A 72,089-nucleotide genomic window follows, 5' to 3' on the forward strand; every position below is an offset into this window, starting at 1 on the left:
TTGTAGGAACCAAGTGGGTATTACGCAACAAGCAAGATGAGCATGGTGTGGTGACAAGGAACAAAGCCCGACTTATAGCCAAAGGATATTCACAAGTTGAAGGTTTGGATTTCGGTGAAACCTATGCACCCGTAGTTAGGCTTGAATCAATTCACATATTACTTGCCTATGCTACTTACCATGGATTTAAGCTCTATCAAATGGACGTGAAAAGTGTCTTCCGCAATGGACCAATCAAGGAAGAGGTCTATGTTGAGCAACCTCCCGGCTTTGAAGATAGTGAGTACCCTAATCATGTTTACAAACTCTCTAAGGCGCTCTATGGGCTCAAGCAAGCCCCAAGAGCATGGTATGAATGCCTAAGAGATTTCCTTATCACTAATGGCCTCAAAGTCAGAAAAGCTGATCCTACCCTCTTTACTAAAACTATTGCAAATGATTTGTTTGTATGCTAAATTTATGTTGATGATATCATATTTGGGTCTACTAACAAATCTACATGTGAAGAGTTTAGTAGGATTATGATTCAAAAATTCGAGATGTCTATGATGGGGGAGTTGAAGTACTTCCTAGGATTTCAAGTGAAGCAACTTCAAGAGGGCACCTTCATCAGCCAAACCAAGTACATTCAAGATATACTTACCAAGTTTGGAATGAAGGATGTCAAGCCCATCAAGACACCCATGGAACTAATGGGTATCTCGACCTCGACATGGGAGGTAAATTCGTAGATCAAAAGGTATACCGGTCGATGATAGGATCATTACTCTATTTATGTGCATCTCGACCGGATATTATGCTTTCCGTATGCATGTGTGCAAGATTCCAAGCCGATCCTAAGGAAGTTCACCTTAGGGCCGTGAAAAGAATCATGAGATATTTAGTTCATACACCTAAGTTTGGTCTCTGGTACCCCAAGGGATCCACCTTTGATTTAATAGGCTATTCAGATGCTGATTGGGCAGGGTGTAAAATTGATAGGAAGAGCACATCAGGGACATGTCAGTTTTTGGAGAGATCCCTGGTGTCTTGGGCTTCAAAGAAACAAAATTCAGTAGCTCTTTCTACCGCCGAAGTTGAGTATATTGCTGCAGGCCATTGTTGCGCGCAATTGCTTTGGATGAGGCAAACCCTTAGGGACTATGGCTACAAATTGAGCAAAGTCCCTCTCCTATGGATAATGAGAGTGCAATCCGCATGGCAGATAATTCCGTTGAACACAGCCGCACTAAGCATATAGCCATTCGGTATCACTTTTTGAGAGATCACCAACAAATGGGGGATATCGAGATTGCTTATGTTAGCACCAAAGAACAATTAGCCGATATCTTTACCAAACCATTAGATGAAAAAACCTTTACCAAACTTAGGAATGAGCTAAACATTCTTGATTCTCGGAACTTTGATTGACACTTTGCACACATAGCTCATTTATATACCTTTGATTATATCTCTTTTATGTCTATGACTAATGTGTTTTCAAGTTTATTCCTATGCTAAGTCATAGATTGAAAGGGAAATGGAGTCTTCGGCGAAGACAGGGCTTCCACTCCACTGTATCGGTATTATTTACTCTTCGCCGTCACTCCACACCACTCTCCACTTTGGTATAATCTTCACTCATATTCATTTGTACCATTGAGGAGAAAGTAAAAAGGGCTCTAAAGACTCCGTTTTTGGCGATTAATGCTAAAGGGGGAGAAATATTAAGCCCAAAGCAAAAGGACCGCACCACCACACCAATTTCAAAATTTTCGAAATCTAGTTTTCAATTGGTATCTTTCAAATTAGTATTCCTCTAGAAATTATATCGCAATTTGTATCTATATTCAAAGGAGGATTTTTCAATTGAAATCTAAAAATACTTGATCTTCTTTCAATTGGTAAAACCCTCTTGAACACTAAGAAGAGAATTTCATTCAAGGGGAGTTTTGTTTTAGTCAAAGGAAAAGCATTTCAAACAGGGGGTCAAATTTTGAAAATGCTTCTTGCAATCTTATTCATATATCTTTGACTATTTGCAAAAAGACTTTGAAAAGATTTTCCAAAAGAATTTGCAAAAACAAAACAAGTGGTGCAATTGTGGTCCCAAATGTTAAAAGAAAGAAAGCAATCCACGCATATATAGTGAAAGTATAAATTATTTAATTCTAAGCAACCTTTGCACTTGCCTTATGCAAACTAGTTCAATTCTGCACTTATATATTTGCTTTGGTTTGTGTTGGCATCAATCACCAAAAAGGGGGAGATTGAAAGGGAAATAGGGTCAAACCTTTTCCTAAATGATTTTGGTGGTTGAAATGCCCAACACAAACAATTGGACTCACTAGTTTGTTCTAGATTATATATTGTACAGGTGCCAAAGGTTCAACACAAACCAATAAAAAGATCAAAGTTAGGGTTCAAAAGAAAGGAGCAAAAGAAACCAAAGAGAACCCTGGTCTGGCGCAGCGGACTGTCCGGTGCACCAGGGACCCTACAGGCTAAACTCCTCACCTTCGGGTTTCTAGGAGCCGCTCCGCTATAATTCACCGGACTGTCCGGTGGGCCACCGGACTGTTCGGTGTGCCAACGGAGCAACGGCTCCAGTGCAATGGTCGACTCCAACGGACACCTGCAAAAGCACTACAGTGCGCGGACAGTTCTCGCAGAGTCAGAGCAGCGCCAGAAGGCGCACCGGACAGTGAACAGTGCCTGTCCGGTGCGGCACCGGACTATCCGGTGCCCCAAGCTGTCAGAGCTCCAACGGTCAAAACCGTCAGAACCCTAACGGTTGGGTGACGTGGCTGGCGCACCGGTCTGTCCGGTGCGCCCATCGATAGCAGCCCTCCCTAATGGCTGTTTTGCCCCAACCACCACTATTCAAGGCATCCAAGTTTCCAGCATATTGCATTCAATACAAGAGCTCTAGACTTTACTCCAAGACACAAACAAGAGATCAAATCCTCTCCAAAGTCCAAAATCACTCCAAACATTTAGTGACTTGTGTCAGAGAGATTTTCGTGTTCATTTGAGTTCTTGTCGCTTGGATCGCTTTCTTCTTCCCCATTCTTGTTCTTCAAGCACTTGTAATCAAAGCAAGAGACACCAAGTTGTGGAGGTCCTTGTAGGGGTCTAAGTGACCCGTTTGATTAAAGGAGAAAGCTCACTCGGTCTAGGTGACCGTTTGAGAGAGGGAAAGGGTTGAAAGAGACCCGGTCTTTGTGACCACCTCAACGGGGACTAGGTTTGCAAGAACCAAACCTCGGTAAAACAAATCACCGTGTCACTCGCTTTATTTCTTGGTTGATTTGTTTTCGCCCTCTCTTTTGGACCCGGTTTTATTTCTAACGCTAACCCCGGCTTGTAGTTGTGTTTAAAGTTATAAATTTCAGTTTCCGCCTATTCACCCTCCCTCTAGGCAACTTTCACATATGAATTATCCAACCCACAGTCCTTCGGTTCACTAGAATAGTAGCACGAGGCTCACCGGCGATAGTAGAGCTCCAGTGAAGGGTCGGGTGAGATCGGGGATGTCACGGCGAATACGTCGTTGGTCGACTTGTCGTCGGTGGTGGAGGAGGCGTCCTGGCCACGTGCACGGGCGAAGAAACTCATCGATGGCGAGGATTCTGGCCTGACCACGACAGTAGAGTTCAATCACGTGACACTGGAAGCTTCACTAGATGTTGGAGAAGCTGTAGGCGTGAGTAATTTGACAATGGCACACCTGTTGGCTCTGGCCATGTTCACCTGCAGGACTCACAACTCCGGAGAGGGTGATCCCGCCATTCTGGTGAGGTAGAGCTTTGGCTCTTGCTTCGGGAAGCTTCACTGGGATCCAGTGAAGCTGACAGTGGGCTCAAGCTGGACTGGAGGTTACCGAGAACTGTTATCCACGGCGGTCGGCTCTCGGAGACGGTGGCGGGCAGCGGAGCTATCTGATCTCAAGCGATCGTCGGTAGGCAGAGCTTGGGTTCGGTTCATGGAAGCACGGGGAACGTCACTGGGGGTCGGGGCGGCTTTTATAGCACGGGCGGACAGGGTGGTGGCCGACCGTGGGCGTGTGGGGGGGCTCCAGAGTGCCAGCTCGTGGTGAACACGTGGTTGCGGTTCATATGCCTGTGTTCTAAATCATGTAGTCACTTGTCCGAGCCTGATCTCAGTGGGATTTCTGTACATGGCGTCTTCACCACTCCCTAAGCTAGCTCTCTTGTATGGGTGTTAAGAGATATTGTTCAGTGGTTTATAAGATATGGGAGGGAAAAGGTTGGTCTATCTCATAGTCCAAATATGAGGCAAAAAGGATGTCAAGTCGTGTCAAACTTCCTGGTCTCGAGGCCACCTTTTGGCATGTGTTAGATTATGTAATTAGGCACAACTTAGGTAATTATAGTCCACTGGTTTGGGGTTTGTAGCTTAGTGAACACTTAGGGTCTTTGTTGAAGGGCTGATTTTTAGTTAATGAGTTTTCTGATTTCTCCTCTCTTCTCACACACATTTGACATGATTAGGGATTTTGCTAAGCCTTTTCGGTGCTTAACCCTTAATAACTTTTGTTAGTTATTTAGTGAAGTATAACTTTTGTTAATGGCCCACTTTGTGATGATGGGATTTAATTAGTTTCCTTAATCACTTGTTTTTGGTGCCCCCCTTGCTCCCAAGGGGTAAACTTAGGGTTTTGGGTTAATTCCCTCCCTTTGATTACTATGAGGTGATTTAGTTAAATCATTTAGGATGGTTAGCACCTAATTAGAGCCTTGTTCTTTAAGTGTGGTGACTTTTGCTCTAAGTGATCCACATGAGATAATGGGTTAAGGACTGTGGGTTGGTTTGACCCCCTTTACTAACACCTGAGGTGTTACACAAATTGCCCACGTTCTGTGTTTGTTCCTCAATTGTGATTTGTTTCTTCCTCTCCCCTCTCTCTAGTTCTCTTGCTTGCGCTTGATTCCTTATCAACTAAGTTGGTCCCAAAGTAATTCTGCAATCATTTGAGCAACTTGGGCAAGAACTCTCTCTCCCTCACTCTGATTATTGTTACTCTCGTTGTAACGCCTACTGGGGGTTGAAGTTCGTGTTTAAAGTTATAAATTTCAGATTTCTCCCATTCACCCTCTCTAGGCGACTTTCAGTATCATGTGGTTTGTTGGTATCAAACACCGACACACACCGGTGCCACACTAGACATATCTAGTGAGTACAACCTCAAATGCATAGTTGCAGATCCTCAAATGCATAGTTGCAGATCTCACTAAGTACCATGTTATGTGATATGTTCGATGGTACACTAGACACGTTTGGTGAGTACTTAACCTTTTAGACATAGTTTACATCCTCTCTCCATACCCTATCTAGCACCACGTTCGATGGTACATCAGACATGTCCTATGGATGCTAACTGTTAGGCCACTTCTACAAACTCTCTTATAGCCCTATCTAATGCATCCTATCTAACGTTCACTATACACACTAGTGTTACACTCAAACATAATAGGGCACCCCTGTCTAGTGTCCCATATCTGTTGCACACAAAACATTTCCGATGCTATTGCAACACCAAAAACTCGTTTTTTGAGTTAGGTTTTGTTTCAAAGTTCTTTTTGTAGGACACTTAAGTCTAAGAGGTGGGTGAATTAGACAATCTATTTATCTAAGGCCTTTATTCTTTGCCTAATCAAAACATATACAATAAATGAAGTATTTATATGTAACTATGATTTTGTCTAATTATTTAAATGAAGCTTAATTCTAAATAAAGAATTGTATAAATATAAATATGTTTCGAAAGAACCTAGATCTACTGGAAGCGCGAAATATTTCGAGGTAAAAAACGATTCACAGTTATTAATCCGTTGGAAGCGCGTTTGAAAGCATCTCTTCATATTCTAACCAGAATAAGAGCCGTTCCGGTCATCCAAACAGACATTTTCACACTCAAGAACCGAGACAAACAGGCAGAAAGTTAAGTGTGTGCAGTCGGGCTCTACTGGCCCAGCAGACAACCACCGACACCGTTGTCTTCTCTGTAAACGCTAAAGGGCAGGAATTTGGCACCAGTCAACCACCACAATCACATGTAACAAGAGTTCCCTTGGAATTTCTGTAACAGGGTGACTAACTTTCTTTAAATTTGACCAATGCATCTTACATTACAACAGCACTACAACAGTTGAGTTCCTTTGGCAGCAGACGCCTCCTAGCTCCGCTACTTCCATTGAACAAAACATTGTTACAGATATGGATATACTTATATACACAAATGGGAGTGGATGCTGAGTTGAGGCTTCACATGCGCAGTCAGTCGACAAACAATCCATGATACACGAAAACCTACCCCCAGAGATCAGCTAATATTCAATTTTCATGTATGTTGTGTATCGCACGGCGCAACACCAGAAAATTCTCGACAAATGGGGTCCAAATCTCTAGCAATGACTGACACCGCTATCGATGCTGGCGATCACAAGCCTGGCAGGCTCTGGCAGATTTGGGGTTTGCATATGTGCACTGATCGCATGTCCAGATGTTACTATCATCCACACCTCGGGTTGAGCCGCCAGATTTGGAACTGCTGCTTGATGCCCTGTTCTTGCCACTCTTACTTTTACCACCGAGGCTCTTGGAAGTTGCGCTTTTGCTGCATGTGCCATGGCTAGTGGAAGGGCCTACATCATTTAATCCAGTTTCCAGAGCCCGGACGAGATTTTCAAAATAATTGCGAGTCACACTGTAAAATTAAAGATGTCAAATGGAAAAAAAAGGTCATGTTTTTGAATTTAGAGCCTTAGAGCTGGTCAAGTCCTCACGGGAAAAAAAAGGAAACACAGTAAACATCCACAGGGATACAACATAGCAGTTATTTTGTAATTTTGTTCATGTCATCAAAGCAAGCATAGATGGCATAGAAAGAAGTAACATGTACCTAGTTAATCCAGCCAACTTTGTACGGAAATCATTGAAGTCTTTCGAGGGAGATTCTGCGTCAAGGTATATTTGAAGTTCTTTCTCTGCACATTGATGTAGCCGCTCCAAACCAGATTCTGCCTCACCTAGATAAACGACACCAAGAATAAGCCAGTTTAGTACATAGGTAGGGCCGTAGGGGTGCAAGTCCTATTTCTTTTGGGTCACTGGGTTGACCCAAAACTCATTTGATTCAAAGCAAGAGTACGATAAAAATAGGCCAGCCAACCGACCCACTTTTACCCATTGGTGCCATCACTTGCATCCCTAAACAAAGTCTAATAGTCTGTACATGTTTATTTATGAGATCAAAACTGCAAACCTTGCAGATATTCAAAGAACTGTCTTTTGGCATGCTCATGCTCTGGCAGGTAAAATCCATAGGCATAAGTCCACTTCAATACCCTTCTGCATTCAACAATCTGTACATTGACATTAAACTGGTCAGGGTAAAGCAACAAGACTTGTCAAAAACTAAAGTTGGCTAACGAACAATAATGAAGTAATACCTGTAACCATGCCTCTACAATGAACTTCAGCTGTGACTCAGGTTGACTTTGTATGTCACTTAACCTTTCAAGCTGAAGAGAGAAATGGAGAAGTCAATGTTAGTACAAGTTCTGGATAGGTTACAGAGAGCTAAACTATAAGGTTGCTTGAAAAGGAAAACATTAAGCAAGCCATTCGGCTGCTTGCTTCTGCAGCAGCAGCTGCCGCCGCCGCCTGGACGCAGCTTCTGCAGCACATTTGTAGCCGCAGCTATTATCAAAACCGGCAGCCGAACAGCTTGAAGGTTCTTAATGTTCCAATTGTATATGATTTTATCAGGTTAATGTGAATGGGGGGATAAAGAAAGAAGATAAACAATGGAAAACATCATATACCTTGTCATTCTGTAGGCTTTGAAGGTCCCCCAGTGCCTTTTGCCTCGACTGCGCCATGAACAAAACAGATGTTCAAGTAACTAAAAAAGGTGCTCTAGGCTTCTAGCGCAAAGTAGTGATATGAGAACTGCAATATCGACCAACAGTCCACCATTTTTTTTCATCCTACAGGGTTTAGGCAGACAAGAACCCAAATCTCATAAAACCACCTAAGGCCTTGCTCGTTTACACCAAACCAGCTCTAGATTAGCATGGATTAGAGTTAAATCCATGTCATAATCCATGCCCCAAAATAATCCAAGCCTTCTCAAAAAAATTTATTCGGTTAAACCCATCATGGATTATAATCCAAGGGTTTGGAAAATTTTTTAACTATGGAAGGCATGGATTCTATCCATAGCTCATTAGGTATGGAACAAATCCATGAAGATAATGCGCAAGTTTATATTAGAATCCATGGATCAAAAGAATAACTAGCTTTAAAAGATACATGGATTAAATGATGAATTTAATCCCACCATGGGATTGAGTGAGGTGTGGATTCACCCAATCCAGACCTGGATTAATGGTGGGATTTCATCCCTTGTAACCGAACAAGGCCTAAATGCGGAACTCAGCTGTCATTTCTGTACTGAAACTATTCAGCATTATTTTCTTGATTCTCAACCAACAACATGAACATCCAACAAAAAAATGGACAGTAGTAATTCCAGCCAACAGAACAGCTGGCATGCATCAATTGTCACTCTGAATGAACTCCATGCTAATGTAGATTTGAAGTTTCAGGTCACTTCAACCACATTCAATACTTACCGACTGATTGGCTGCCCATCGTTCATAATAATGTGTGTATCTCTCAAGGGAGTTCTTTGCCATTTCTCTTCTCCTTTCAGATTCATCATACTGTAGTCACAACAAACCAAAACATAAATAAATTGAGAAGATCTAGTACATGACCCAAACTTTGCAGGTCAGACAAAAGATATTAGATTGGAAGCGAAGAACTCCTACCGCTCCTTCTTGCCTTGCTGACTCATAGCGGTTACAAGCATAAAATCCACCAGTCCTCTCTCCATGCTCTGACCATGGACCAAGACATAGCCTGTAGTAAGATAGCGCAGCCATCAATTTGTTTCATTTGCAAGCACTAATAAGAATAAAATGCATAAAGTAAGAATGCTTACCAGCAGAACTCAAATTTGCATGGTGGAGTGCATGTGATGTGCATGCATCCCTGATTTTTTTCAATAGGCCGTTTGCATTTGGGACAAGGCTTTGAATTAGCCAGTATCCTGAAACCATGAATAGACAGTAGCAAAGTCAACACTGGACAGTTTTTTTCTCAAAAACACAGGAGATCTGTGCATGGTTGCATTAAGAGAGAGAGAGGAAGGGCCACAATAGCCAAGTACAGTAACCTTACAGGATCTCAAACAACAACAGGGACCTCACGAACTCAATCACATTTTTTTCTCGAACGCGCAGGACAACTTATGCATCATTATATTGAAGCTTTGATTGAAAACAGATGGGTGAATGATATCATTGTAAGTCTGCCGGAACAAGTTCTATCCTAGTACTTTAAGATTTGGGATTTGATTCAGGGGGTACAACTTCATCCATAGGTCCCTGATATGCACATATGGCTACCTACATCCTCAGGGGAATACTCTGCAAAATCAGCATACAAATGGTTTCTAGCTGGGTCAACTTTGTTTGAGCTAACTGAAAGGATATGGAAAAGTTGGGCTCCTCCACGATGTAAATTCTTTGTTTGGTTGACCTCACTAAATAGATGTTGGACTGCTGATACACTAGCTCGTCGGGGCCTTGACCACCAGGAAAGTTGCCCTCTATGTGATCAGCAGGAAGAAACAGTCCAGCACATTTTGGTATCATGTGTTTTTGCTAGGGATATTTGGTTTCAAGTCCTAAGCAAGGTGGGGCTGCAGTTTCTATCTCCTGGGACTGCTGACGTTGTTTTCCAGGAATGCTGGAGGGAGGCTGAAAGAAAGGTGCCTAAAATCCAGAAAAAGGGCTTTAACTCCATTGTGATCCTAGTGGCATGGTGGCTACGGAAACACAGGAATGCTTGTGTGTCTGATGGTGCCTCCCCAAACATCAACATTGTCCTACAACATATTCATGAAGATGCTCATTTGTGGGGCCTGGCTGGGGCAGTAGACATTAGAAGGTTTTGGCCTTAAGCCTGGGAGTGCTTAGTTTGCTGCTGGTCGTAGTTTACGTGTTTACTCATGGATAAATATGTTTATGTCTGTGTCTGGCTGCCGTAAGGAGGCCGGCTGTTGTACTGTACTGGCCCTCTAGGGCCCCATATTTTTTTCTTAATATAATGATGTGCAGTTCTCATGCGCTTTCGAGAAAAAAAATATTAAGAAGAAAGGAGTCTAGATGACACGTACAACCCCTATAGGGGCAAAGAAGTTACAAAAAGGACTCGCCAACAAAACCTTAAACACAACCAGCGGCCACAAGCGAACAAAACCTTGACCACACTTGAACTGAGGTTGACAAAAAAGAAACTGTACTTCTCAGACCATGCAACCATATTTTTCACAGCACTAAGGGTCAGTTTGGATACACATGGCTAGTTACTAGCTGGGGCTAAAAAATAGCCCAAATTACCTGTGGTTGGCTAGCTAGTTGGCTAACAACTAGTTGAAGATGTGGCTAAAACATTAGCCCATCTATTAGCTCTCCTGTTTGAATGCACTAGAGCTAATTTTGAGCTAGCTAGCAATTAGCCCTTGTATCAAACAGGCCCTAAATAAATGGTGAACTAATCATTATGCCAGTTAAAGAACATCAACTAAAGGAACATTTTTTATGCATCAATGTTGCACATGAAACAGAAAAATAAATATAAGAAAGAAAAAAACAAATATAATAGAAGAATCCAAAGTCTGCAGTTTAAAGACCCGATGGCAAAAAACTATAAATTCTTCTATACCAATTCATATTCTCTGACTCTGCACTGTTCTTGAGGATCCACTTCGAAACAGTGGCACAGTCTACTGGACGATGAGCTTCCTCGGTGCACTGAAAAAAAGAATAAAATATATGGTCTGCTGATTATGTAAAAATGAACTAATCAGTTTGAGCACTCACATTCCAACAAAACCCATATGAACAGTTGCAATTAACATCATAGCTGCCACTGCCCATGACGAATTCCACTGCGTATTCACATCCAGGCGCAGGACACCATTTTGTCTGTCCCAAACAATCCAATTCGATTAACATGGATTTAAAACATGTCAAGTGTCAAACTCAATGTTGGTTAAATATGGTAGTCAAATGCAGTATCATATCTACCACTCAACATCATAAGACTTTGAATTGACCTAGTACAAAGAATCCAATTGCTGTGAGCAAAAGAGAACACAGTGGTCAATTATTCAAAATGCATGGAAAATGTTGACTTATTCTGAGAAAAAAGGAACATGGAGACAGCAATTCTCACAATTATTTACTCCAAAAAAATAAATGAACTCTATTGAATTGAAAAAATCTAATTATCAACTGCACAGCTTTTTATTGTTCATGGCACTGTCTACTGTGGTTGGTGCTAACATCTATACAATTATACCAACACACCTTTCTATTATCCTCAATGTAAGATCTGCGAAGATATCGCCCATACTTTTCCTTATCATCATCAGCAGCCAGTGAATTTATCATATCTTGTCCAACAGCAGCAGCACAAGATGGATCAGGACACCTCAACATCAAACATCCTGGACCATCACTTATAGCAGTGCTAATGTAACCTGCCAATACATTATTAAAATGTTACTTAGTGACATAGTAAAATTCGGTAGAGCCCTTTAAAGAAAGTTGCTTCCATGAAATGATGAAGTAACAAGACAAAGATGTCCAAAAGTACAATAAAAACAAAAGAGTAACACCCCACCACCATAATGAGACTTGGAACTTGGATAATAAATTGGTGCATGCAAAGTCATTAATTATTAGTACCCGATTCTTTACCCAAGTAGTGTATGCCCAAACTGGATTACATCCACATGCACTATGGGCATGTAAGGGTAAAGTGCAGGCATGCAGCACATTAATATGCAATGAAATAAATCTAACACCAAGGTCAGACAGTAATATAAGGGATTAGCCTCTCAACTAGACAGAAAACATATGACAGCAAAAATGGTCAAGTAGTGGAACCTAGTTATCTCAACAAATTTATTAAAACAACAGGTAATAACTTTGGGTGGTATAATGAAGATGTAACTGAAGACAATAGCTTGATGTCACTTTCTTGTTTGAGCAAGCTTTATAAGTAACTATGACATCAATCACAAAGGTATTTGCAAAAGCGAAGCAGAAATGACAATGCCAACAAAAACTGTAGTAGCAGAACAAAATATATGAACTAAATATGGAATCACTAACTATAAATAGTACCAGCCTAAATACAAGGTTGAAGGAGTGGTTGCTGTGGATATATGGCTTCATAGATTATGAAGTGGAACTGATTTCACAAAATATAAGAATCCAAGGTTCCTTTGCATGTAGATAAATATTTCAAGCCCCAATTGACAAACCTCTCCAACATGTACTGCAGAAAGGATGACCACATGCAGCAGCACTCATCGACCCACGAGGGCAACTTTCGAAACATATTCCACATGTTACCTATTATAATATAAACAAATGCATAAGCACCAAGGATTTAAGCATTGAGCTATTCAGGAGTATTAAGGTTCCCAATCAACGTTCAGTAGAAACCAGTGGCAATAAGCAAGTTAAAGGGCAGAAGCACACGATGCATAACATGCACAAAACTCTGCTAATACATGTGCTTCACAGACTTCCAACCACACAAGCATGGCAAACAATTTTTCCCAATAACAGGAGTTGGTAGTAATGCATACTGAAATAAATTGTTGCTAAAATTAATGTTTATCCATAAAAAATACACAGGGACCAAATAATATGAATGACTACAAGTCTACAAATGCAATAGATGTTTCTGTATTTTATGCACTACAGTACTAATGTACTATACATACACAGACACCTTTTTACATCATCCAATACCCATTCTACAAGTGGGGTGAGGATACTGAAAGAAACTTACAAGTTTGAGGATAATAATACTGTATTCATCTCCAGAAGACCACCACAGCTTTTATTTAGCACGAGGATTATAGATTCGAATAAGGAGATGGGATTCTATCTATAGGACTAAATCTCTAACTATAATTTGATCTATCAGTAACTGCAGAAATATGAGAGCAAATAATCAACCAACATTTCATGGGTAAAAGGTTAAAAAATTACAAAACTGTTGATAATGAGCACTCCCTAAGACTTCCCATGAACACAATAAAGACAAGAACGCACACACAATACGAAGACTACATAGGGAGTACATCAGTACATAGTACACCAAGATAATGTGTATTCCCTTCTACTGTCAAGCTCTATGAAGAGAGAGAGAGCGCTATGACTATGAGCAAATAACCCTGCACCACTAGCTGCAAAGATATGGGAGATCGTGTCGACGTGCGCGCGCGCACACACACACACACAGCTCAAGCAGTTATTCAATACCACAAAAGCCACCCAGAGACCAAAGTGGTCCATTAATTCACCAGATATTTCTCTACATGCAAGCTATTAAACTAAATGTGCACTTCGACATGATGCCTCAGTCCTGTAGATACACTAGTGTGCACGCTTGCAACAAGATTAAAACTAACAGTGCAGAATAACTATACTAATGAGAGAGAACAAACATGCTTAGGCAACTGGACGAACAGGCGAAACTAATGAAGCATGGGAATACTTCTCTGTCATTTGGCATTTCATTATGCTTCTCTGGTAAACCCACAACCTTCCGGACACGCTCTTCATCAGCAAACCATTCGTCATGCACCTTACTAACACTCCTGTACAGTGGACATTAGAACAAGACACTGAAATTAACACAAAAAATGACAGATCGGCACCATGTGCCTTAAATCAACGCACCAAGAAACAATGAAGTACACCTCTAGAAGCAATAATTGATTTTATACAAGTAGATTGCACTAAAGTTAATGGGCTACAACAGTGTCACTAAAGCAAATGAACATGAGCCAATAGCATAAGCTGTAGATAGAACACAAAACCTTAAGCTTTACTTGCAACAGCTCCAATTTTGATAGCCTATTGTCTAAAAATATTAGCAAGGTAGCAGAAGAAGCAAACTACAAGAGTAAGCTTACAATCTTCTTGCAGGTGAGGACTATACCAGTTATAGTTGCGGAGAAGAACACATGCTTCTGGTTTGGAAATTGAAAGAACGGTTGAAACCCTATTTATATCATCCTCTTGGCGCCGCTGTATATCAACTTCACTCAATATACTATAATTTTGCTGTGGCACAAATAAACAAACGAGTGTAAGAACAATAGTTCATGAGGGTTTATAGTTATTTCAGTTTCAACATGTTTTATTTTCTTGAACACGCAGGAGAGCTGGGCATTCTTGTATGAACAAGAAAAGTACGGCAGTTTCAGCATGTCCCCATAATTGCCAAGACAGAGTAAACCATTAACGAATAGCAGTTTCTTGAACTATAATACTTTATTCCAAAGTGTCCTCCAAGTAGATTGAGATTGATAGGAAGTGATAGTGTTGGGAAGGAGACACAGAAAAAGTATAAGCCGTAGAAGCTAATCAAGTTTAGAATTCTGCCTGTTAAAAGAATCTTGGTGCCGATGAAACCCTCATCCTAACACAAAGAAGTAATAACTAACTAACTTGTCGTTGTGTGACAACACCAGGGTACCAGAAAGAGAGAGGCTTAGGAGGGAGCACGTCGCAGGTCGGTGGTCGTGCTGAACCTGGGCACGAGTGGAAGCCAACACGTGGGCAGTTAGAGAGGTTCAGGACGCAGTATGTGTAATACCCTACGTCCTCTTGCTACTCATCGATTAATGAACACAAAGGAGGAAAAAATTACAAGCTCAAACAACAATGGGCATCAAGGCCTTCTAGCTCCCCCCTCACCCTTTGGTTGTGGTGCGAGTTCTAGCCTAATGGCCCTAATTTACCTTTATGCCTGCCTACTAAATGAAATCTATTGCAAGTGTCTAGAATGGAGTCTAGTCAGCGAATCTGAACTGACCCTGTTAAATGTTGCTCATCCCCTCCCTTTTATAGTGCAAGGGATGAAGAGGTTACCTGCACCTCGGACCACGCCGGCTAAGTCCCAACTACCACGTTCTTATCTTGTTCTTAGAGTCGTACGGGGTGACAACATACTTGTCACGGATTTAATGTGTTGTACCTGAGACTTATACAAGCAATCACTATGGATTTATCCTCGGGTCCTTAGATGTGGGGGCCATTGCCTAGGGTCGTATTTGATAGGAAAGTAATCATTGATTGGTGCTAGTTTACTTATTCGGTTTTAGGAAATAGCTAATACAGTAGTGTTGCAGTCCTATATGGACAGGTCTGGTCGTGTATCAGGGCTGATAGCAGTCTGGTTTATTTCCTTGTAATGGTCAGTTTGTTTCCTTGTAATGGTCTATATATGGCCTTAGAGTCTAAGAAAAGGCAGTCAATAGGGCGCCACCAAAATCTCCAGTGTTCTGTCTCAGTGTTCCCAGTTCTTCGTGTGCGTGTGAGACTAATAGGGTGTTTGGTTTGAGGAATGAGCTAGTTCATCATCTTCTCACTCTTATTTTTTTTGTTTGGTTTGTGGAATGGAATGAGTTGATCCATCATTACCACATTCCTCGTAATTAGTTAGTTAGTACTAATATGAGGAATTGGGTCATCCCACCAAATTTGAGGAATGAACCCATGATGCACCACCTCATTTTGGATGGAGTGATTCCTCAAACCAAACACCCCATAAGTGAGGTTTCTCATACTTGAGAAACTTACCTAGGAGGTAGGAGCTCGCCGACAACCTGTAGAAGGTTGTCTCTCCGGCGTGGTTTCTAACAAGTGGTATCAGAGCCAAGGGGTGCCAAGATGTCGTCAGGGAAGACTGTTGACAGCAGTGTAACATCCAAGAAGTCCGGCGACGACACCTCCAAAGCAGAGCAATGGTCCAGCGAGTAATCCGTGAGGTGAGTGCACGGAGTGGATATCCCACACTCACCAAGACCAATTACTTGGACTGGGCGCTCCTGATGAAGGTGAAGCTGAGGGCGAGGATGTTGTGGGACGTCATCGAGCACGGAGGAGCAGATATTCATGAAGAGATGATGGCACTCGACGCTCTTTGCAGCGTGGTGCCATCAGAGATGGTGTCTTCGATCGCCGATAAGCTTACGACAAAGGAGGCGTGGAAGACCATTGCAGATCTGCGAGTCGGCGATGATCGCATGAAGAAGACTGCTGACGTGCTGCTTCGGACGAAGTTCGACTTGGCGACGTTCAACGACGGTGAGTCCGTCGAAGATTTCGCGCTAGTCTGAATGGCACGGCAGCGGAACTCTCCAACCTCGGAGCTAGTGTTGAAGAGGAGAAGATCGTGAAGATTGCTCACGGCGTTCCGCTGCGGTTCAAGCAAATCGTCCTCTCCATCACCACTCTCTTCGACCTGTCGACCCTCTCTGTGTCTAACATGGTGGGGAGACTGAGGGCAGCGGAGGACGCCTTCGAGGAGGCCCCAGGATCACTGCAACACAGCGGTCGACTCTACCTCACGGAGGAGTAGAATGCCCGACGCACGAAGGAGGTCGAGTACCACCCTCGAAGCAATTCCAGTGGATGATCAGGGTGCCATGGTGGAGGATTTCGTGGCCATGGTCATGGTCGTGGTCGAGGAGGGCGCTCACCTAGTGGGCCACCATCTAGAAAGGCCACCGATGATGAGTGCAGGAGGTGTGGCAAAATGGGACACTAGGCACGATAGTGTCCATCAAAGCACAAGAAGGAGCAAGCACATGCTGTCTAAGAAGAGGAGGAGGCTACACTTCTTGTCGCAAGAACGTTCCCGCTAAAATCCTCCTCAGAACTTCAAACATGCTGCAAGATGTCTGGTTCTCATCTAGAGATCAGGGAGGAGAAGGTGTTTCTGCAGCGTCAAGAAGAGGAGAAACTGGAGGGAACCTGGATCCTGGACACAGGAGCCACAAACCATATGTCTGGATCTAGGGCTGTCTTCACTGATCTGGACACAAAAGTGTTGGGCACTGTCCGGTTTGGTGACAATTCGGTGGCTCGGATCAAGGGACATGGAACCATCAAGTCCGTATGCAAGAATGGCGAGATCAGGTCATTTGTTGGGGCTTATTTCATTCCCCGACTGACGACAAACATCATTAGTATTGGGCAGCTTGATGAAGCAAAATACAAGATCCATGTTGATGATGGGGTGATGCGTATTCAAGAACCTGATGGAAGATTGCTGGCAAGAATAGTGCGGGTTGAAAACAGGTTGTATCTTCTCCATCTGAAGATTGCGCAACCTATGTGTCTAGCTGTATGTGGGCATGAAGATGAAGTGGTCTGGCGGAGTGGCGGTGGCATGAGAGGTTCAGCCATGTAAATATGGCTGCACTGCGGAAGCTTGAGAAGGAAGAGTTAGTTCGAGGCTTGCCCAAGCTCGGACGGGTGGAAAGAGTGTGCGAGGCCTGCCAGACAGGCAAGCAGAAGCGCACCTCCTTTCCGGCGCAAGCGGAGTACCGGGCAAAGCAACGCTTGGAGTTGGTGCATGGTGACCTGTGTGGCCCCATTACACCAATGACCCCAAGAGGTAACAAATATTTCTTGTTGTTGGTGGATGATCTGAGCAGATACATGTGGATGGTTGCCATCTCGTCGAAGGACCAAGCTGCTGATGCTATGAAAAGAATTCGGATGCAAGCTGAAGGAGAGTCTGGACTCAAGCTGAAGACACTTCGAACTGATCGAGGTGGAGAGTTCACCACGGGCGAGTTCGCGGAGTATTGTGCGGCTGGTGGTGTTCACCGACAACACACTGCGTCGTACAGCTCTCAACAGAACGGTGTGGTGGAGCGTCAGAATGGGACTTTTGTCGCAGCAGCAAGGAGCATGCTCAAGGCTAAAAACTCCCTGACTGGTCTTGGGGAGATGCGGTAAAAACAGTTGTGTATGTTATGGTCGCTAGATCGGTGAGGGATTGGAGAGGGGTATCGATGGGCAGGAACACCGGCCGGGGGCCTCTGCCCACGACCGAGCAAGAGGAGGGTTACTCCCTTCTAATTCTTGTCTGCTTTATTTCTCATCCATTGATTACATAAATAGGCCGGTTGGTCGCCCCTATCTAGCTAGTGATCCTTATCTCCTTAAAACTCTCCTAAAACTCTCAACAAACTACTAACTGATAACCTTCCTAAATAATCTCAACTAATCTCCTAAATAATCTCAATTAATCTTCTAATCTTATCTCTAACTATCCTTATCTAATCCCCCTTGGAGGGCCCATGGCTGCTACTGCCGCAGCCCCTCCGTGGGCCTCCTTAGGCCCTGACACTACACCCCTCCTAGACAACAGCTCGTCCTCGAGCTGCCGCATAACGGGGTCTCAAAGACCGAGTCTACTTGATCCAAAACCAGACACCTAGAAGACAAGCCTTTTACATCTCGGCTTATCTTATTATTCCGAATCTATTTTTTTTACCCCATAAGATAAGGCGGACACCCTCAGCGCATTGGACTTGCACGTGTGCAGCCACCTGGATCCCATGGACGCCATCTGCACGAAAGGGGAGCATATGGACAGGCACCTGGAATAGGTCGCAACAATAACCACCGGAGGCGCCCTCGTGGCGGCCGGTAGCGGAATGTGGTGGCGCTAAATAGTGCGCCCTTGTTGATGACGAGGTGAGTAACTTCCCTACTGCCGCTGTCGTAGAGTTGAAGTTCGTCACCCGCGGGACACGTACCATGCTCGCACTTGGAGATAGTGGCCCGGTGCCACTGCTGATGGCCGTCCGACAGGGCGAGGTCGCGCCCCTGTGTGCCGAGGTCAACCGTCACCAAGGCTGCCTCGAGCATCTGCCGGCGCATCTCCCGCACTCTCCATCGTGCAAGGAAGCCACGAGCAGCAGCTTGTATGCCCACAGCCGCCGACGTCCGGAGCCATGCGGACAACGCCAGCTGGTGCTGCTCATGTTGCACTGCTGCCTTGATTTGCAGCAGCCCTTGCTCAACCTTCTGGAGCGTGGCTTGCATCTTTGCGAGATCAGCCCTTATGTTGGTCCACAAATCCCCCATCGATGGAGCTGGTGATTGCTGAGCCGTGGCTGCCCCTAGTGGCGTCGCCCATGGGGACGGAGACGCCTTCAACGAAGATGATGTGATGAAATTTGGCGTTGTCCCTGGGGATGGGCACGCCGGCGTCCAGGATGTGGTGACAAAATTGGCAGGCGATGCTGCCCATGGAGATAGGGACGCCGGTTGCCAGGATGGGGCGACGAAGGTGGCATGCGGCGCAACCCATGGAGATGGGGACGTCGGTTGCCAGGACGGCGTGACGAAGGTGACATGCGGCGCTGTCCATGGAGATGGGGACGTCGGTTGCCAGGATGACGCCGCGAAATTGGCAGCAGAAGCCATGGGATCCGATCGAAACCCAAGCTAGCCGATACCAGATGTTATGGTCGCTAGATCGGTGAGGGATTAGAGAGGTGTATCGATGGTTGGGGCTGATGGTGGAGGTGGTGCGGTACTGTTCATGCGTGACTCTGCCCACGGCCGAGCAAGAGGAGGGTTTCTCCCTTCTAATTCTTGCCTACTTTATTTCTCATTCATTGATTACATAAATAGGCCAGCTGGCTGCCCTATCTAGCTAGAGATCCTTATCTCCTTAAAACTCTCCTAAAAACTCTCAACAAACTACTAACTGATAACCTACCTAGATAATCTCAACTAATCTCCTAAATAATCTCAACTAATCTTCTAATCTTATCTCTAACTATCCTTATCTAATCCCCCTTGGAGGGCCCATGGCTACTGTTACCGCAGCCCCTCCATGGGCCTCCATAGGCCCTGACAGCAAGTCACAGTTGGTGGTTGGAGTGTATGTGGATGATTTGATAATCACTGGAACCAATTGTGAGGATATCAAGCTATTCAAGCAAGAGATGGTGGCTATTTTCAAGATGACAGACCTGGGGTTACTGCGGTACTTTCTAGGCATTGAAGTAAGGCAAAGCAAGGAGGGAATATCTCTTAGCCGAGGATCTTATGCAGCACAAATTCTAGAGAGGAATGGTATGAAAGAATGCAACCCGTGTCAGACTCCCATGGAGACACGGTTGAAGCTGAGCAAAATGAGCACTGAACCCCTGGTGGATGCCACTGTATACCGGAGCATAGTAGAAAGTTTAAGGTACTTGGTCAACACTCGACCTGACCTTGCTTTTGCAGTGGGTTATGCCAGCCGGTTTCTAGAAGAACCACACAAAGATCACATGATGGTTGTAAAGCACATCCTGAGGTATGTGAAAAGGACCAAGAATTGGGGTCTGTGGTTCGGTACAAAGAAAGGAAAGGAGGTTGGGCTGATTGGGTACAGTGATAGTGATTATGCCGAGGACATTGATGGCAGGAGGAGCACGACTGGAGTAGTTTTCTTCCAGAACAATAGTCCAGTTACTTGGACTTCGATGAAGCAAAAGGTGGTGGCTCAGTCAACCTGTGAAGCAGAGTACATAGGTGCTGCCAATGCAGCTTGTCAAGCATTATGGCTAGCACAGGTACTGGCCGAAGTGCAAGGAGTAACAAGGAAGGCTCTAATGCTCAAGGTGGACAACAAATCAGCCATTGCTCTCATCAAGAACCCAGTGTTACATGGTCAGCGCAAGCATATATAAGTGAAGTATCATTTTGTCCGGGAGTGTGCTGATAATGGGCAGATCAAGGTGGACTTCATCAGGAGCGAAGGGCAGCTGGGGGATTTCCTGACAAAGTCACTTGGAAAGACCAAGTTCCAGGAGTTGCGCTCTAAGGTCGGATTGGTGTCTGGAAGACCTGAGCCCCCTTAAGATGCAAATTCTTTGTATAGTTGGCAATCAAAAACAGGGTTTGGGCAGCTGATCGACTGGCAAAAAGAGGTCTGCCCCATCCAGTTGTTTGCCCTCTGTGTGATCAGGCCGAGGAAACCATCCAGCATATTCTTGTCTCCTGCGTGTTCGCTCGGCAGATATGGACGTCCATACTACACAATTTAGGTCTCCTAGCCATTGTTCCTCAGCATGGATGCACTCGTTTCTCAAATTGGTGGTGCCAAAGTATCAAGAAAGTGGAGAAGAGTCTAAGAAAAGGTCTTAACTCCTTGATCATTTTGGTCGCTTGGGAGATTTGGAAGCACCATAATGCTTGTGTTTTTGAGGGGGTTGTGCCCCGCACCCAGCGAGTTCAGAGTGTTGTGATTGAGGAGGGCAGTGTTTGGTGTTTGGCTGGTGCATCAGCTATGCAGGACCTCCTGCTGCGCCAGCTTCCTAGGGGACCCTAGCAGTTTTCCTGCTGGTGGTCGTTATTTGGTCGGGTTGTTGCTATGTGTGTGCGTGGTGCGTAGTGTTAATGTCAGGGGGGGTCTCGGCCTAAGGGCCTTTGTATTTAGGGGTTGACAAGTCTTGTCTCTCCTATGTTCTTTTTTTTCTTCTTAATATAATGACACGCAGCTCTCCTGCGTTTGTTCAAAAAAAAGGTCGGATTGGTGGATGTCAACAGATTGCACCACAAGGCTTAGGAGGAGATTGATAGGAAAGTAATCCTTGATTGGTGCTAGTTTACTTATTCGGTTTTAGGAAATAGCTAATATGGTAGTGTTGCAGTCCTATATGGACAGGTCTGGTCGTGTATCAGGGCTGATAGCAGTCTGGTTTTATTCCTTGTAATGCTCTATAAATATATGGCCTTAGAGGCTAAGAAAGGGCAGTCAATAGGGCACCACCAAAATCCCTTGTGTTTTGTCTCAGTGTTCCCAGTTCTTCGTGTGCGTGTGCGAGACTGAGTGAGGTTTCTCATACCAGAGAAACTTACCTGGGAGGTAGGAGCTCGCCGGCAACCTGCAGAAGGTTGTCTCTCCGGCGTGGTTTCTAACAGTATTGTCCCCGGTGGGCCCCGACACATCCTTTTGTCTTGTGACAGGTTTACACTTGGGCATGTCGACTGCCTTGTCCTCATGGTGCGTTGGGCCATGAAATGCTTGGGCCCGACCGCTTTTGCGAGACAACACCATTACACCAGGGAGCTTAAGGACCTTGGGGCCAGCAGAGGGTTACCAGCGCCTAAGTGTTGTTGTGTGTTTCAGGGCCTAGACTGCCCCCAAACACTTATACTTCATAATGCCCTGGAGCATGAGGGATCCTAGAGACTTAGACTTATTCTCAAGAGGGGCCCCAAGGCACAAGGGTCCTGAGGGCTTTTAAATTGCTAGTGCTAGCTAATGTCCGCAGGCACAAGGCTCCCCGTGTACTTATATCATTCCTTCTCTAGGTTTTCTCGGGGCTCTATGTGCCTCGGGCCCTTAGATCGCCCCGGGGTCTGGTGGGCCCTAGGTCTCCCTATGACTTTATAAAAAACTCGGTCGGTAGGGGAAAGACTGCCCCAACGGTATTATATTAAAAAGCTCAATTGGAGGCCCGACCGAGAAAGGTCATGAAAGCTGCCCCCCCGTGCAACATGAGGGTCCGCCCCCTATAGGCCAGATCTTTACTCGTGCTTTGAGCCCTCCTAGCCCCTACACGAGGATCCGCCTCCTATAGGTCAGTCCATCTCGTGTGCACACAATCAGGGGAACCAGCGAGTGGCCTTTTTTAACCTCAGCCTAAAATTCGCTCCCACTGGGATTCGGATTCAGGACATAAGGAGTGCTATTCAGACCACCTAACCAACTTAGCTAGAGGCCCTTTCGCGTGACTCTATAATGTTGTGTGTAGTTATCCGTTTCCAGTGCCCTGATGTCAAGTCTCAGGCGTCAAGTTCCTCCTCTGACCAGAGCCAAGGGAGGTCCTCGAAGCATGGAGCCTTGGGAGCGGTAGTTCCAGCATAGCGGGCCCTGCAATAGCTTCCTATATCGGGATCCTTGAATGTGTCTTAGCGGCTGTCGGGGGTATGCCCTTCCCCGAATGCTGACATAACTCAATGTTGATCTCAAGGACTCATGAATACACTGTCTATCATGTTTTTTTTTAGTTATTTATAGCTAAGTAAATGAAAGTTCAGAACAGGACACAAATATGCAAGAAACATGAACATTGTATATAAATGTAGCTGAACAAAATAAATAACTAGCTGTTGTGTCCACCCACATCCAGGTTAATTTGTAATTTACCATAAATGAACGTTGTCCAAAATGAAGTTGTAAAAAACAAGGATGCTGGACCTGTGCTGCTTGGATGTGGACACGGGTGTCATAAATTCAGCTTATGCTTAATATTTGTGTCTGATTCAACAAGTTTTTGGACACAACAATGGTACTTGGACATGGACACAGGATAAGAATACTGCTTGGATTCAAGGATCCAGGTATCCAACTTGGCATTTTTTGAGGGGCACTGGACTACGAACAATCTTGAGATTGGACTCCCTGGTCCCAAATGCTATTCCATCTCGGCCCTGCCCCCCACCCACACACTCAATCCGATTAATTATGTACCAACTACAAATAGCATGTACATGTACATATTAGGCAGAAAGAGATGCAACCCTAGAAATAATGAAAAAAACGAAATAGATGAAGTGATATTTACTGTGCCATCGCCACTTTTGTCTGTCCATTCATTTCAAAACTAGAAGGAACTGCACCCAATTATGTTCTTTCTGTTTTGACCGGAAAATTATGTTCTTTCTGTTACAGCTGGTGATTAAAAATTGTACTGCAATCTCCAGTTCCAAATGGTAGAAATTTGAACAAATTTGGGTCCCAAAGTATGGCAAAAATTTCTCTCGCTGTTCATATGGCAAAACTTTCTCATGCACTACTTGTCACAGAGATGCAGATTGCATAGCATTGGCAGTTCACATACCCCACATTTTGGAATTCATCAAGCAGGATGGAACTTGACTTCTGTTATAGTGTCATGACTAACCGCATGCCAAAGGGTAAAGCTTAACATTACTACTCCCTCCAAATTGATATTGTGCAATAGCAAATGTGGCTATCATCATTTGATCTACATAATTTTCACGGGAAGTGTCTACCACAATGTGGCTGCCTAGGGCCTGACATGAACTGCATGCATCAACAGCATTACTCAGCGACGCATTTTGCAGTTGATTTGGGTATGCCTTACTAGCATCACCAACGTATATCTGTATGAGGGTAAATCAAAGAGCATTCTCTCGAGCCGTCAAGTCACGTCCCGGTCTGCGCTAATAAACTACAGAGGCAATATTCTACACGTGCAACGCCTAATAAACGTCCAACCAACCAGCGCCTAGATTCACAATCCTCCATTTCCGCATTCACCGTACAGAAGCAGATCCACTCTCACACACGCCACGCACCACCCACGGCCGGGAGCCGGAGATCACCTGCTGTCTGTGGGAGATGAGCTCCGCGGAGTCGTCGGAGTCGTGGTCCGCAAAGTCGTAGTCGGCGTCTCCGTCGTCGCTGGCGGCGAGACCGGCCTCCCCGCCGCTGTAGAAATCGTCTTCAGCGGAGTCGTTCGCGTCGTGCATGTCGTCCTCGGATTCCATTACTACGCCGCCCCCGCCGCGCGCCGGAACTCCAGGAGCAGGCGCCCACCACGAGGAGGTAGCAATCGGGTAGGGTGGCGAGGCGCCGGCGCGGATCGGGCGGATCGGAGCGGCGCCCACCACGAGGAGGTAGCAATCGGGTAGGGTGGCGACGCGCCGGCGCGGATTGGAGGGTGGCGCAGGCGGAGGCGGAGACGGAGGGAGGGTGGGGATGTGGAGAAATGGACGGGTTGGGTTGGATTCGCTAGCTTGGTTGCTAGGAACGAGAGCTTTCCTCTAAGGAAGCTAGAAACGAGAGCTTTCCTCTCTCTTTCTTACACTTTTCTTCTTACCTCTGTTTTTAGTTGTCTCCGTTACCTCTTTTACGTTTCTTACACTTTTGTACCTGTTTTTAACTGTCTTCGCATTTGTTTTCCCTCTGTCCTAATTAAAATTCTGTTTTAATCTTTTTTAATAGATTCATACAATAATAAATAAATAATGTATATGTTATATATATATATATATGCTAGGTATGTGCATGTGTGTTGCCATCAGGCGGGAGAGCGTGGTGAGCGGCGCCTAGGCTACAGATATATTTTTTGTTATTTTTAAACATTAAAATATGTGTGGTTCGATGGTTAGCTCTAAATTTCTGGAGCTATAAGTGGGTGTGGGTTCGAGTGTTTGTTCTGCACTATTTTTTTGCGGGCGCTAGACTTGTGGAGGGTGAAGCCGTGGTAGCAACACATACCCACATTAGATTCTTAATATAGTAGTATTTTCCATCTGTCCTAATTAAAATTTTGTTTTAATCTTTTTTTAATAGATTCATACAATAATAAATAATATATGGTATATATATATATATAGTTTAGATATTAGGAGCTTTGGGCTTCTAAAGTGTGGCAGGAAGCTCCGACCCAACGCCCACTTTTTGGTTCAGCCGCACCACCTCAAACAGACCAAGCCTCGAGTCGTGTATAAAAGCTACTCGAGACCACCACAAATTAGGGTTTTAGCACGGTAGCGGTTGCGGGCGGGCAGATCTAACGTGGGCGGCTGGCCGAGCGCGCGACGGTGGCCTTGCGGGCTAGCGGATCGCCGGATCCAGCACGCGGCGGTTGTCGGCGGCGTGGCGACCGTGCAAAAACCTGCTGCCGCTGCCGATCCCGTCCGCGCGCGCCCGATCTCGTGGTTCCCCGCGCGCCATAGGGCGGCAGCGGTTGCGCGACGGTGGAACCAACGTGTGTGGGTGGGCTGATCCGACGCGGGCGGACCACGACGGCGATAGCCGACATGCGAGCGCGCGTGTCTGGCAGGATCCGGCGCGAACGGGGCACGACTCTGCCGACGCGTGGCCGGGTGGTTCTGATGTGGACAGAAGGGGTCAGCGGCGAGGGAACGACAAGTTCGCGGTTGGCGGACGGACGCGGCACCGTCACAGCAACACAACTGAGATGGGATTGGCGGCGGCAGACTTCCCTAGGGGCGAGCTGCGACGACGGCCTCCCCTAGGCGCGAGCAGCGTCAGATCACAGAGGCATGTGCGGCGGGCGATAGCTCCCTTAGGGCATGAGCGATTGCGTGTTTTTATGCTACTTTGTATACATATTTATGCCAACGTCAATAGGTGTTTACAGCATATATTTCAGTCAATGGATATCCCTCCATCTATTGTTTGTTTATGATATTTCTATTCACAATTTACGCAAAAGTTTATATATTTGTATGCATTATCTTGTTACCTAACTCAGTGTGTATAGAGATAATTGCATATTTAGGACTTTAAACATTGCGCTTCGCACAAATGCCATTCAAAAGATTTTCTTCATAAAAAAGGGACTATAAATATATTCTAATTGATTATACTACCATTTAACGTGTATTGTTCCTTTTTATAATTTGTTTCCATGTATTTATCATCTAAAAGTCAAAATTGCCCCTACCTCCCCTGGGTTCCTACTTTCCTTCGTTCAGCTTGAGCGCTCCCGTGCAAGAGAGCGATGTCAAGTTCCAGTAATTCGTTTGATATTTTCTTTATTGAGCATTTGTTGGTCATTGGATTCGAACAGCTCGACAGCGAACAACTCACCTGCACGCGAACAGCTCGACACATACAGTAGCATGGGGACTCCCTGCCCGGCGCGGTGGCTGCCCTGCCCGGCGCGGCGCGGTGACGGCCATGCTCGGCGCGGTGGCGACCCTGTCCGTCGCGTCCACAGCCGCGGTGGCTGCCCTGCCCGGCGCGTCCACAACCGTGGCGGCGCGGTGGCGGCCCTGCCCGCGGTAGGCGTGGTTGCCACAGAGGAGCAGTCCGAAGGAGACCTGGAACCAGGGGATAGAGACGAACGAAGAAACCCATAGAGAGGCAGGGGCAATTTTGACTCTTAAATGATAAATACATGAAAATAAATTATAAAAAGGAACAATATACATTAAATGGTAGTATAATCAATTAGAATATATTTATAGTCTCTTTTTTACGAAGAAAATTTTTCGAATGGCATTTGTGCGAAGCGCAATGTTTAGAGTCCCAAATATACAATTATCTCGTGTGTATATGGGGTTTCTAACATTTACGTCAGGTCGGTATTTACGATCAAAACTGAGAGGTTTTACACTCAAAACTGAAGGTTTTACGATCGAACATGGAGATGCGTCCAAACAGTGACCCGCATGCCAATTTTTAAGTAGTGTATCGTAATGCATAAATACATTTACCGTGTAGCATAATTAGTATCACTATATATCATAAATTGTTTGTAACGAGCCTAGTTGCATGGATGTTGTAGAGATCCTATTTTTATGGACGAAATAAAGCATTTAAATCAGGTTTTTTTTGTTTCCATGCATGTTAATCCATTTTCTTTCAACGCACATTCTTACCATCCTAAATTTGTGCGCATGCAGCAGGAAACATATTTTTTACGCAGTGTACCACACTACATAAATATCTACACCATGTAGCATAATTAGGGTGTGTTTGGTTTGGCTTTTGGCTTTGACTTTTGCCCCCTAAAAGCCAAAAGCCAACCAAAGGGCTGGATCCAGGAAGCAGCTTTTTCTAAAAGCCGACTTTCTCGTAGTGCAAAACTGAAAGCACCCCTGGACCTGCTTTTAGTGGCTTTTGGATGGAACTATGAAAACATATATCGAAGAACTTTTAACGACTTTTAGTGGTTTCCACCAAACGATTTTTAGCTTTTTAACAGCACAGCCTACAGCAGCTTTTTCCACAGCTCACAGCCCACAGCAACTTTTTCCACAGCCACAGCCCAACCAAACAGACCCTTAGTATCAGTATATGTCATAATTTGGTTCTATCGAGCCTAGCTGCATGGTTGTTGGACAGATCCTATTTTTATGGACGCAATTAACCATTTAAATCAGATTTTTTGGTTTCCATGCATGCCAATTTATTTCCTCTCAATGCACATTCTTTGTCATCCTAAATTTATGTGTATGCAGCAGGAAACTGATTTTTTACATGATGTACTACACTCCATAAATATCTACACTATATAACATAATTAGTATCAGTATATATCATAAATTGGTTCTAACGAGCCTAGCTGCATGGTTATTTGTAGAGATCCTATATTTATGGGAGAAATAAAACACTTAAATCAGATTTTTTTGGTTTACATGCATGTAAATCCATTTCCTCTCAACGCACATTCTTGTTATCCTAAATTTGTGCACATGCAGCAGAAAACTAATTTTTTATGTGGCGTACCGTATTGCATAAATATCTACATCATGTATAATAATTAGTATGAGTATATATCATAAAATTTTTCTAACGAGATTAGCTGCATGACTGTTATAGATATCCTATATTTACGGTTAGAATTGAAAGGGAAATTGGGTTAACTATTTCCTATAACTAATTTTGGTGGTTGATAATCAACACAAACGCATGGACTAACTAGTTTGCCTAGAATTTATGTATCACATGTGCATAAGGTTCAACACAAACCAATGAAAGATTCAAGTTAGGGACATAATTTCAAAGGAGCAAAAGGACTTGAGTGTGCTGAGAATTGGCGCACCGGATTGTCCGGTGTGCCACGGGACAGTGTCCGGTGCATTAGGACTGTACAGGTGTCAACCAGCCACTCTCGGGAAAACGAATGTGTGCTCCACTATAATTCACCGGACTGTCCGGTGAGCCAACGGAGCAACGGCTATCTGCGCGCATCGGTCGACTCTGCCAAATGAACAGTGCATCTACAGTGTCGCGACAGAAGTCAAAGCAGGAAGTCAGAGGGGCACCGGACTGTCTGGTGCCGCAAGAAGACAAAGCTCCAACGGTCGAATTTGCTCCGAACCCTAACGGTTGGGTGACGTGGCGGCGGACCTGTCGGGGACCATAATTAGGGGTACCCTCAAGACTCCTAATTCTCAGCTGGTAACCCCCATCAGCATAAAGCTGCAAAGGCCTGATGGGTGCGACTAAGTCAGGGATCAGTCCATTCGAGCGACTCGATCACGCCTCGCCCGAGCCTAGCCTCGGACAAGGGCAGCCGACCCCGGAGGATTTCCGTCTCGCCCGAGGCCCCCCTCCAACGGCGAACATATTTCCGGCTCGCCCGAGGCCCTGCCTTCGCTAAGAAGCAACCCTGACTAAATCGCCGCACCGACCGACCAAGTCGCAGGAGCATTTAATGCAAAGGTGGCCCGACACCTTTATCCTGACGCGCGCCCCCCGGCAGAGCCGAAGTGACCGCCGTCACATCGCCGCTCCACTGACCGGCCTGACAGAAGGACAGCGCCGCCTGCACCACTCCGATTGCGGTGCCATTTGACAGAGTGAGGCTGACAGGCAGTCAGGCCCCGCCGGAGGCACCATAGGAAGCTCCGCTTCGCCCGACCCAGGGCTCGGACTCGGGCTCAGCCCCGGAAGACGGCGAACTCCGCTCCGCCCGACCCAGGGCTCGGACTCGGGCTAAGTCCCGGAAGACGGCGAACTCCGCTCCGCCCGACCCAGGGCTCGGACTCGGGCTAAGTCCCGGAAGACGGCGAACTCCGCTCCGCCCGACCCAGGGCTGGGACTCGGGCTAAGTCCCGGAAGACGGCGAACTCCGCTCCGCCCGACCCAAGGCTCGGACTCGGGCTAAGTCCCGGAAGACGGCGAACTCCGCTCCGCCCGACCCAGGGCTCGGACTCGGGCTAAGTCCCGGAAGACGGCGAACTCCGCTCCGCCCGACCCAGGGCTCGGACTCGGGCTAAGTCCCGGAAGACGGCGAACTCCGCTCCGCCCGACCCAGGGCTCGGACTCGGGCTAAGTCCCAGAAGACGACGGACTCCGCTTCGCCCGACCCCAGGGCTCGGACTCCGCCCTGGCCTCAGCCGACGACCTCCGCCTCACCCGACCCAGGGGCTCGGACTCGGCCTCGGCCACGGAAGACAGACTCGACCTCGGCTGCGGGGGAGCCTCCGCATCGCCCAACCTAGGGCGCAGGCCAGCCACGTCAACAGGAGGCGCCATCATCACCCTACCCTGAGCTGACTCGGGCCACAGGGAACCAGACCGGCGTCCCATCTGGCTAGCTCCGCCAGATAGGCAATGATGGCGCCCCACATGCTCTGTGACGACGGTGGCTCTCAGCCCCCTTACGGAAGCAAGAGGACGTCAGCAAGGACCCAACCGCTCCGGCAGCTGTCCCTCCGCCAGGCTCCATCGCTCCTCCGATGGCCACGACATCACACCAGCTGGGTGCCAAAATCTCTCCGGCTGCCACGACGGCATGTACTTAGGGCGCTAGCTCTCCCCCGCTAGACATGTAGCACTCTGCTACACCCCCCATTGTACACCTGGATCCTCTCCTTACGCCTATAAAAGGAAGGACCAGGGCCCTCTTAGAGAGGGTTGGCCGCGCAGGGACGAGGGCGAGAACAGGCGCTCGCTTGGGGCCGCTCGCTCCCTCTCCCACGTGGACGCTTGTAACCCCCTACTGCAAGCGCACCCGACCTGGGCGCGGGACGAACACGAAGGCCGCGGGATTCCCACCTCTCTCACGCCCGTCTCCGGCCGCCTCGCTCTTCCCCCCTTCGCGCTCGCCCTCGCGCTCGACCCATCTGGGCTGGGGCACGCGACGACATTCACTCGTCGGCCCAGGGACCCCCCGGTCTCGAAACGCCGACAGTTGGCGCGCCAGGTAGGGGCCTGCTGCGTGTTGACGAACAGCTTCCCGTCAAGCTCCAGATGGGCAGTCTCCGACAATCTCTCCAACCCGGGACGGTGCTCCGTTTCGGGAGTCTTGAGTTCGTGTCCCTCGACGGCAGCTACGACATGACACTCCTTCCACCGCCGCGCGACAACGACAATGGCGGCTGGCAGCCCGCCCGCCGGCGGCGGAATCGGCGACGTCTTCCCCGCATGGTGGGAGAGCAACCTTCGAGCTCACCCCGTCCTCTCCCCCGCCGATGGAGGAGGAGGCGGGGCAACCAAGGCCAAGTAGGAGACAGCGCCTCGTCGGCTATCGAGCGAGTCGACGGCCCCGGCACCCCAACAGGGGGCGCACCGGGCGTCGACCTCGCGTTTGAGACGAAGGCGAGCGCCGTCCCCCCGCGACACGCCAATCCCGAGCAAGCGGACGACGCTAGCGCGCTCGCGGAGAGCTTGCCGGACGTCACCCTCGCACCTGAGACGACGGTGCAGTCAGTCCCCGACGTGACTTCATCGCCGCTCGTCGACCAAAAGGTACCGATCGATTCCCATCCCGCGTCTTTCGGATTCAGCCTCAACCCGTCTAGCGACCTCGCTTTGGCGGACGCTCTCGTAGAGGCGAGTCCAAACCCTCTAGGGTTTCGCATGCGGTCGCCTTGGGACCGGCTGACGGACGTCTCGACCTACGGGCCCTATGGGTCCGAGGAAGACGACGGGCCCAACATCTGTTGGGATTTCTCTGGACTTGGCAACCCCAGTGCCATGCGGGACTTCATGACCGCATGTGACTACTGCCTTTCCGACTGTTCCGACGGTAGCCGCAGCCTCGGCGACAAGGACTGCGGCCCAAGCCGCGAATGTTTCCACGTCGATCTAGGGGGTCCCTCCGAAGGCAATCATCTCGGCATGCCGGAGGACGGTGATCTCCCTAGGCCAGTGCCCCGCGTCGACATCCCACGGGAGCTAGTTGTGGTCCCTGTTCAGGCGGGGGGCCATGACCCACAGCTCGAGCAAATCCGCAGGGCGCAGGCCAGGTTCGACGAGGGAGCAGGGGCGCTTGAGCCGATCCGCCGGGACGTCGGGCAGGCATGGGCGGGCCAACCCCCGGCCGGAGAAATACGTCATCCGCCCCAGGGCTTCCAGCACCGCGTCGCCAACGACGTCAGGGACAGGCCGCCTCCCGCATCTAGTGGGGTCGGCCAGAACCTGGCTGCCGCAGCGATGCTTCTCCGCGCGATGCCGGAGCCATCAACCACCGAGGGTCGGCAAATCCAGGGGGAGCTCAAGAATCTCCTGGAAGGCGCCGCGGTCCGACGGGCCGAGAGCTCTGCCTCCCGAAGGCAGGGATACCCCTCGGAACCTCATGCCGCGACTTCTCGATTCATGCGGGAAGCCTCGGTCTACACCGGACGCACGCGCAACACCGCGCCTGCGGCCCCGGGCCGCCTCGGCAACGAGCACCATCACCGCGACCGTCGGGCCCACCTCGACGAGAGGGTGCGCCGAGGCTACCACCCCAGGCGTGGGGGACGCTACGACAGCGGGGAGGATCGGAGTCCCTCGCCCGAACCGCCCGGTCCGCAGGCCTTCAGCCGGGCCATCCGACGGGCACCGTTCTCGACCCGGTTCCGACCCCCGACTACTATCACAAAGTACTCGGGGGAGACGAGACCGGAACTGTGGCTCGCGGACTACCGCCTGGCCTGCCAACTGGGTGGAACGGACGACGACAACCTCATCATCTGTAACCTCCCCCTGTTCCTCTCCGACACCGCTCGCGCCTGGCTGGAGCACCTGCCTCCGGGGCAGATCTCCAACTGGGACGACCTAGTTCAAGCCTTCGCCGGCAATTTCCAGGGCACATATGTGCGCCCCGGGAATTCTTGGGACCCCCGAAGCTGCCGGCAGCAGCCGGGAGAGTCTCCCCGGGACTACATCCGGCGATTCTCGAAGCAGCGCACCGAGCTGCCCAACATCACTGACTCGGATGTCATCGGCGCGTTCCTCGCTGGCACCACCTGCCGTGACCTGGTGAGCAAGCTGGGCCGCAAGACCCCCACCAGGGCGAGCGAGCTGATGGACATCGCCACCAAGTTCGCCTCCGGCCAGGAGGCGATCGAGGCCATCTTCCGAAAGGACAAGCAGCCCCAGGGCCGCCCATCGGAAGGTACTCCCGAGGCGTCAACTCAGCGCGGCGCCAAGAAGAAGGGCAAGAAGAAGTCGCAAGCGAAACGCGACGCCGCCGACGCGGACCTTGTCGCCGCCGCCGAGTACAAGAACCCTCGGAAACCCCCCGGAGGTGCCAACCTCTTCGACAAGATGCTCAAGGAGCCGTGCCCCTATCACCAGGGGCCCGTCAAGCACACCCTTGAGGAGTGCGTCATGCTTCGGCGCCACTTCCACAGGGCCGGGCCACCCGCGGAGGGTGGTAGGGCCCGCGACGATGACAAGAAGGAAGATCACCAAGCAGGAGAGTTCCCCGAGGTCCGCGACTGCTTTATGATCTACGGTGGACAAGCGGCGAATGCCTCGGCTCGGCACCGCAAGCAAGAGCGCCGGGAGGTCTGCTCGGTGAAGGTGGCGGCGCCAGTCTACCTAGACTGGTCCGACAAGCCCATCACCTTCGACCAAGCTGACCACCCCGACCACGTGCCGAGCCCGGGGAAATACCCGCTCGTCGTCGACCCCGTCATCGGCGACGTCAGGCTCACCAAGGTCCTCATGGACGGAGGCAGGAGCCTCAACATCATCTACGCCGAGACCCTCGGGCTCCTACGTGTTGATCTGTCCTCTGTCCGGGCAGGCGCTGCGCCCTTCCATGGGATCATCCCCGGGAAGCGCGTCCAACCCCTCGGACAGCTCGACCTTCCCGTCTTCTTCGGAACACCCTCCAACTTCCGAAGGGAGACCCTGACATTCGAGGTGGTCGGGTTCCGAGGAACCTACCACGCGGTACTGGGGAGGCCATGCTACGCGAAGTTCATGGCCGTCCCCAACTACACCTACCTGAAGCTCAAGATGCCGGGCCCCAACGGGGTCATCACCGTCGGCCCCACGTACAAGCACGCGTTCGAATGCGACGTGGAGTGCGTGGAGTACGCCGAGGCCCTCGCCGAGGCCGAGGCCCTCATCTTCGACTTGGAAAGCCTCTCTAAGGAGGCGCCAGACGTGAAACGTCATGCCGGCAACTTCGAGCCAGTGGAGACGGTTAAGGCCGTCCCCCTCGACCCCAGCAGCGACGCCTCCAAGCAGATCCGGATCGGCTCCGGGCTCGATCCCAAATAGGAAGCAGTGCTCGTCGACTTCCTCCGCGCGAACGCCGACGTCTTCGCGTGGAGTCCCTCGGACATGCCCGGCATACCGAGGGATGTCGCCAAGCACTCGCTGAATATTCGGGCCGGAGCCCGACCCGTCAGGCAGCCTCTGCGCCGATTCGACGAGGAGAAGCGCAGAGCCATAGGCGGGGAGATCCACAAGCTAATGGCGGCGGAGTTCATCAAAGAGGCGAAAAGCGCCAAGCTCAATCCTGGTCTTGGGGTTTATCATCTCCAGGCGGGGCATCGAAGCCCACCCGGAGAGGATTGCGACCACCGCACAGCACCCCGAGCCCTTGTTGGGGGCACCCGGGGGCTACACGCACCCCCGGAAAGGACCGCTTATCACCACCAAAGTTCTGAAGCTCGGAACGTACAAGCTGGCCAACAGTCAGGGCGAGGTCTACGACAACGCTTGGAACATCCAACGGTTATGTCGCTTCTACCCTTAAGATGTTTTCAAGTTGTTCGTATACCTCGCTCCCACGCAAGTCTTAGTCGTCAAGGAAGGGTCAGCCTCGCCTCGGCAGAGCCTGACCCTCCCTCGGGGGCTAAAAAGGGGGGAACCCCCCTTTATCGCTCTGCGTCAAGATTGGGGAACCCCTCTGCGTCCAAAATTTTCAATCAAAAAGGCTTTTACGTTCCCCCGGCTATGTCAGAAGCAGGACCCCAAGGAGTGAATGTGGGTGCATGTAAGTGGCAAGGCCGACCGAGCCGAGGTACTCCCATGCCTCCGGGTTAGGGACATCTCACTCGTCACCCGCCACGAAAAGTGACCCCTACTTGGGGAAGCCACCCTGCTACCGACAGTCGAACCCGGACACGCAAAATAAAAGGAAAAGGAGTACGACTTCATGCAACGGTAACAAAGTGTTCAGGCCTCAGCGGCCGCAGAAAGACACACGCGCATCCAACAGAAACTGTTCCAACAAGTTAGGCGTCGCCTTGGGAAGGAGCCGCGCCTTCAGCTCCATCCCCACCTTCAACGAGGTCCATCTCGGCTTCCGGCGACGGCGCAGGTGGGAGGATCTCCGCCTCAAAGGTGGTCGCCAGCACTGCGCTCGGACCCGCGGCGGCCGCATCGAGCCTCTGGACTTCTGCCAGGGCGGCTTCATCTTCGTCGGGAAGGCAATACCCCTCGCTAACCCGCTCCAGGTCCACAACGTAGTGGGAAGCGAGCACGGCGAAGGCCCGCCTGACGCCGTGGTGTAGAGCCTCGCGGAGTCTGCCGCGCACATGATCGCCCAAGACTTGGAGGCGACTTTGAGGGGAGCTTCCTGAGGGAACGTCGCCGAAGCCAAGGATCCGGTAAACGTTCGAGACGGCTTCGGACATGGCCGCGTGGTCAGCCTCCCTCTGCTCGGCCGCCCCGGCAAGCGCCTCGGCAAGTGCCTTGGCGGACTCATCAAGGGCGGACTCAAGCTCTGCGAACAACCAGAAGAAAGATCTCAAACACAAGCAGAGGAAACAAACAGGAACGAAAACCAAGGATGGCCAAGGCGTACCTCCGGCTCGGGCACGCTGCTCCGAGGCTGCGACCTGGGCTACGGCTAAGTCGGCTGCAAGGGTTTCGGCCCGGCTTTCGGCCTCGGCAGCCCGGCCCCGAGATTGGTCCCGCTCCTCGACAACCCGGTCGAGCTCCGACCGCTGCCGTTGCGCTTCTGCGCGCGCCGCGGCCGCCTCCGCGCGCGCCGCTGCCGCCTCGGCTCTCAGGTCAGTGCAGAGCAACTGGAGGTCCGCTACCTCGGCACCCTGCTGAGAAAGGCGCAGTAGCCCCGGCGAGCGAAGTCCTCAGGGATCGCAGCGAGCCCCAGACGTCGACCTCGCGGCGGATGAACGACGACTTGGCGGCGCTCCGATCCGTCAGATCCTGAGGGAAGGAAGCGGGGCGTCACGAAGAACGCCTCGGTCACAGAAGAGAAAAGGTATGCCTGAAACCGTTACCTGGAGGATTTTGGGGATGTCCCTGCGGAAAACCTCCAGCGACGACCGGAGCGACCCCACCGTTGCTTCAGCACACTTGCGGAGCTCATCCCAGGACTGGTCCTCCCGTTCATCGTCGAGAACGAAGACGGGGTCCGAGGCCTCACGGGTCCGGAACCGGAGCAACTGGCGCCGGCCCTCGGAGCTCTGCCGCAGAGCGACGAGGCTGCCGCCCGGCGGGACGGATTGCGTCTCCACGCCCCCCTCTTCCGAGGCACCAAGCGCCGACGCATCAGCCGTCTCAACGTCGGCAGCAACCGATCACTCTCCGACGAGGGCGACGACGACTTCAGTAGCGGCAGGCGCCGGCGTGGCCGGCATGTCCGGTGGGCTCGGGACCACGTCAGCATCAGCCGCCTCCCCTATCACAATGGCCGCCTCGGCAGAAGGGCCAGCCTCGGGAACCTGCTCCACGGCGACCGGTGCCGCCTGAGCCCCCTGCGGTGGAACGCCTTGCGAGAAGGTCGACTGAACGGCAAGGCCTGGAGCGGCGCTGGCCACGCAAGCCGGCGCCGTCTTAAGGGCCTTCCAGGGTGCCAGGTCGGTCAGGCCATGGCTCCGCTTGCTGAGGGAAAAAGGAAAATCAAGGCCGGGACATATGAATGAAAAGCCAGGACGAAGACATTCTGAGATACTTACCCGCTCCGGGCCATGATCAACCGTGCCTGGGGGGAAGTTTCTTGGACCTCGACCCCCGGAACCACCGTCGAGGTCCGCTTCACCGACAGCTTCAGCACCACCCTTGCTTTGAGCGCCCTGGACGCCCGGGGGGCGGACTGCCCAGGCACTGTCACGGTGACCTGAGGGTCGCTCCCCTGCGCTGCCGGCGCAGGCGGTGGCTCTCGGGGAGCAGACGCTCCGGCCTGCCCCCCCGGGGTCGCCTCAGCTCTTCCAGCCGAGGGGTCCGGTACCCTCTCGGATTGCCCCCGCCCTTCGGGCTGGGACCTCGGCGTCCCGACCCCGGGGACTGACGGCATCAGCCCGCTCGGGGGCTGGTTTGACGGCTCCTGGCCAAACCCCAAGCCGGGGCTGAGGCCGAGGCGTGCAGCCATGTCGTCCTCCTCGTCATCATCTTCATCATCGTCGTCGTCGTCGGGCGTTTCCGACGACGGCTCCCTCGGGAGCCCCTCCCTCTCCTGCCGGCGACGAAGCTTCTCCAAGGCGTCTCGAGCCCGCCTCCGCTCACGGGCCCGGGCCTTCTCCGCGTCTTTCTTCTTCTTCTCCTCCGCGGCGACCCGCCGCGCTGCTCGGTCCACCGCATCCTGCGGGACCCGTGGCAGGGAAGGCTTGTGCCACCCTACCTCCTGAAGAAGGAGGAAAAACCCAACCGTAAGAACCAGGAGCAACACGATGCAAGAGGAAGGAAGAAGCGGACACTCACCAGAGTCACGCACCCTTGGTTTGGGCGCATCAAAAGCTGGGAGTAGGCGGTGGGGTCCGGCTTCCCCAACGCGACGGACACCCGCCCGTGGAGGGCGTCGAAGGGAAGAGGATCAGAGGACATCCGCGAGCCCTCCAAGTCAGCCTCCGGTGTCATCTCCCAAAGCGACAGCCGTCGCTCCGCCAAGGGAAGCACCCTCCGACGGTGGATGGCGGCAATCACTCCCGCAGCGGTGAGTCCCCCCTTCCGCAACACCTCCAAGGCCTGGAGAAGGGGTTCGAGGTTCTTCTGTCTTTCGTGCGGGGTCCCGTGGCGCCAAGTGTCGGCGGCAGTGGTGACTACTCGCTGGGAGAACGGCGGGAGCAACTCGCCGTCATTCCGGAGGTAGAACCACCGGCGCTGCCACCCCTTGTTCGAGGACGCGAGGATGGCAGGAATATACAGCGACGCCCGCGACTGCCTCAGCAGGAGGGTGCAGCCGCCGGCCTGCACCGCTGCACGGACTTTCCTCTCCCCCGTCGGCGAGGCAAAAAGCTCCGCGAAAAAGAGATGGGTCCACAAATCCCAATGGGGGGCGATCCCCAAGTACCCCTCGCACACCGCTACGAAGATGGCGGCCTGCGAGATGGAGATGGGGGTGAGGTTGTGCAACTCCACCCCGTAGTGGTGCAGGATCGCCCGCATAAAGCGGCCCGCCGGCACACCGAATCCCCGCTCGTGGAAGGAGACGAAGCTCACGATGTACCCCGGCGGTGGGGACGGAGCGGCTCCGCCCACGGGAGGAATCCATTCCGGTCGCTGCTCAACGGTGAGAGGGCGAAGTAAACCCTCGCCAACCAGATCCTCCAGATCACTCGCCGTCACCGTGGAAAAAGGCCATGGATCGCGCAGCGAGATGATGGTCACCCGGTCAGCCATCACCGAGCAGAAGGGATGGCGGCGCAAGGGGCAGGAAGGGCGGTTTCCTCTTCTCTGGCTAAGTCTCTCGGGTTACGAAAACCTAAGAAGGAGGCAGGAAGCGGAGCAAAGAACCGTCACCAGACCCTCTCCCGGGTATATAAAGACCAAGGTGAGACCGGTTCAAACGTTCCGCCCGGACCGGACGCGGGATTCGAAAACGCAAAGCGAACAGCCGTTCCCCGGACGACTTGCGCACGCGCAACGATCGCCCCGCCAACCACTCGCCCCGTCGCATTAACTCCACGGCGGGACAGGCGGCGCCTCTGGCAGGAGAAGCGGGCGACGCTTCGCCTTCGCCATAATGACCGCGCCAGTAAAGGTACGCCGCGTCGTTCGATTTCGTATCCTTTTCCTTTTTTCCTCTTTCTCTCTCTCTTGCAACAGGGACCGGGAAAGGGGGATACCCCGAAAAGGGTCCTTCCCCGTGAAGGAACCAGGCTCCGAGCCTCCCAACTGATTAGAGGTTCGAAGGCTGGCCCCCCGAAGGGTTCGACAGCCGCCTCAGATCGCGTGGGCCCTACACCCACTACTGGTCAGAGGTTCGAAGGCCGGCCCCCCGAAGGGTTCCACTGTAATATCCCAAAAAAAATGTTGCCAAAGGTTTATCTTCGGTGTGTGGATGTGGGGAAAGAGTTGTGGGCCATTGGATGCAAAGTAAAGAGACATCTGATGCGTCGTTTCTTTTTCCCACAAAACCCTAGTGGTCGCCCCCCTATTTTTCCCTTTTCTTGGCCGCCAACCCCCCCTTTTCCCCACCCTTGGCCGCCCCTCCCCCTTCCCCTTGCAGCCACCCTCCACTACTTCGTCCTCCCTCTAGATCTCCCCCCACGCAGCAAGGATCGAGAAGAGGAGGAGCAAGATGGATTGAAGAGGAAGAGAGGATCAAGGAGATGTTCTACCCCCATCTCTTGCAGATTTTTTTGGGGAAACCCTAGGTAAGGATAGGATCCTTGTTCCTCCCTATAATTATATGCTTTTGGAGGTTGTGGATCATGTGGATTGAAGGATTAGAGGTTGGATTAGATGTGGGGTTAGGTTTTGATCTCGAATTTAATTTCTGCAGAATGGCAGATTCGACAGTTTCTGTTCATGTCAGATTTCCGTGGTCTTAGTGGCCTCAAAAAAATAAAAAGTCTATATATGAGTCGTAGATAATTTGTAGATCTTTCCGTGGCCGCGAAGAACACCTCAATCGGACATCAGAACAGAAAGTTATGACAGTTTGATTATAGTAGTTTTTCAGTCTCATAATTCTGTGCAGAATCTGTTCTCTTAAGAGTTAGGCAATTTTATCAACAGAATTAAACTGTGGGTTGGTAAAAGAAGTTGTAGATAATTTCATAAGCTTTCCAGATTGTTAAAGAGTGCATTCATATGATTTGTGAAACTCCAGTTATGTTTGTTTTACTGTGGCTGTTCCTGTTTGCCTGACAAAAATGAGTGGGTCTGTTCACTGGTGGGTTTCATCTAGTAAATGGCCAAATTGGCTCTTCCATCTATGGAGACTTTTGTAGAGGGATAAAAGTTCTTACTTCCAACAGAATTTCATAATTTTTGGTTCAGTAGTTTGGGAGATATCGAATTTTAAAGTTAACCATACTGCTGTCTAAAACAGATTCAGTCAGGTATCTTGTCAGATGTTTTAGAACTTGTAGATGGCAGAATTTAATTATCCATTGAATACTGAAGTTGTAGAGTATTTTGTGTAGATACTCCTAGAGTATTTGTTTGATATCACCGCTGTTTTAATTTTAAAGATACAAAATTAACAAACAGCGCTGCTGCTGTATGGCATGTGGTTCAGGGTGGGAGTCTTTCCACTGGGTCTTGGTTTCAAGTGTAGGAGTGTTTTGTTGATTGATGGCAAATGTTTGTGAAATATTTGTACTAAGTTTTATGCCCGCTAGCAGGTGGCTATACTCCAGATCATGTCTAGTACATTTCTTCTTCTTCGATGAAGGCAAGTGAATGTAGCGGTGGTTGCTTCCGTTCTAACCTGTTATTTCTATTGCCTACACTCTAATATTCAGAAGTATTGGATTCTTTCATAATTGGACTCTATGGTGATGCTTTACTTGCTTGCATTATACTGATGCTCAATCATATATTGATGATGATTATGATTCGAGTATGATTCATGAGATTAATTCACACCTCTGAAGGTAAATGAAGTATTATTTGAGGTTGGTATTGTATCTGAAGGTAAATGAAGTATTATTTGAGGTTGGTATTGTATCTGAAGGTAAATGAAGTATTATTTGAGGTTGGTATTGTATCTGAAGGTAAATAAAATATTATTTGAGGTTTGTATTGTATCTGAAGGAAGTGAAGGTTATTGATAAATGCAGCATGCCATATACATTGCATGACTCATTTGCATCTGAAGTTTTGTCGTGACCTATGGTCCGACCGTACCGGTACAATTTAGCATCGTACGTTGCCCGAGGAGGGGTACGATGCGGCTTCATACCCTTAGAGGTATGAAGGCAGAGGACATATGCATTGCATTCATATGCATTCATTGAAGTGATATTTGCAGATGATGTGGTTTTATACTCTCAGAGGTATGAAGATAGAGTACCTACACATTGTATTCCTATGCATACATTGAAGTGATATCTGCAGGTATTATTGACGCACGGAAGTGTTATAGAACCTATTGTGGTTGTTCGAGGAAATGAGATGGTATTGGTTATAGTGGGACTACTGAGTTCCATATCTACAAGTATTTCTGATTTTAATTGTGACTCTTTTAAAATGTTGATGAATTCAATTTGTGGTTTAAAGATCTCGTCAAAATTATTCGCTTGCTGAGATGTTTCATCTCACTCTTGCATTACTCAATGCAGGTGCTTGTTGCTCATCAAGGGAAGTGGGAAGTAGCAGCACATCCACCTTCACTCTTATAATAACACTGCTTAGGCGCAGTCATGATTTAATTAGAAGCTTCTTGTCAAAGGACGTTTGTTTCTAACTAGTTGTGCGCACTGGATAATTTAGCTCATGCCGTTATGGTTGTCTTCCCATTGCTAGCAGACTATTAATGTCTATTATGTTTTCTTATCATGATATCTATTTATACTTTGTTGCTTCCCCGTTTATGCCATTTTCAAAGGAGATGCTGTCGAAATTTTATATACGAATGTTAGATGTGTAGTTTAGTAGCATTCTGGGGTGTTTATGGATCCCGGGGTGTTACAGTTGGTATCAAAGCTTAGGCTTTAGATTCTTGGCAATTTGAAGAAAAATTTGACACACTTGCACATATAGGAAGGGTATGGGTTCAAGTACTTTGATATATATTAGTGACTTTGAAGTGCAGATGACAATAATTTCACCCCTCTCGATTCCTTTACGGTGATGTGGTAAGTTGTTTATGGCTTAATGCTTGATATAATTTATTTCTGAAATTTTGATATTGTTTTATTAATGCGGTAAATATCGCTGATCATTTGTGAGAATGAAGTTGTTATTATGCTTGTGATATACAAGTATGCCTATGATGTTTTCACTATGTTTTTCATGGTTGAGTTTTATTACAATAATATTGTTATATATGCTTGACTGAGGATGTTTCTAAGAGGAGTGTGAATTGCGTGTTTTGGGGTACAAGGTAATCATCAATTTGAATTTAAGTTGTTGAGCGGTTGGTGGTTAGCTCCAACTATCTTTGCAAAGAATGATTGTTTATGTTGAGAAACCAGTTCTGAAAGAAATGAATATTGGTACTTGTATATGGATTTTGGGGGAAGTCTTTACATAGTCAGAATGGCTTACATGTCTCTCTTCTATCGTGTGTTTTAGTAGCCACAAAGCCTAGATGTGGTTTAAAGTGGTTGCATGTTAGTCATGATAATTGTAGAATAAATCTTTGATTTTTCTTGATCCATTGATTATGTATGAATACGTTGAGGATTTGATGGTTCTCTTCCCGATGCATGTTTGTGGAGCCATTGTTGGACCACTTATCTATTGGTTTGAATGAAGTCATTGCCTAGCCTAGAGTTGGTTGTGTGTGGTTATTCACCTATTCCTAAATGATGTGGTTTTTACATCAGCTTGGGATGTTTGCCAAATGTGTGAAGGATTACAGGGTTAGTATTGGCCCTTTATGTCTGGTACTCTAAGTGCATCATATGATAGAATGAAATGTAAGTTTCTGAACTACAATAGATGAAGACTCATATTATGTGTATGTTAACTTTAGTAGTTGGATATTTTTCTTAGTTGAGATGCTGAATGAAGTATAGTGACATGGGTTAAGCAAGTATTGTGTTGTTGTTGGGCTGTCAGTGCTCTATGTAGAGTTTTTGACATTTCTTCGATGAACTGTGCCGCACAAGATTTTATTGGCTTCTTGTCGGCTTTATTGCTCCATTAGTTCTATAGATTTTCTCCCTTTTGGTGGGGTGCAAAGTATGTTAGATTACATGATTATCTTTTCATTATGGCAAGAACAAGGTTTAGGAAGATTAGGAGTTTTGTTTCAATAGAACTACTTGTTTCGTCGTGCTGTGAGGTGAGGTGTTTGATCTTCTTATACATTCATCTGGTGTGGATGTTTCACCATTGAATTAAAATGAATTGTTGAAGTTGGTAAAGGTTGTGCTTAGTGCATTTTACCCCTTCATAAAAGAGTGTCGTTTTAAGACATTGATGCTGATGTATGGCTGCATCCAAATTCGATGTTGTGAAATCGTAGTGTTGATTGCATCTATGACTTGGTTTGAGCTTCATTACATGTTGGTTCATGTTTGATGTCAGGTTGTGTAGTTTCCTTAGACAATTAGTCCAAGGTAGAAGTTCTTGTGTTAATTAAGACCAATAATGGACCCATGTTTCGAATGGTGGTGCTATATGGGGTACCTTGGGTCTTTTGCTTGGAGTGGTCGAATTCGAGGACGAATTCTTTTTAAGGGGGGTAGAGTGTAATATCCCAAAAAAATGTTGCCAAAGGTTTATCTTCGGTGTGTGGATGTGGGGAAAGAGTTGTGGGCCATTGGATGCAAAGTAAAGAGACATCTGATGCGTCGTTTCTTTTTCCCACAAAACCCTAGTGGTCGCCCCCCTATTTTTCCCTTTTCTTGGCCGCCAACCCCCCCTTTTCCCCACCCTTGGCCGCCCCTCCCCCTTCCCCTTGCAGCCACCCTCCACTACTTCCTCCTCCCTCTAGATCTCCCCCCACGCAGCAAGGATCGAGAAGAGGAGGAGCAAGATGGATTGAAGAGGAAGAGAGGATCAAGGAGATGTTCTACCCCCATCTCTTGCAGATTTTTTTGGGGAAACCCTAGGTAAGGATAGGATCCTTGTTCCTCCCTATAATTATATGCTTTTGGAGGTTGTGGATCATGTGGATTGAAGGATTAGAGGTTGGATTAGATGTGGGGTTAGGTTTTGATCTCGAATTTAATTTCTGCAGAATGGCAGATTCGACAGTTTCTGTTCATGTCAGATTTCCGTGGTCTTAGTGGCCTCAAAAAAATAAAAAGTCTATATATGAGTCGTAGATAATTTGTAGATCTTTCCGTGGCCGCGAAGAACACCTCAATCGGACATCAGAACAGAAAGTTATGACAGTTTGATTATAGTAGTTTTTCAGTCTCATAATTCTGTGCAGAATCTGTTCTCTTAAGAGTTAGGCAATTTTATCAACAGAATTAAACTGTGGGTTGGTAAAAGAAGTTGTAGATAATTTCATAAGCTTTCCAGATTGTTAAAGAGTGCATTCATATGATTTGTGAAACTCCAGTTATGTTTGTTTTACTGTGGCTGTTCCTGTTTGCCTGACAAAAATGAGTGGGTCTGTTCACTGGTGGGTTTCATCTAGTAAATGGCCAAATTGGCTCTTCCATCTATGGAGACTTTTGTAGAGGGATAAAAGTTCTTACTTCCAACAGAATTTCATAATTTTTGGTTCAGTAGTTTGGGAGATATCGAATTTTAAAGTTAACCATACTGCTGTCTAAAACAGATTCAGTCAGGTATCTTGTCAGATGTTTTAGAACTTGTAGATGGCAGAATTTAATTATCCATTGAATACTGAAGTTGTAGAGTATTTTGTGTAGATACTCCTAGAGTATTTGTTTGATATCACCGCTGTTTTAATTTTAAAGATACAAAATTAACAAACAGCGCTGCTGCTGTATGGCATGTGGTTCAGGGTGGGAGTCTTTCCACTGGGTCTTGGTTTCAAGTGTAGGAGTGTTTTGTTGATTGATGGCAAATGTTTGTGAAATATTTGTACTAAGTTTTATGCCCGCTAGCAGGTGGCTATACTCCAGATCATGTCTAGTACATTTCTTCTTCTTCGATGAAGGCAAGTGAATGTAGCGGTGGTTGCTTCCGTTCTAACCTGTTATTTCTATTGCCTACACTCTAATATTCAGAAGTATTGGATTCTTTCATAATTGGACTCTATGGTGATGCTTTACTTGCTTGCATTATACTGATGCTCAATCATATATTGATGATGATTATGATTCGAGTATGATTCATGAGATTAATTCACACCTCTGAAGGTAAATGAAGTATTATTTGAGGTTGGTATTGTATCTGAAGGTAAATGAAGTATTATTTGAGGTTGGTATTGTATCTGAAGGTAAATGAAGTATTATTTGAGGTTGGTATTGTATCTGAAGGTAAATAAAATATTATTTGAGGTTTGTATTGTATCTGAAGGAAGTGAAGGTTATTGATAAATGCAGCATGCCATATACATTGCATGACTCATTTGCATCTGAAGTTTTGTCGTGACCTATGGTCCGACCGTACCGGTACAATTTAGCATCGTACGTTGCCCGAGGAGGGGTACGATGCGGCTTCATACCCTTAGAGGTATGAAGGCAGAGGACATATGCATTGCATTCATATGCATTCATTGAAGTGATATTTGCAGATGATGTGGTTTTATACTCTCAGAGGTATGAAGATAGAGTACCTACACATTGTATTCCTATGCATACATTGAAGTGATATCTGCAGGTATTATTGACGCACGGAAGTGTTATAGAACCTATTGTGGTTGTTCGAGGAAATGAGATGGTATTGGTTATAGTGGGACTACTGAGTTCCATATCTACAAGTATTTCTGATTTTAATTGTGACTCTTTTAAAATGTTGATGAATTCAATTTGTGGTTTAAAGATCTCGTCAAAATTATTCGCTTGCTGAGATGTTTCATCTCACTCTTGCATTACTCAATGCAGGTGCTTGTTGCTCATCAAGGGAAGTGGGAAGTAGCAGCACATCCACCTTCACTCTTATAATAACACTGCTTAGGCGCAGTCATGATTTAATTAGAAGCTTCTTGTCAAAGGACGTTTGTTTCTAACTAGTTGTGCGCACTGGATAATTTAGCTCATGCCGTTATGGTTGTCTTCCCATTGCTAGCAGACTATTAATGTCTATTATGTTTTCTTATCATGATATCTATTTATACTTTGTTGCTTCCCCGTTTATGCCATTTTCAAAGGAGATGTTGTCGAAATTTTATATACGAATGTTAGATGTGTAGTTTAGTAGCATTCTGGGGTGTTTATGGATCCCGGGGTGTTACATCCACGGCCGCCTCAGGCTACTCGGGCTCCGTGCCCATTACTGATCAGGGGTTCAAAGGCTGGCCCCCGAAGGGTTCACAGCCGCCTCAGACGCCGAGCGAGGGATGACCATGGGTACGTTCGATACATAACCAAGGCTCGGGCTGCGCTCCCGAGGTACCCTAGGACATTTCCGAGACCAGCGGGAGCGATCTTGTAACGGAATCCCACCAGAGGGAGGCATCGAGCCCTCGGACCCCGTCGCCAGGAGACCGGGTCCGGCATATCACCCGCAGGTACTTTTAGGCGTGCCTCTGGGCCCCTAGCCGACCCCTAACGAACGGGGCACGGACGTCCACTCAGATTACCCGCTTGCAGCTCACCGGAGACACCATGTTCGGCGCCCATCGAGGGCAACATGGCGCTTTCCCCCCCCTCCTCCTTGCGGAAAGGCGACGCAGGGGCGTATGTAAAAAAGCCGAGTCTGTCCCTGATCGCCCTCTTGCCCTGTGCAGAGGCTCGGGGGTTGCTCTCGCAAACCCGGCTCCGGCCGAACCGTTGACAGCGTCAACATACCAGCCCGAGAACTTGGGACCCGACCGTACACCCGGGCTACGGCCAGCTCGCATGAGGGAACAACCAGACCAGCCGAAGCATTACGCGAGACATTAAGACCTCGGAGGAGTGAAACCACTCCTCCGAGGCCTCGGGGGCTACACCCAGCGGGTGCGCTCGCGCGCACCCACTGGAACAAAACGCAACCGAGAAAGGCTGGTCCCCTTGCAAAAAAGTGCGACGAAAGCCTCCAAGCGAGTGCTAACACTCCCTTCGAGGCTCGGGGGCTACTGTCGGGGACCATAATTAGGGGTACCCTCAAGACTCCTAATTCTCAGCTGGTAACCCCCATCAGCATAAAGCTGCAAAGGCCTGATGGGTGCGACTAAGTCAGGGATCAGTCCATTCGAGCAACTCGATCACGCCTCGCCCGAGCCTAGCCTCGGACAAGGGCAGCCGACCCCGGAGGATTTCCGTCTCGCCCGAGGCCCCCCTCCAACGGCGAACACATTTCCGGCTCGCCCGAGGCCCTGCCTTCGCTAAGAAGCAACCCTGACTAAATCGCCGCACCGACCGACCAAGTCGCAGGAGCATTTAATGCAAAGGTGGCCCGACACCTTTATCCTGACGCGCGCCCCCCGGCAGAGCCGAAGTGACCGCCGTCACTTCGCCGCTCCACTGACCGGCCTGACAGAAGGACAGCGCCGCCTGCGCCACTCCGATTGCGGTGCCATTTGACAGAGTGAGGCTGACAGGTAGTCAGGCCCCACCGGAGGCACCATAGGAAGCTCCGATTCGCCCGACCCAGGGCTCGGACTCGGGCTCAGCCCCGGAAGACGGCGAACTCCCTCCGCCCGACCCAGGGCTCAGACTCGGGCTAAGTCCCGGAAGACGGCGAACTCCGCTCCGCCCGACCCAGGGCTCGGACTCGGGCTAAGTCCCGGAAGACGGCGAACTCCGCTCCGCCCGACCCAGGGCTCGGACTCGGGCTAAGTCCCGGAAGACGGCGAACTCCGCTCCGCCCGACCCAGGGCTCGGACTCGGGCTAAGTCCCGGAAGACGGCGAACTCCGCTCCGCCTGACCCAGGGCTCGGACTCGGGCTAAGTCTCGGAAGACGGCGAACTCCGCTCCGCCCGACCCAGGGCTCGGACTCGGGCTAAGTCCCGGAAGACGGCGAACTCCGCTCCGCCCGACCCAGGGCTCGGACTCGGGCTAAGTCCCGGAAGACGGCGAACTCCGCTACGCCCGACCCAGGGCTCGGACTCGGGCTAAGTCCCAGAAGACGACGGACTCCGCTTCGCCCGACCCCAGGGCTCGGACTCCGCCCTAGCCTCAGCCGACGACCTCCGCCTCGCCCGACCCAGGGGCTCGGACTCGGCCTCGGCCACGGAAGACAGACTCGACCTCGGCTGCGGGGGAGCCTCCGCATCGCCCAACCTAGGGCACAGGCCAGCCACATCAACAGGAGGCGCCATCATCACCCTACCCGAGCTGACTCGGGCCACAGGGAACCAGACCGGCATCCCATCTGGCTAGCTCCGCCAGATAGGCAATGATTGCGCCCCGCATGCTCTGTGACGACGGCGGCTCTCAGCCCCCTTACGGAAGCAAGAGGACGTCAGCAAGGACCCAACCGCTCCGATAGATGTCCCTCCGCCAGGCTCCATCGCTCCTCCGACGGCCACGACATCACACCAGCTGGGTGCCAAAATCTCTCCGGCTGCCTCGACGGCATGTACTTAGGGCGCTAGCTCTCCCCCGCTAGACACGTAGCACTCTGCTACACCCCCCATTGTACACCTGGATCCTCTCCTTACGCCTATAAAAGGAAGGACCAGGGCCCTCTTAGAGAGGGTTGGCCGCGCGGGGACGAGGGCGAGAACAGGCGCTCGCTTGGGGCCGCTCGCTCCCTCTCCCGCGTGGACGCTTGTAACCCCCTACTGCAAGCGCACCCGACCTGGGCGCGGGACGAACACGAAGGCCGCGGGATTCCCACCTCTCTCACGCCGGTCTCCGGCCGCCTCGCTCTTCCCCCCTTCGCGCTTGCCCTCGCGCTCGACCCATCTGGGCTGGGGCACGCGGCGACATTCACTCGTCGGCCCAGGGACCCCCCGGTCTCGAAACGCCGACAGCACCGGACAAGGAACAGTGCCTGTCCGGTGGCGCACCGGACTGTCCGGTGCGCCCATCGCCAGCAACCTCCCCAACGGCTATGGAAGTGGTTGGGGGCTATAAATACCCCCAACCACCTCATTCATATCCATCCAAGCATTCCAAACATATCATTCAATACAAGAGCAAAAGACTCCACTCCAAGACACATCAAGTAGATTGAATCCTCTCTAAGCCTCCAAATTCACTCAATTCCATTAGGGACTTGAGAGAGGGTGTATTTGTGTTCTTTGTTGCTCTTGTTGCTTGGCTTGGCCTTTTTCTTTTCAATTCTTATTCTCAAGTGCTTTGTAAGCGAAGCAAGAGACACATAAGTGTGTGGTGATCCTTGCGGAGTCTTAGTGATCCGATTGATTAAGGAGAAGGCTCACTCGGTCTAAGTGACCATTTGAGAGAGGGAAAGGGTTGAAAAAGACCCGGTCTTTGTGACCTCCTCAACGGGGACTAGGTTCTTTGGAACCGAACCTCGGTAAAACAAATCACCGTGTTCACTCGCCTTATTTCTTGTTTGATTTGTTTTCCCCTCCATTCGGACTTGAATTTAATTCTAACCCTAACCCCGGCTTGTAGTGTGTGTTTAAAGTTATAAATTTCAGGTTTCGCCTATTCATCCCCCCTCTAGGCGACTTTCAATTGGTATCAAAGCCAGTGCTTCATTAAGAGCCTAACCAACTCGAAGTGATGTCTGGAGATCACGCCAAGAGGGAGATCATGACCGGCGACAAGGCCGCAAGCTCGGGGAGAACCCTTTCAAGGGAGTCCGACAACAAGCATAAGGAGGAAACCTCTTCCTCCATCAAGTCACATCGGAGAGGTGACAAGAAGAAGAAGATGAAGGAGGTGGTCTACTACGAGACCGACTCTTCATCACCCTCCACATCCAACTCCGAGTCATCCGTCGCTTCTAAGCGCCATGAGAGCAAGAAGTATAGTAAGATGCCTTTTCGCTATCCCCGTATTTCAAAGCACGCTCCATTACTTTCTGTACCCCTAGGCAAACCACCATATTTTGATGGTGAGGACTATTGTATGTGGAGTGATAAAATGAGGTACCATCTAACCTCACTCCACGAAAGTATTTGGGATATTGTTGAGTATGGAGCGCAGGTACCTCAAGTCGGGGACAAAGACTATGACTCGGATGAGGCCGCCCAAATTAGGCACTTTAACTCTCAAGCCACGTCTATACTCCTCGCCTCCTTATGTCGAGAGGAGTATAACAAGGTGCAAGGGTTAAAGAGTGCCAAAGAAATTTGGGACGTCCTCAAAATGGCGCACGAAGGGGACGAGGTGACCAAGATCACCAAGCGGGAAACGATCGAGGGCGAGCTCAGTCGATTTGTCCTCAACAAAGGAGAAGAGCAGCAAGCTATGTACAACCGGCTCAAGACGATGGTCAACCAAGTGCGCAACCTCGGGAGCACTAAGTGGGATGACCATGAAATGGTCAAGGTTATTCTAAGATCTCTCGTATTTCGTAATCCCACTCAAGTTCAATTAATATGTGGAGATCCTAGATATAAACAGATGACTCCCGAGGAAGTTATTGGCAAGTTTGTGAACTTTGAACTTATGATCAAAGACTCCAAACACATTGTCAACTTGGAGCAAGGTGCCACCTTCACACCCGAGGGGCAACCCATCGCATTCAAAGCAACAGAAGAAGAGAAGAAGGAGTCTACATCAAGTAGGCTTCTAATTGACGCCTCCAAGCTCGTCAACGAGGAAATAACGCTCATCATAAAGAGCTTCTGCCAAATCCTCAAGCAAAGGAGGGGTAAGAACTACAAGTCCCACTCCAAAAAGGTGTGCTACCGGTGTGGTAAGTCCGGTCACTTTATTGCTAAATGTCCAATATCTAGTGAAAGTGACAGGGACGAAGTCAAAAAGGGAAAGAAGGAGAAGAAGAGGTACTACAAGAAGAAGGGCGGCGATGCCCACATATGTCGGGAATGGGACTCCGACAAGAGCTCCACCGACTCCTCCTCCGATGAGGACGCTGCCAACATCACCGTCAACAAGGGTCTCCTCTTCACCAACGTCGGCCACTAGTGTCTCATGACTAAGGACGACAAGAAGAAGAAGGTACACTCTAGAGCCACGCCCAAATATACAACATCTAGTGATAGTGAAGATAATTTAATGTTTCTCTTTGCCAACCTTAGCATGGACCAAAAGAAAAAAAAATTAAATGAATTAATTGAAGCCATTAATGAGAAGGATGAACTCTTGGATATCCAAGAGGACTTCCTCATTAAAGAAAACAAAAAAATTGTTAAACTGAAAAATGCTTATGCTTAGGAAGTAGAAAAAATGTGAAAAATTAACTAAGGAGCTTAGCATTTGTCATGATTCAATTTCTAGTCTTAGAAATGAAAATGCTAGTTTAGTTTCTAAGATTGAAAAATTGAATGTTTGCAATGATTCTATTTCATGTCTTAGAGATGAGAATGTTAGATTAAATGCTAAGATAGAAGAATTAAATGCTTGCAAACCATCTACATCTATTGTTGAGCATGTTTCTATTTGTGCTAGATGTAGAGATGTTAATGTAGAAGCTATGGATGATCACTTTGCCATGATTAAACAACAAAATGATCACATAGCTAAATTAACTGCTAAAGTTGTCGAGCATGAGCTCGAAAATGAAAATTTTAAATTTGCTCGTAGCATGCTTTATAATGGGAGACGCCTTGGCATTAAGGATGGCATTGGTTTCCAACAGGGGAGCAATGTCAAGCTTAATACCCCCAAATATTGTCTAACTTTGTAAAGGGCAAAGCTCCTATGGTTCAGGATAGTGAGGGTTACATTTTATATCCTGCAAACTATCACGAACATAAGATTAGGGAAATTCATGCTAGAAAACTTCATACTGTTTCTCATCATGCATTTATGTATAAAAATGAGGCTTCTAGCTCTAGGCATACCACACATGTTAAAATACCTAGAAAGAAAATTTCTACTGCATCAAATGAGCATATTGTTTCATTTAAGACTTTTGATGCATCAAATGTTTTAACTAACAAACCAGGCAATGTAGTTGCTAAATATGTTGGGGGCAAACACAAGAGCTCTAAAACTTTTGTTTGGGTACCCAAGGTGCTTGTTTCTAACGTCAAAGGACCCAAGACTGTTTGGGTACCTAAGAACAAGGCCTAAACTTGTTTTGTAGGTTTATACATCCGGTGGTTCTAGTTGGATAATCGATAGCGGGTGCACAAACCACATGACAGGGGAGAAAGGATGTTCTCCTCCTATGAGAAAAAATGATGATCCCCAAAGAGCTATCACATTCGGGGATGGAAATCAAGGTTTGGTCAAAGGCTTGGGTAAAATTGCTATATCTTATGACCATTCTATTTCCAATGTTTTTCTTGTAGATTCTTTAGATTACAATTTGCTTTCTGTTTCTCAATTATGCAAAATGGGCTACAACTGTCTATTTACTGATATATGTGTTACTGTCTTTAGAAGAAGTGATGATTCAATAACATTTAAGGGAGTGTTAGAAGGACATCTATATTTAGTTGATTTTAATAAGAACAAAGCTAAACTTAACACTTGCTTAATTGCTAAGACTAATATGGGTTGGTCTGGCATCACCGACTAGCCCATGTTGGAATGAAGAATCTTCATAAGCTTCTAAAGGGAGAGCACATTTTAGGACTAACCAATGTTCATTTTGAGAAAGACTGGGTTTGTAGCGCATGCCAAGCAGGAAAGCAGGTTGGAGTCCATCATCCACACAAAAACATAATGACGATGAACAGGCCGCTCGAGCTACTCCACATGGACCTATTCGGCCTGATCGCTTACATAAGCATCGACAGGAGTAAGTACTGTCTAGTTATTGTGGATGATTATTCTCGCTTCACTTGGGTGTTTTTTTGCAGGAAAAATCACAAACCCAAGATACATTAAAGGGATTCTTGAGACAGGCTCAAAATGAGTTCGGATTAAGGATAAAAAAGATAAGAAGCGACAATGGGACGGAGTTCAAGAATTCACAAATTGAAGGTTTTCTTGAGGAAGAGGGCATCAAGCATTCAAGCATGAGTTCTCTTCTCCCTACACACCTCAACAAAATGATATAGTGGAGAGGAAGAATAGAACTCTACTGGATATGGCAAGAATCATGCTTGATGAGTACAAGACTCCGGACCAGTTTTGGCCCGAGGCGATTAACACCGCCTGCTACTCCATCAACCGGCTCTACCTTCACCGAATCCTCAAGAAGAAATCATATGAACTCCTCACTGGTAAAAAGCCCAATGTTTCATATTTTAAAGTCTTTGGGAGTAAATGATTTATTCTTGTTAAAAGAGGTAGAAAATCTAAATTTGCTCCTAAGGCTGTAGAAGGCTTTTTACTTGGATATGACTCAAACACAAGGGCATATAGAGTTTTCAACAAATGCACTGGATTGGTTGAAGTTTCTTGTGACATTGTGTTTGATGAAACTAATGGCTCTCAAGTGGAGCAAGTTGGTCTTGATGAACTAGATGATGAAGAGGCTCTATGTGTTGCGCTAAGGAACATGTCCATTGAGGATGTGTGTCCTAAGGAATCCGAAGAGCCTCCACAAACACAAGATCAACCATCATCTTCAAACCAAGCATCTCCACCTACTCAAGATGAGGAACAGGCTCAAGATGATGAGGATGAAAATCAAGAGGATGAGCCACCTCAAGAGGAGGAAAGTAATCAAGGGGGAGATGAAGATAATGAAGACAAGGAAGATGATCAAGAAATTCAGGGTCAAAGATCGCCACACCCAAGAGTCCACCAAGCAATTCAACGAGATCACCCCGTCAACTCCATTCTTGGTGACATTCACAAGGGGTAACCACTAGATCTCGAGTTGCTCATTTCTGTGAACATTACTCTTTTGTGTCCTCTATTGAGCCATACAGGGTGGAGGATGCACTAAGAGATCTGGATTGGGTGCTGGCTATGCAAGAGGAGCTCAACAACTTCACGAGGAATGAGGTATGGTATTTAGTTCCACGTCTCAATCAAAATGTTGTAGGTACCAAGTGGGTATTCCGCAACAAGCAAGATGAGCATGGTATGTTGACAAGAAACAAAGCTCGACTTGTGGCCAAAGGTTATTTACAAGTCGAAGGTTTGGATTTTGATGAAACTTATGCACCCATAGCTAGGCTTGAGTTAATTCGAATATTACTTGCCTATGCTACTTACCATGGCTTTAAACTTTATCAAATGGACATGAAAAGTGCCTTCCTCAATGGACCTATCAAAGAAGAGGTCTATGTTGAGCAACCTCCCGGCTTTGAAGATAGTGAGTATCCTAACCATGTTTACAAACTCTCAAAGGCGCTTTATGGGCTCAAGCAAGCCCCACGAGCATGGTATGAATGCCTAAGAGATTTTCTTATCACTAATGGCTTCAAAGTCGATAAAGCCGATACTACTCTTTTTACTAAAACTGTTGCAAAAGACTTGTTTGTATGCCTAATTTATGTTGATGATATTATATTTGGGTCCACTAACAAGTCAACTTGTGAAGAGTTTAGTAGGATCATGATACAGAAATTCGAGATGTCTATGATGGGAGAGTTGATATATTTCCTAGGATTTCAAATCAAGCAACTCCAAGATGGCACCGTCATCAGCCAAACAAAGTACATTCAAGACATACTTAAGAAGTTTGGAATGAAGGATGGCAAATCCATCAAGACACCCATGGGAACCAATGGGCATCTCGACCTCGACACGGGAGGTAAATCCATAGATCAAAAGATATATCGGTCGATGATAGGACCTTTACTCTACTTATGTGCATCTCGACCAGATATTATGCTTTCCGTATGCATGTGTGCAAGGTTCCAGACAAATCCTAAGGAAGTTCACCTTAGGACCGTGAAAAGAATCATGAGATATCTAGCTTCCACTCCTAAGTTTGGGCTTTGGTACCCCAAGGGATCCACTTTTGATTTAATAGGATATTCTGATGCTGATTGGGCAGGGTGTAAAATTGATAGAAAGAGCACAATAGGGACTTGTCAGTTTTTGGAGAGATCTCTGGTGTCGTGGGCTTCAAAGAAACAAAACTCAGTAGCTCTTTCCACCGTCGAAGCTGAGTACATTGCCGCAAGCCATTGTTGTGCGCAATTACTTTGGATGAGGCAAACCCTCAGGGACTATGGCTATAAATTGAGCAAAGTCCCTCTCCTATGTGATAATGAGAGTGCAATCCGCATGGCGGATAATCCCGTTGAACACAGCCGCACTAAGCACATAGATATTCGGTATCACTTTCTACGGGATCACCAAAAAAGGGGGATATCGAAATAGCTTATGTAAACACCAAGAATCAATTAGCCGATATCTTTACCAAGCCACTCGATGAGAAAACTTTTAGCAAACATAGGAATGAGCTAAATATACTTGATTCTCAGAATTTTGATTGAAACATTGCACACATAGCTCATTTATATACTTTTGATCATGTCTCTTTCATTTGGTGCAAATGCATATTTATTATTATTCTTGTACCAAGGCTACAACTAATGTGTTCTCAAGTGTATGTCTATACTAAGTCGTAGATTGAAAGGGAAATGAAGTCTTCGGCAAAGAACAAGGCTTCCACTCCACAACTCTGACGGTATCATCTACCCTTTGTTGTTGTTCCTCCATACTCTCAATTGGTCTAATCCTCCACTCTTATTTACTTGTACCAATGGGTAGAAAGTATTGAAGGGCTCTCAAAGTCTCCATTTTTGGCGATTAATGCCAAAGGGGGAGAGAGTATTAAGCCCAAAGCAAAAGGACCGCACCACCACCATTTCAAAAAAATTTGAAATGAAGTTTTAATTGTTATTTTCTCAATTAGTATCTATTTCAATTGATGTATTTTCAAATTAGTATATGATATCAATTGGTATCTATGTTTCACTTGATTTGTGAAAGTAAAATTTCAAAACCCTCTTGAAAGCTAAGAGGAAAATTTCATTCAGGGGGAGTTTTATTTAGTCAAAGGAAAAGCATTTGAAACAGGGGAGAAATTTCAAATCTTGAAAATGCTTCTTGCAATCTTATTTATATACCTTTGACTATTTGCAAAAAGACTTTGAAAAGATTTTCCAAAAGAATTTGCAAAAATAAACATGTGGTGCAAAAGTGGTCCAAAATGTTAAACAAAAGAAAAAAGCAATCCATTCATATTTAGTGAGATTTTCAATTGGTTTAATTTCAAGTAACCTATGCACATTCTAAATGCAAACTAGTTACATTTCTGCACTTTATATTTGCTTTGGTTTGTGTTGGCATCAATCACCAAAAAGGGGGAGAATGAAAGGGAAATTGGGTTAACCATTTCCTATAACTAATTTTGGTGGTTGATAATCAACACAAACGCATGGACTAACTAGTTTGCCTAGAATTCATGTATTACAGGTGCATAAGGTTCAACATAAACCAATAAAAGATTCAAGTTAGGGACACAATTTCAAAGGAGCAAACGGACTTGAGTGTGTTGAGAATTGGCGCACCGGACAGATCCAAGGCTTGTTAATGTAGAAATCAATAACAATTTGTTCTTCTTTGCTAACCTAATTTTTTGTGGAAGAATAGTAGGGAAATATTTATGTACAAAAGTTACCTTGTCTGCTACAATTGCTGATGGTGCATCTAGGACTTTAGACCTGTTGATGAAAATCAATAATTTTTTTGTGCACAAACTAAGAAGAGCATGCGGTAAAAAAACTATGTAATAACTTTAGGGATAGAATGCAGTACAATGTAATTTCTTCTCCTTGTGTTGGATATTCGAGTTTTTTGCCAACTTGTAATGTATGAGAAAATGTAAATATTTATAGAACATGTTGAATCATCTACACATGGATTAAAAGTGTAAAGAAATATCTTACGCCTGCAGATGTTGTTGTTGATAATTTCTCCATAACAGTAGAAGGTGATTCTTGCAGCAATTTAAGAGTAGATACTTTGTTTAGTGTAGGACCATGAGCTAATATTCTGAATTCCTTTTGGCCAAGATTGTTGTCTTCAACACTACATTCTGTTGGGTGTAGCATCTAGCATCTTGCGCGCGTGCACCAAGTCGTTGGCAACCTCGACGACATATTCTTCCACGCACCAGCCTAGGCGGATGTTGGGGACTTGTTCTCAAATGCTATGAATTAAGAACAAGGCAACATAAAATGTTAAACATTAATGCCCTTCGTCCGCGGAAGCATTATCTCCCCAAGGATTTAATGAGCTTCGGACGAAGGCCATAAACAAAATATCACGAAGGTCATACCTTCGTGATCAGACTTGAAAAACAATATGAAGTAAAATGTAAAACATAAGGCATTATAGAAAGACATGCCGACAATGAATAACAATATTCACATATATTTATTATATGAACCTAAATATTGAAACATAATATTTAAGTACATTTATACCTTTGTCTTAGCAGAAAGCAATAATTCCAGCGTAATGTGCCAGTGATTACAAGATTGCGTGAACAGTACAGAGGTACTGTTCACCTATTTATAGGCACAGGGCGTAGCCTATGAGGAATTACAATTATGTCCCTCATAAGGGATTACAACGGTGACTCAAACATTTATGGACTAAAAGGTCATTCTACTTTTATGTCGGTTTGTAAATTCCGAAGCTTCATGAAGAGGAACCTTCGGTCATCTCATACGAATAGCTTCAGCCGAAAACTGCTTCTTCCTACAAGACCTTCGGCGACGAAGCATAGTCCCAACAGTAGCCCCTTTCGCGGTGCTAGATCGTTTTTCATAACGAGCTTGATCCGTGAAAAAAGTCTCCTAAGCTTCAGGAAGCCGAAGGTCCAAAAAACACCTTCCCTGAGCTCGTTGTCGAGAAACGATTTAGTTTCCCAGCGCATAGCGGTCCCACCTTGCAGAGTTACTGTTTGGTCTCTGCGGTCCACCGCGCAGCGAGTGCAAGCGGCTGTCCGCCTGGTGTAAAAATCCTGGCGCTTCGCCTTCTTACCTGCAGTACTATATAAACAGACGAGTAGGTGTGAAGTTACCACAGCATTCATTGCTATTTGCACTGTTTTGCTGCCAAAATTTTTAACCATAGCCGAAGCTTGACTCTCGGAATCAAACGAAGCTCCAGCTTGAAGCCTGCTTCGTCAGAAGAAAAAACTTCGGAAGAAAAAGTATTTAATTCCCACAAATTCAGAATTAAATGGCCAGAGTGCGTTCTACCGCTAGGGTTGAGCGTGAGGGAGGCGAAGCTGAAGGTTCGGAGACTATTCCCATCTCCGAAGCGATGCAACGATCTGGGCTGGTAACTTCGGAAAAAATCCCCAGTGCTGATGCAGAACAAGCAGAACAAACAACTGCCGAAGCAGAAGAAGAAAACATTGAAGAAACTGATCCCGAAGATGATTATCGTATTGCCATGCCAAGTAAACCCAGCCACTTGGACTTCGGAAAGTCTACTGTTTCAAAGGCTGATCTCTCCAAGATGGTAAAGTCGGGTTATTTCAGTGCAAGTCAGAAGAAGCTACTACGCTTCGGGGGGGAAGAAACAACCCCAAAGCCGGAGAAGGATGAAATAGTCATTTTCAAGAGTTTTCTAAAGGCTGGATTAAGATTCCCCCTACATGGGATTATTGCAGAGGTACTGAAGAGGTTTGGTATCTACTTTCATCAGTTGACTCCTAACGCTATCGTTAGGCTTAGTGTTTATATCTGGGCCCTCCGAAGCCAAGCGGTGGAGCCGTTTGCGGACAGCTTTTGTCGAGTTCACGAGCTGCACTATCAGACGAAGGCTAGAAAAGATGGATTGCATGACAATTTTGGTTGCTATAATTTTGCTTATCGGAAAACCACAAAGTTTCCTGTAATCAGCTACCGAAGCAAATGGGCAGCAGGCTGGAAGTCGGAGTGGTTCTATGTCAAGGTTGATGACGACAAGGAGAAGCTTGTGCAAAGTCCACTTGAACTAATCTTCGGAGAAACCCAACCTCGCTGCAACATGACACCAGAAGGTCCAACCCAACAAGCGTTGGATGAATTCAGAATTATTGCAGAACATATCAGTACAAGAGACCTGGTTCAGGAGTTTTTGGCTTTCAGAGTTTTTCCTAGTTTAAAAGAATGGGAAATGCCGAAGCTAGAGGGGGAGAAGAAAGAAGGGGAACTTGTGCGGTTACCTTACTATTACAAGTTTAAGAAATACTTTAAAACACCTTGCCAAGAGTGGTTGGAAACAATTGAAATAATGTGCAATGAGATACTTGGCAATTACTCCAAAAAAGAAGATCAGTTGATGACTGCAGCCTTCGGTACCCGTCCGAAGCGAAGACTGAATCGAGTGCTGGACGCCTTGGGTTTTGAATACCCTGACTACGAAAATCTAAATAAAGGTGTCGGAGGCTAGAAAAGGAAAAGGATAACCGAAGCCTTAAATGAAGATGAGAAAGAACCATCAAAGAAGAAAATTCCGAAGAAGAGGAAAGTGTCTTCTCCGAAGCAAAAAATATCCGACGAAGAAGAAACTCCCGCATCACACTCTGCCACTGACGTGGAGGAAATTTTGAAGGTAATGACTGAATCCTTGCCTGCGAAGCTAAGTCCATTGGGGCCTCAACTGACAAAATTTTTTCAGAAGGAAAAGGAGCCCAAAAAAACGAAGAAAACGACTAAAGCAAAGAGACAAAGAATCATCGCTATGACAGAGGTCATTGACAAGACACCACCGAGAGCTTCAGCTCAGAAGATACCAGCGGCTAAGGGAATAACAAATATTGAAATCACACCTTCGGAGGTCGCGGCTGCCGAAGCTACCTCAATTGAAGATTTGAACTTGGAAAGCACAATCGAACACATCGACAAAATGCTGCTAGACATGGCCACAGAAGAAGCTACTACTGCCAAGAGGCCATGACCGCAGTGTCGGGGAAAGAAAAGGAAATTGCTGACGAAGCTTCAGAGGACGAGGCCTTCATGTTTCAAAATTTAGTTGGAGAAAAATTATCAAAAACCGAAATAGAAGAGCTTAAAGAGTATGCCAAATCTTGCGGATATAAACCAGGAGCACTCCTCTTCGAAGGTATTGATGATGAAAAATTAGACTGTATCCGGGATCAAACTGGAGCTAAGGTTATCGGTACTCTGTCAAAGAGTATCGGCTTTCCGAAGCTAGAAACGGACATTAGCCGCTACCGACGACAACATATCGTTGGTAGTTTATTTTATTCCAATTTCAAGGTGAACTACTTTTCCCTTGACTTTTATTGTTTTTAATAATGAAGACATGTCTAACGAAGGTTGTTTTCGTGCAGAGTATGTTGTTGAGCAAAGCTTTGAAAATGCAACAAGATCTGGAAGACAAGAAACAAGAGGTTATAATTGAAAATTTAGAAGGCAAAATAAAAGAGCAATCAGCTATTATTGAAAAGAAGAACTTCGAGCTTCAAGCAACTGAAGGCTTATTGGCGGAAGCCGAAGCTAAGATAACAGAACTGAACACGAAGCTTCTCTGCCAATCTGAACAGTTTGAACAAGAAAAGCAAGAACTTAATGCAAAACTTGAAGCCGAAGTCCAACAAAATTCAGATTTGAAAACACTATTGGCGGGCCTTCAAGACAAATGTTTGGAATTTAGCACCAAATGTATTCAACGACTGAGAAAAATTTTCCACTCAGTTGGAGCTAGCAGTGAGAAATTCACCCCGTCAGCTGAAGATTTACCAAAGACCTTCGAACATATTGAGGGTGAAATTGATGAGCTTGACGAAGTTATAGCCGGGCACGGTGACTTCTGCGCCTGGGTAGCTTCTCGGGGCACTGCTGCAGCTTTCCTAAAAGCTGGCTGCGATCATGGAAAAATTGTCAATAGGCCCAATTTCACTTTATCACCATCAATTCTAGATGACATTCCTGATCTCGCCCGAAGCATTTCTAATAGATTTGTAAAGATGATATGGACAAAAGGCGGGCGAGAAAAGGCTGGAGACGAAGCTCGGAGTCATCTTGAACTAGTAAGAAATCATACCTTGTGCTTACCTCTTCCTTCAAGCTCGATTTTGACTTACAACAACTTAATTCATGTAGGATGACGAAGCCGAGGCCGATGGTTAAAGAGAATGACGTCGAAGCTGAGGTCCCTTGAAGATTAAATAGGAGTAGACTGTAGACAGACTCAAGAAACTTTTGAGATAACTTTTGTAAATGTGACTAAACTTGTCTTTAATGAATTATGTTCATACCTTGTAGTATGCTCTTACCCTTCCATTAATGTATGAGAGGTGCTTTGATGTGGACGAAATTATCTTTTTGAGCTGAAAGCGAAAAAAACACCTTCCCTTCTTTTCGTACACAGCGAAGCATAAAAAACAACATTTCCTTTTTTCCGAAGCTCTTCTTTTCGTACTCGAAGAAGTATAAAAGACAGTTTTTTCTTTTTGCCGAAGCAACCACTTATGCTATGATGATGGTTATCCTACATATGCCTGGATGAATGTTTATGAATGCAAATGCTATGATGTAATGTGATGTGCAAATGAATGTCCAAACACATATCCGAAGCCATAATTACAGCCGTTATTTCCTTAGAAACAATCACATATCAGCGCTGACTTTTCGCTGTAAGCTCTGCATTCCCTTAGGAACGACTTTGGAGCTTCTTCGCCTTTTACTGTCGACGGAATCAGCGTTGACTTTTCGCTGTAAGCTCTGCATTCCCTTAGGAACGACTTTGGAGCTTCTTCGCCTTTTACTTTCGGCGGAATCAGCGTTGACTTTTCGCTGTAAGCTCTGCATTCCCTTAGGAACGACTTTGGAGCTTCTTCGCCTTTTACTTTTCAGCACTCGATGGTGTGTTCTCAGCTTTTACATTTACATCCTTGGGGGATTTTGCTCTTATAGAACTAAAAAAGGAAATTACATATGATGGCCCCATTAAAAACCTTTCTCCCCCTTCAGAAAGGAAAAGGGTGCCATAAAAGAAAAAATATAAAAAATTACATCAAGTTACACATAATATCGCCGAAGCTCATCCGCATTCCAAGATCTAGGAATGTCGCTGCCGTCCATATCCTTCAATCTGTATGAACCAGGTCTTGACGAAGATGCTACCAAAAAAGGTCCCTCCCATTTCAACTGCAACTTGCCCACTGTATCTGGGTTAACCACTCGCCGAAGCACCAAATGTCCTGGCTCAATATTCTTTAGCCGAACCTTTCTATCACGCCATTTGATTGTTTTGGCTTGATACTTATTGATGTTCTCCACAGCTTGAAGCCTGATCCCTTCTATAGCATCTTTTTCCACAGAATAAACAGCTTCAGAATCTGATTCTGCCGAAGCTACTACTCTTATTGATCCAGTTTTGGCTTCCTCCGGAGTTATTGCTTTGTCACCAAACAATAGTTTGAATGGAGTAAAGCCTGTTGACCTTGATATTGTTGTGTTGTGGCTCCATACCACTTTGATTAATTGATCTGGCCACTTTCTCCTAGGTTGATTGAAGATTAACTTCATTATTCCTGTCATTATAATGCCATTGGCTCTTTCAACGAGTCCGTTTGACTCCGGATGCCTGACTGATGCAAAATGGATCTTCGTACCAATTTGATCACAGAAATCTCTGAAAGCTTCGGAGTCGAACTGTGTTCCATTATCTACAGTGATGGCCTTTGGTACCCCGAAACGACAAACAATATTCTGCCAGAAAAACTTTTGAATGGTGGCTGAAGTTATTGTGGCTAAAGGCTTTGCCTCAATCCATTTAGAAAAATATTCCACAGCCACAACAACATATCTTAAGTTCCCTTGGGCCGGTGGTAACGGACCTAACAAGTCAAGGCCCCACCTTTGCAATGGCCAAATGGGTTGTATGAGCTGGGTTAAGGACGAAGGTTGTTTTTGATCTCTTGCACATTTCTGACAACCTTCGCACTTTTGAACTAATTCCGCTGCATCCGAAGCTGCCTTCGGCCAATAAAACCCTTGGCGGAAAACTTTTCCAAGTAACGGCCTAGATCCAATGTGAGATCCGCACAGGCCTGCATGTATTTCTTTCATCAATTCTATGCCTTCGGTTCTAGATAAACACTTGAGTAGTGGAGCACAAACTCCATGCTTGTACAACTCCCCTTCTATCATGACATATGGACGAGCTCTTGCCTCTATCCTCCTGTTATAAGTTTCGTCATCTGAAAGGACTTTACCCTGAAGGTAAGAGATGATCTCAGTTCTCCAGTCTTCTCTATAAACAGGAGATATATTGAGGACTGCTCTTTCAAGAAGTTCCACTGAAGGTGCTTTTATTGTTTCGAAGAACACATCCGAAGGTAAGGACAGCCCCTGTGCTGCTGACTTAGCTAGCAAATCAGCATGCTCATTTTGTCCTCGAGGGATATTTTTGACAGAAAATCCTTCGAAGGAAGCTTCGACTTTTCGGACCGTGTCTAGATATTTTTCAAGCTTCAGATCTTTAGCCTTGCAACTCTTGTCGATATGACCCGAAACAACCTGGGAATCAGTTTTAAGAATGGCCCTTCTGATTCCCATTGCTTTTAACTTCCGAAGACCCAAAAGCAGGGCTTCGTACTCAGTAATATTGTTTGTACAACTAAAATCGAGTCTTGCCGCATAACAAGTTTTAACTTTGGATGGTGAGACCAACACAGCGGCTGCTCCTGCTCCGAAGGTTCCCCAAGACCCATCGCAAAACACTGTCCATACTTCAGCATCTTTATTTGTTTCTTCATCCTGAGCCCCTAGCGTCCAATCGGCGATAAAATCTGCCAACGCTTGAGACTGAATCGAAGATCTATGCACATAATCAATGCAAAATTCATTGAGCTCTGCAGCCCATTTTCCAATCCGCCCAGTAGCTTCTCTATTTCTCATAATATCCTTCAACGGCTGCGAAGAAGGAACAACAATATTGTATGCTTGAAAGTAATGCCGAAGCTTCCTGGATGCCATCAAAACAGCATATAACACCTTCTCCAATTCTGTATAGTTTTTCTTTGATATACTAAGAACTTCAGATACAAAATATACTGGGACCTGCTTCTTGACTTGGCCATCAAGCTTCTCCTGAACAAGTGCTGCACTTACCGCAGAGTGCGAAGCTGCCACATATAATAACAAAGGAGCCCCTGGCGTTGGTGGAGTTAATGTTGTTAAATCTATCAAATATTGCTTCAGCTCCTCGAAGGCTTTTTGTTGGCTTGGTCCCCATTGAAAGACTTCGGCTGATTTCAGCACTTCGAAGAATGGTAAATTTCTTTCTGCTGATCTGGATATAAATCTATTAAGAGATGCCAGCCTCCCTGTCAATCTTTGGGCCCCCTTTTTTGTAGTTGGTGGCTCCATTCGAAGTATAGCTTCAATTCCCTTTGTTGAAACCAAGCATCCAAGAAATTTCCCCTTCTTTACTCCGAAGACACATTTTTCTGGATTCAACTTTAGGCCAGCTTGTCTAAAACTGGCGAAGGTCTCCTGCAAATCAGCAATGTGATTTTCCTGTTTCGTGCTTTTTACAATGATGTCATCAACATAAGTTAGCACATTTCTGCCTATCTGAGACTGGAGAACCTTCGCAGTCATTCTGCTGAAACTTCCTCCAGCGTTCTTGAGCCCCTCAGGCATCCGAAGGTAACAATATGTTCCACTAGGGGTTATGAAACTGGTCTTTGGCTCATCCTCCTTCTTCATCCAAATTTGATGATAGCCTGAATAACAATCGAGAAGACTCATAAGCTCTGACGAAGCTGCTGCATCAACTAAGGAGTCTATCCTTGGCAAAGGGAATTCGTCCTTCGGATAGGCCTTGTTGAGATCTGTAAAATCGATACACATTCGCCATTTGCCATTGGCCTTTTTTACCATAACAGTGTTAGCTAGCCATTCTGGGTACTTTACTTCTCTGATAACTCCTGCACTGAGGAGTCTTTTGACTTCATTACGAGCACCTTCGGCCTTGTCGTCAGACATTTTCCGAAGCCTCTGCTTTCTGGGTCTGAAGGATGGGTCAACATTGAGCGAGTGTTCAATAACATCACTGTTAACTCCGCAAAGATCATTGGCTGACCATGCAAAAACATCTTTGTTGTTGAACAAAAACCTTATCAAGGTTTTCTCCTGTTCTTCGGATAATTGAGAGCCCAACAGCACCCTCTGCTCTGCTATGTCCTCACATAAGAGCATGGGCTTCGGCTGATCTGCTGAAGCTGCTTTCTCCCTTCTGAATTTGTACTGTTCACAAGCTTCAGCTCCATCTATGTTATGGATTGCTTTTGAGTCAGTCCAGTTTCCCTCAGCCCTTCTGGCAGCTTCCTGACTCCCATGAATAGCAATGGGTCCTTGATCCGAAGGTATCTTCATGCAAAGGTAAGCAGGATGAAGAATTGCTTCGAAAGCATTGAGGGTGCCACGACCAATAATTGCATTGTAAGGGTATTCCATGTCAACAATGTCAAACACAACTTGCTCAGTTCTGGTGTTGTTGATGAATCCGAAGGTCACTGGCATGGTGATCTTGCCCAGTGCTACAATCTGTCTTCCTCCGAAGCCACAGAGAGGGTGTGTAGCATCATGAATCTTATCTTCTGGCTCTTGCATTTGCCTGAAGGCCTTAGCAAATATGATATCAGCTGCACTGCCTGTATCAACCAAGACATTGTGGACCAGAAACCCTTTGATAACGCAAGAAATAACCATAGCATCGTTATGAGGAAAATCCTTTAGCTGAAGGTCCTCCTGGGAGAAGGTGATTGGTATGTGGGACCACCTTGACTTGATGAAGGGTCCCTGCACTCCAACATGTTGTACCCTTCTTTGCGCCTCTTTCTTTTGCTTTTTGTTGGCTGGTTCTGAGCACGAACCACCTGTTATCGGGAGCACCAGCTTCGGAGCCGAAGCAGCTCCAGCTCGATCGTTGAACGAAGCCATCAGCTCAAAAAAGTGGAAGTGAGTTCACCGGAGGTGGGCGCCAATGTTGGGCACTTGTTCTCAAATGCTATGAATTAAGAACAAGGCAACATAAAATGTTAAACGTTAATGCCCTTTGTCCGCGGAAGCATTATCTCCCCAAGGATTTAATGAGCTTCGGACGAAGGCCATAAACAAAATATCACGAAGGTCATACCTTCGTGACCAGACTTGAAAAACAATATGAAGTAAAATGTAAAACATAAGGCATTATAGAAAGACATGCCGACAATGAATAACAATATTCACATATATTTATTATATGAACCTAAATATTGAAACATAATATTTAAGTACATTTATACCTTCGTCTTAGCAGAAAGCAATAATTCCAGCGTAATGTGCCAGTGATTACAAGATTGCGTGAACAGTACAGAGGTACTGTTCACCTATTTATAGGCACAGGGCGTAGCCTATGAGGAATTACAATTATGTCCCTCATAAGGGATTACAACGGTGACTCAAACATTTATGGACTAAAAGGTCATTCTACTTTTATGTCAGTTTGTAAATTCCGAAGCTTCATGAAGAGGAACCTTCGGTCATCTCATACGAATAGCTTCAGCCGAAAACTGCTTCTTCCTACAAGACCTTCGGCGACGAAGCATAGTCCCAACAACGGAGAAGGGCGAGGATGGGTCTGTCTCTTTCTTTTTTTCTTAAGCTAGTAACTTTGTTCTTGTTGGTATGTATCCTACTCTCTAGGGGGTTTTGACCCTCCAAAAGATAGACCACCTGATCCTCGAATCAAACACACCATTGCTATATATATCTTGTGCACACTGGGATTGATCTCGAGAATCAACACTTGGAATTCTAGAGTTTCATCCTATACATAACAGATTTAAGTCATGTAGCTACTTCAAGCAATTTCAAATAGGGATCAGGTTCCCACCTTACTACAGTCACATTGATGAGAGAGCAAGCTGCAATCTCATGCCACCAGAACACTAGACAAACTTTGTTTTACAGGTTTATTATCAAGGTGGTCTTCTTTACGCGTCAATCTAACATTTTCAAGTTCTACCTGCATGGAGCGGTTTGCCTTATTCAAAGATAGACCAAACTGATAGATCTCAAGAGAACTGAAGTGATAAGAAAATCAGAATTTTCCTGTTTCACATCCGCACTGAAGAATCTGGCATCCACGAAAATGGATGTTGAAGGATAAAGAGCATTATCACATGCCTCCCATAGGTTGTCATACACCATGACGGATTTTTAAGGCAAGAGGAACACACATGACCCCCACATGAAAAGATAACTAACAGATTGGTAAAATAATGAACCAGTTGCCTAGATGGCTGAAGCACCCCAGATCCTCTGGGACTTAAATGTGATACAATTACTAGTCCCAGGAGGCTAGTAAACACATTTATACATCAGATGATTTCAGTTCTGCTTAAACGAGACAGACCTATAAAGCTGGCGATCAACTTTAAGAGTTGGTCCACAACTCGGGACATATCATCAGGGTGGGGCTGAAGCAGCCCGATATACGCAGCGAAGCAAATCAGCGGTCCAACAGCCACAGGCAAGGTTGGGAACAGTCGTAACTCTTACCCGATCTCCTTTTTATGAAAAACAACAAATAAGCAAGGGTGAGTACAAACGTACTCAACAACCCACCTTCACCCGCGGAATGGGGAAATCAGATATAATGCATGAAATATGTGGAGCTCAGGATATTTTGCAGAAACAGCAATATTTGATGCAGGGTTGTTTTGTAAAACATTTTATATTTTTCAAAGCGCATCCTCTCCCGAAGGAGTAGGAAGTTTTTCAATATAGAACAAAATCCCCTGGACTAAACCATCCAGGTATCTCAGTAGTTTCCCACTGGTTTTCATTTTCAAAAACAGCTACTGAACTTCCCGTCCACCATAGCTCACGGCTCAACCGCCGGACCTTTTAAAAACCACTTTTCAAAAGCACCTCTTTTTTTGGAAAACAAAACACTAATTGCCATACCACACAAGACTCGTTCATTCCTGTGGACACAGACTATTCAAATAGGTTTGAACTCTGAGCAGAGGGGTACACTTTACCCACTAGTTCGGTTTCTGCGATCTCACTGTCGTGAGACCCGAATGCCGAATCTCTTTCTTTCCTCGCACGTCCTTACCTTAACGGTTATACCGGAAGGAGTGAGGCCACCGCCATGTCCAAACCGGACAAAACATTCCCCCTCCTTATCCTCCCGGTGCTCCCCAGCCTTCATAACCCTGGGGTTTGGACCTTACGAGTTCAGATTGAGTGACTACCCATACAGTCTCGAGTGGTTGTACTTATCATGAGTACAGGTAGTGAAGGATGACAAACCGGTCCTTATGTGAGGGGACAATCCTTCTGCTCACACCTAAACCAGCCGAGCCATCACCTTAGGCCCTCCCCTAAACCAGGGAGTCCCTGATCATCCCTACTCAAAGGTGATAAGGGTGAAAACCTTTCATCATACACATTTTGAAAAGCATTTTCTTTTGAAAACTCACACCTTTTCTCAAATCATTTGTAACAAATATATCAAGGATTGATTGCGGCAAGCGACTGGGTGGCCATAATAACTTGTCTCAAAATCATATCATGCATAAAATAACAGGCTGAGGGTTGTGGTTGAAAAATCATAAGTAATTTATGCATCAAAGGGATCCAGTGAGCTTGCCGTGCTTATCCTGCGAATGGGGAAGGGGAGCTCGCGGAACTGGCTTCTAGCTCCACTGCCTGGCGTAGACTTGCAGATCTGGCCTCCACGAGACGACACAAACGCTCTGATAACTATGCAACATGAACAAGCAAGCATACAAACCAGCAAGTATATCAACAAATATTTAGTATAGTGGTCAGAATAGCGATATATGGATGGGTAGAGTCTTGAGTAGAATCTGTGTCATGCGGTGTTGTGATGTTACTAGTGGTGGAGCGGAGGTGCTTACCAGGAGGGTGGACTGGAGGTGAAGCGACACTATGCGTGTAGCCGGTAGAGCGGAGTAACTGAGTGGGTGGGGTGTTTGCCTTGGCTGAGGGTGTTGAGTGTGTGTGGAGAGGGAGAGTGTAGCTAGGTGTATTTATAGCTGGGTGTATGTGGTGTAGCACAGTGAAGTTCACTGTTGGTGAGAATAGTGACGAATGAATCGTCTGACTTAGTATGAACAGGAGAGTTATAGGTAGAATATGAGACAGGAGTATTTTGGGGGTTTTCTGAATATGAACCATGCTTAAGGGATGACATGGTTGGATAGGGAATAATTCGATAAGAATTTAGAAACAAGAATTATTGGAATCGGAGTTTGGAAGCCTGGTTCGAAGGAATCTCAAAGTTAAGCGTGCTCAAATTGGAGAAACCTGAGATGGGTGACCAGATGGGAAGTTCCCTACTGGAAGGAAAATCATAGTCACCGGAGTTCGTATGACTGGAATATGGGTCTGGCTGGTCTTAAGTGTTCTGGACAACATGATGGATGAGTAGTTGAAATGTGGGGTGATCGGATGATCGATGAATAATAACAATGAATAGTGACATCTAAAAAACTACCATAGATATCAGCGATGAATAGTAACGATGATGAATAGCAGCGATGATGAATAGTGTCGGTGAATAGTAGTAATGGTGAATAGTACCGTTGAATAGTAACAATGATGAATAGTAACGGTGAATAGTGATGGCGAATAGTTCGTATGCATGAACGATGAATAGTGACGATGAATGAACGATGAATAGGAACTATGAACGAACGATGAACGATGAATAGGAACTACGAACGAACGGACGAACGATCGAATGATCGGACGAACGAACGATTAGAATTTCGGCATCATAACGGCAGGACAAAAATTATCTGGACGAACGATGAATAGGGACTATGAATGAACGATGAACGATGAATAGGAACTATGAACGAACGATGAACGATCGAATGATCGAACGATGAACGATCGGAATTTCGGCAGCATAACGGCAGGACAAAGATTATCTAGAAGAACGATGAATAGGGACTATAAACGAACGATGAACGATGAATAGGAACTATGAACGAACGATGAACGATCAAATGATCGAACGAACGAACGATCGGAATTTCGACAGCATAACGACAAGACAAAGATTATTTGGACGAACGAACGATCAAACAATCGGACGAACGAACCATAAATGATCGGACGAACCATGAATGATCCCACCTGTTTCCCTGCCTGACATGCTGCACAAGGTCTGTCTTTCTCAAAATAGACATCGGTTAGTCCTAACACATGATCTCCCTTTTGAAGCTTATGAAGGTTCTTCATCCCAACATGTGCTAGACAGCGATGCCAAAGCCAGTCCATATTAGTCTTAGCTATTAAGCATGCATCTAGATCGTCATTCTCTTTCGAAAAATCAACTAAATAGAGCTTGCCATCTAGTACACCCTTAAAATCTAGTGAACCATCACTTCTTCTAAAAACAGATACATCTACATTTGTGAATAAACAATTATAACCCATGTTACATAATTGACTCATAGATAACAAATTATACACGAGCGATTCAACTAAAAACACATTAGAGATAGAATGCTCGGATGTGATGGCTATCTTTGCCAATCCTTTGACCTTGCCTTGGTTCCCATCTCCAAAGATGATCGAATCCTGTGAATCATTGTTTTTGACATAGGAGGTGAACATCTTCTTCTCCCTCGTCATGTGGTTCGTGCATCCGCTGTCGATAATCCAGCTTGATCCCCCAGATGCATAAACCTGCAAGGCAATTTAAGTTTGGGTTTTAGGTACCCAACTCTTGTTGGGTCCTGCAAGGTTAGTCATAATAGCTTTTGGAACCCAAATGCACATTTTGTCTCCCTTGCATTTGGATCCCAACTTTCTAGCAACTACTTTTGCATTTTGCATGACAACACAAAAGAAGCATTACAAGCATGATAGACAGTAGTAGGACTATTGCAATTTCCCCTAGGCTCATGAGAGACAACATGATTACGCCTAGGCCTATTTTTACCATAAGCATAAGTAGAGCTAGAAGCAAACATAACATGTGAATCATTATAAATAGGTAAAGCAGCATGATCATAACTCCTATTATAATGAGAACCTTTCTTAACATGAGCATAAAGATAGGCATGTTTCTTTTGATCATGTGAGGAATGTGAGCTACTAGCCATAGGAGCCTTCCCTTTCCCTTGAGATCGGAAGTCCTTTGGCTTGTTAAGTTCTTGGTTTCCTTTCGAAAACCAAGTCCATCCTTAATTAAGGGGTGTCTACCAATGGTGTAGGCATCCCTGGCAAATTTTAATTTATCATAATCATCTTTGCAAGTCTTAAGTTGAGCATTAAGACTTGCAACCTCATTATTTAAATTAACAATAGCAGTAACATGTTTATCAAGATCAATATCTTTACATCTATCACAAATAACCACATGCTCTACACTTGAACTAATTGCATTTACTTCATCTAGTTTAGCATTTAGTTCATCATTTAAATTCTTTAAGGTAGTGATAGATTCATGACTAGTAGACAACTCAGAGGATAGCATGTCATTTCTCTTAATTTCTAGAGCAAGAGATTTTTGAACACTAATAAATTTGTCATGCTCCTCATACAAAATATCTTCTTGATTTTCTAGTAATCTATCCTTTTCATTAAGAGCATCAATTAATTCATTTATTTTGTCTACTTTAGCTTTATCTAATCCCTTAAACAAATCAGTGTAGTCTACTTCATCATTGGAAGATTCCTCATCGCTAGAAGAAGAGTACTTAGGTGTATCTCGAATACATACCTTCTTCTCCTTAGCCATAAGGCAAGTATGGCGTTTGTTAGGGAAGAGCAAAGATTTGTCGAAGGCCAAGGCAGCCAGTCCTTCATCGTCGGAGTTGGATGAAGAGCAGTCAGAATCCCATTCCTTTCCTAGGTGCGCCTTGCCCTTCGCCTTCCTGTAGTTTTCTTCTTCTCCCTCTTCCTGTGCTTTTCTTGTCCCTGGTCATTATCATTATCGGCTCATTGAGCTATGAAATGACCAGTCTTACCGCATTTGAAGCAGGAGCGCTTTCCCTTGTTTTATTCTTGTTGGGGTACTCCGTGCGTCCTTTTAGCGTGGTCTTGAAGCGCTTGATGATAAGCGCCATTTCATCTTCATTGAGCCCAGCAGCCTCCACTTGTGCTACCTTGCTTGGTAGCGCCTCCTTGCTGCTAGTTGCTTTGGGAGCAACGGGCTGCAGCTCGTAGATGGGCAGTGGACCATTTTGCGCATCGTCCACGTATCACGCCTCCTTCACCATCATGCGCTCGCTCACAAATTTTCCGAGGATTTCCTCGGGTGTCATCTTGGTGTACCTGGGGTTTTCACGAATAAGGTTCACAAGATGAGGGTCAATTACTGTAAATGACCTAAGCATGAGTCGGACGACGTCATGATCCGTCCATCTTGTGCTTCCATAGCTTCAGATTTTGTTGACTATGGTTTTGAGCCTATTGTAGGTCTGTGTTGGCTCCTCTCCCCTGATCATCGCAAACCTCCCCAGCTCGCCTTCCACCAGTTCCATCTTGGTGATCATGGTGGCGTCATTACCATCATGTGATATCTTGAGG

At 46.7% G+C, this 72,089-nt stretch overlaps 1 protein-coding gene across 3 annotated transcripts; it reads right to left on the reverse strand.

Annotated features, from left to right (window-relative positions):
* Positions 1 to 6,057: 6,057 nt before the first annotated feature.
* LOC100383448 (putative RING zinc finger domain superfamily protein) lies at positions 6,058 to 24,848 on the reverse strand. Of its 3 annotated transcripts, none has more exons than XM_008670212.3 (15): positions 24,324 to 24,848; positions 14,104 to 14,228; positions 13,657 to 13,759; positions 12,410 to 12,500; positions 11,448 to 11,620; positions 10,959 to 11,063; positions 10,801 to 10,889; positions 9,014 to 9,121; positions 8,841 to 8,931; positions 8,643 to 8,732; positions 7,830 to 7,877; positions 7,455 to 7,526; positions 7,268 to 7,367; positions 6,905 to 7,031; positions 6,058 to 6,709 (listed from the first exon to the last, which is right to left on the reverse strand). In XM_008670212.3, the coding sequence occupies exons 1-15, from the start codon at positions 24,486 to 24,488 to the stop codon at positions 6,427 to 6,429; spliced, it is 1,770 nt and encodes a 589-aa protein (XP_008668434.1). In that variant the 5' UTR covers positions 24,489 to 24,848; the 3' UTR covers positions 6,058 to 6,426. The 3 variants fall into 3 exon arrangements, 2 of the variants coding, with proteins under 2 accessions (XP_008668434.1, NP_001349014.1); NR_156721.1 differs by having other exon boundaries at positions 6,199 to 6,647; positions 13,629 to 13,759; positions 24,324 to 24,723; NM_001362085.1 differs by having other exon boundaries at positions 6,199 to 6,647; positions 24,324 to 24,723.
* Between the last annotated feature and the right edge of the window lie 47,241 nt (positions 24,849 to 72,089).

This window comes from Zea mays, chromosome 2, assembly GCF_902167145.1.
Source record: "Zea mays cultivar B73 chromosome 2, Zm-B73-REFERENCE-NAM-5.0, whole genome shotgun sequence".
In the NCBI taxonomy this organism is placed as follows: Eukaryota; Viridiplantae; Streptophyta; class Magnoliopsida; order Poales; family Poaceae; genus Zea; species Zea mays.

Excerpts from the sequence above, each read along its gene's own strand:
- LOC100383448 (XM_008670212.3), bottom strand. The coding sequence starts at position 24,488 with ATGGAATCCGAGGACGACATGCACGACGCGAACGACTCCGCTGAAGAC. Across the intron at positions 7,878-8,642 it reads GATGGGCAGCCAATCAGTCG|TCGAGGCAAAAGGCACTGGG; the intron begins GTAAGTATTGAA and ends TTCATGGCGCAG. Across the intron at positions 6,710-6,904 it reads AAGTTGGCTGGATTAACTAG|TGTGACTCGCAATTATTTTG; the intron begins GTACATGTTACT and ends TTAATTTTACAG.